Source organism: Puntigrus tetrazona, chromosome 10, assembly GCF_018831695.1.
Source record: "Puntigrus tetrazona isolate hp1 chromosome 10, ASM1883169v1, whole genome shotgun sequence".
NCBI lineage: Eukaryota > Metazoa > Chordata > Actinopteri > Cypriniformes > Cyprinidae > Puntigrus > Puntigrus tetrazona.
The window spans coordinates 5,935,691-6,007,779 of record NC_056708.1 but is presented as its reverse complement, the minus strand read 5'-3'; the positions used below and the strand labels follow the sequence as shown (position 1 = coordinate 6,007,779).

General features: G+C 37.3%; 4 protein-coding genes across 8 annotated transcripts in view; 1 reads left to right on the top strand and 3 right to left on the bottom strand.

Moving 5' to 3' along the window:
- Positions 1-22,853: 22,853 nt before the first annotated feature.
- On the bottom strand, positions 22,854-48,941 carry igsf9a (immunoglobulin superfamily, member 9a). Of its 3 annotated transcripts, none has more exons than XM_043250727.1 (22): positions 48,651-48,941; positions 43,716-43,800; positions 43,394-43,588; positions 36,466-36,615; positions 35,343-35,494; positions 34,811-34,928; positions 34,064-34,205; positions 33,837-33,982; positions 33,135-33,277; positions 32,732-32,872; positions 32,287-32,403; positions 31,234-31,384; positions 30,901-31,012; positions 30,382-30,569; positions 29,735-29,952; positions 29,525-29,609; positions 29,225-29,392; positions 29,035-29,071; positions 26,730-28,934; positions 26,047-26,201; positions 24,514-24,668; positions 22,854-24,368 (listed from the first exon to the last, which is right to left on the bottom strand). In XM_043250727.1, exons 2-21 carry the CDS (start codon positions 43,771-43,773, stop codon positions 24,523-24,525), a joined length of 4,827 nt encoding a protein of 1,608 aa, XP_043106662.1. In that variant the 5' UTR covers positions 43,774-43,800; positions 48,651-48,941; the 3' UTR covers positions 22,854-24,368; positions 24,514-24,522. The 3 variants fall into 3 exon arrangements, with proteins under 3 accessions (XP_043106662.1, XP_043106664.1, XP_043106663.1); XM_043250729.1 differs by having other exon boundaries at positions 26,730-28,931; XM_043250728.1 differs by lacking the exon at positions 48,651-48,941 and adding an exon at positions 48,070-48,229.
- Positions 48,942-50,944: 2,003 nt separating this feature from the next.
- Positions 50,945-52,669, bottom strand: tmem230a (transmembrane protein 230a). Its single transcript, XM_043249897.1, has 4 exons — positions 52,503-52,669; positions 51,795-51,989; positions 51,596-51,718; positions 50,945-51,523 (listed from the first exon to the last, which is right to left on the bottom strand). Exons 2-4 carry the CDS (start codon positions 51,891-51,893, stop codon positions 51,383-51,385), a joined length of 363 nt encoding a protein of 120 aa, XP_043105832.1. The 5' UTR covers positions 51,894-51,989; positions 52,503-52,669; the 3' UTR covers positions 50,945-51,382.
- A 2,270-nt stretch (positions 52,670-54,939) lies between these two features.
- adra1ab (adrenoceptor alpha 1Ab) lies at positions 54,940-61,526 on the top strand. Its single transcript, XM_043250955.1, has 3 exons — positions 54,940-55,048; positions 57,166-58,230; positions 60,821-61,526. The coding sequence occupies exons 2-3, from the start codon at positions 57,312-57,314 to the stop codon at positions 61,189-61,191; spliced, it is 1,290 nt and encodes a 429-aa protein (XP_043106890.1). The 5' UTR covers positions 54,940-55,048; positions 57,166-57,311; the 3' UTR covers positions 61,192-61,526.
- Positions 61,527-65,777: 4,251 nt separating this feature from the next.
- The window catches only part of dpysl2b (dihydropyrimidinase like 2b), a 20,844-nt gene continuing 14,532 nt past the window's right edge, over positions 65,778-72,089 (bottom strand). For all 3 annotated transcript variants that reach the window (XM_043250958.1, XM_043250959.1, XM_043250960.1), the window contains 8 exons: positions 71,948-72,016; positions 71,737-71,857; positions 71,241-71,397; positions 70,217-70,358; positions 69,829-69,999; positions 67,632-67,811; positions 67,224-67,389; positions 65,778-66,968 (listed from right to left, as the gene is read on the bottom strand). In XM_043250958.1, coding sequence (XP_043106893.1) covers positions 66,877-66,968; positions 67,224-67,389; positions 67,632-67,811; positions 69,829-69,999; positions 70,217-70,358; positions 71,241-71,397; positions 71,737-71,857; positions 71,948-72,016 — 1,098 coding nt within the window. In that variant the 3' untranslated portion in view covers positions 65,778-66,876. The remainder of the gene's footprint in view (positions 66,969-67,223; positions 67,390-67,631; positions 67,812-69,828; positions 70,000-70,216; positions 70,359-71,240; positions 71,398-71,736; positions 71,858-71,947; positions 72,017-72,089) is intronic.

Sequence of the window (72,089 nt, the reverse complement as noted above, 5' to 3'; positions counted from 1 at the left end):
TTCACAAAGGTTTAGAGGGTTTAAATTCATCTGTATACAAGTATGGAATAAAAACACAATTGGATGATCTGGAAGGCACAGGAGATAACTGGAACTGGAGAAAATCACAATAGGTACGTTTCAAGGTATAAGCTACTTTAACTCAATAGAGTATTGGCATGAATCCACTTCAATAGGAACGGACCGGACACTGAGGGAACTGTGATGTTTGCTTTGATGTGTCACATTTGATTTTGAGCGTTGTGGTTGGCTGGTGGGGGAGCATGGCTGTGGTTGGTCGGCGACAGAGCCTGGCTGATCCGTTATCATGCCGAGTTAAATAAATAACTAATTTGCTAGGTAAAATGAACCCAAAATGTGTCCAGCCTTTGGGTAAATAATAACTCAACTTGGGTTGTTTTAAACAACAATGTTTTAAAAATTATGGCCTCATTTATTTCAAAAAATGCTTTAAATGGGCAAACATATATAACGTTATAATTCAGATCATTAATAGTGGAAAGACACATAGCCTAAGTCTAAAAAACATCTATGCAAAATCTCATTTAGGCAACATTTATGTTTCTAATAAAAACACAAAGCAATTGATAAGAGGGTGCATTTAAACCACTTCTCTGATAATTGCCTCTAATTGCTAAAGTGACTGCACCATTTGCTAAATCTAAATTGAGCACTAACAAGCACGTTTATGTTGGCACTCAGTGATGCATTCAGTTTTTCCGCATATTTATTATTATCATTTTTCCCAGATATCTTCATATGACTGCCAGCTGTGTTCCAATAAGCGCATTAGCCAACAGGGGCATGTCACCATCGTGGTTTAAGTAATGTAAAAAGGCTTTGACTGACTCATGAATCTCTCGTACCCTCAGAATCCGCATTGCAAGCAGCTCAATATACATACTTAAATTAATGGGCTCCTCAATTCCGGAGCGGACACCATAGTTTGAGAAATCGACAATGATTAGCGCAGTTTTTTTTCTGGCTACAGTTTCGCAAATTCCTCTTATTAAACTAAATCTTCTGTCTGACTTACTGTACTGAATATTTTGTACAGTCTGTTCCCGTTGAGAACGGTAGCCTATATATCATCCCATTCTCGTCTAATATTAAACATTCTTTGTGTGATTCCTGGGCACTGGCACAAGAGGTCTGCTTGAGTGCTCAGACATCAGCAGGACAAGCCAAAAGAGGATGTTTCAAACACAATGGCAAATAAAAATCCTTCACTCAAATCACCAACTCAAACACATCTTTTCCAATACCCACTTTAGCTAAGTATAGCAAACGTTTTCTCATAACGTCAAACGCTTTTGTTCTGCTGGTGAAAAGCACATGGGAGGGAAACATTAATCATAGAGTGGTTTTAGTTCTGTCACTTCAATGTTTTTTTTGTTTTTTCCCCCCAGTGTGTACAGATCGGAGTGTATTACATTAGAATCTGCATCGTGATTTGATGACGTGACACTTACTCAAAGATAAGAATAAAATTCACTTCAGTTACGGGTCATTTAGATTGTGAGATGTGAATGTTGTACGTTTACGGAGATGGAAGAGAAAAAAAGCCTCAATTAGCCAACAGGGCTAAAAAGAACATCAAGGTTAAAAGAAAAAAAATATACATGTAAACAATGAATTATATAGTATTTCTTGGTAGAAAATAACCAGTACCTTTTTTCTTAGGTGTATTGATTTTTATTTCAATTTTTTTATTACTTTAATTATAATACTTTTAGTTTTTTTAGATTAATGATTTAAAAAAATGACACATTTAATAGAACATTTAAAACTATTTTTTTAAAACTATATTTTATTAAAAATAATTATAAAACTAGCATAAACACCAAGATTTCTGTGAATCTGGCTCTGGCATTTAATCTCAGCATTTTTAACGGATTTTCTTTTTTTGTCATCTTATATAGAATTATTTGTCATTAATACAGGCTCAATTATGATAGTATGAAATTACACTGCATAGATCCATGTAAGTTGGATGCTGGCCTCTTTAACTTGAGGACAGCGAATCCTCCATGTGGAGGATGTTGACAGATACTGTCAAGTATCAGAAAATGATAACTGCAGGTGCATGACATGTACAAAATTTAAACAATTTGAGCTAAAGTCTCAGGGCTAATTTGACAGTAAGCGAGTTAAAAAGCCAGGAAATATTCTGCAAAGATTTCATAATGCAAGATGTAAAACTTAAGGTTAAAAAAGTGAAAAGAAAAAAATCTTTGTGTGGAAAAAAAATTATAAAAATTCACACTTCAAATCTTTACCGAATTAAGCTGAGCACTTATTAAGTCAAATTATTAAAAAAAAAAAAAAAAAAAAAACTAAGTCTGCCTGGGTTGTGACTTAATAATTGGCAGTGAAAAAGAACAGTTCTCTCCTTGACATTTTTACCAATTATATACTAACAATGACCTGCTCCCTGAGGTGTTCTTCTCCCAACCTACACCCCATGGGAAACTAGGAACATAATGACCCTTACAGGAGTTTTCAAAAGTGTGAAAATAATCATCACATCTCATTGTGTAACAGCATGACATCATTAGGTGAGATAAACACCTAAAGGAATATATCGTTAGTTTTTCGGCAACTTTAAAGATTACATCTTTGAAGAGAGGCTCATCAACATAATGTCATGTGTTTCTTTTTACACTAAACATATTTAAGCTTCATTTTCATATATATAACTACTATTGTTAAAACTGTTGTTGTTTTTATTTTACATTGTGAACTTGTAAAAAGAAGAAGAAGAAGAAGAAGAAGAAGAAGAAGAAGGAGGAAGAGGAGGACGAAGGACATTTTTACTTGTTGCCGTCATAAGAAAAAAAGAAATGAGTGGAAAGTAATTTCAGAGGTAGTTATAACATTCTGATAAAAGACTACCAAGGCATTTTGTCCCCTGTAGTAGACCATGTACATGTCAAAGTTCCGTTAGTTTGGTCTTTCAGTTTGCTCCTTTTTAAAATCTAAAGACCAAACCAGAAAATGTCTAACAACATGTTTTTGATCCCGCTTTATTTGCTTTTTTCCATCAGTGATCATTGCTTTTTTTCATGCATATCTTTCGGTCAAACTAGGTTCTAGTCAAACTAGTGCCTTTTTTCAGATGAACCCTGTGTAGTAACTGCTGCTCCATCTGAAAAGAGGTGATGGAAATTAACAGCTGATTACAGAACACAAGTTTCACTGACAAGATGCGCATGACTATCAGATGCGATTTATTATCCAGCCCTCCCAGGAACAGTGTAAGAGCTCTCTTGAAGGAGGATTTGCCTCAACCATCTGACTCCCTTCCCCAACAACTGCCTAAGCATATTACTGCATGCTGGACTCAACACCACTACATGTTCGCAGTTGTCCAGGGAAGGCCCTCAACAGGATCTTTATCGACTATGTGGAGTGGGTGCTGGTGTTACGTGGTTAGACTGTCAGACCAATGGTCGACAACCCCAGCCCCGCTCATCAGAGTCCAGCCAAACACCACCCCACAGCTCAGAGAGTCCACCGCCAGCCATCGCCTATTAGACTAACAGAACTGAAGATTGTCACAGAGTCAAAGTCTCTTCAATCATTTGACCATGTGCATAAGCCAGCAACAATGTATGGCACAGCTCGTGACACTGTGGAGAATGACCGAGAACAACCCTGGAACTGTGTGTCTGTCCTGAAATGTCAGCCTGTTTTGGACTATCTGTCAACACTGTCGCAACAATGAAGATCGTTTCGCTATCTGCCATACTCCCGGTGCTGGGAGTTGTGATTTGGTGTGTGTGGGCAGCATACACCATCCTTAAAACCTGTCGCTGTCATGAACTTTCTCCCAGTCTCCCTCTCACACCCCTCTTGAGTAATCAATCAAACAATCTTCTGCCCCGCTGCATCCTGCCAGCCCCTCACCTCATCCTCAGCTTTCCATCTGTGAAATGGAGTCTGTCAGTCTCCAGCTCCGCCATTGTCAGAGGATCATGGCTTTTAGGTCCCTTGTCTCCTCGGTCATCCCCTGGGCTCCCTTGGCCCTCTGGCACCACCTTGGCCAGTTATCAATTTGCCCTTACCTCAAAACTACTCTCCTCTGGCTTCACCTTATCCATCTGGCTATGTTAGGCTTTTCCCTCCCTCTAGCTTCAACTTGGTCCTTTTTCGCTCTGGCTTCACCGCAGCCTTCCGGATCCCCAGCTGCACCTAACCTGAGCCACCTGCTCCATCGCGGCCTTCTGTGTCGCCCTGGCTCTACGGCTCTCTAACTCCACCTGGCTCCGGGCTCCTCCCTGTTCCACCTAGCTCCTTCTGTCCATTCTTCCCTGGCTCCTCCTGCCATCGTGCCCACCCCGGACTCTGTCGGCCATCCTCCACCCAGTCATCTGGCCACTTTCAGAACATCCTTTTTTTGCCAGGTCTTTAGGTGAACTATAGGTTTCTTACAAACACCCGGTTTTTCACTTCACAAGATGTTTATTGATGGACTGGGAGTGGTGTAGATCACTCAGCCATTTCAATCACTGCAGATGATCCACTGGTACGTGATATAATGCCAAATTTCTCAAAATCTGTTATGACAGAGAGCTACATCTTCGGAAATTATTTTAAATACGGTTTTTATGTATGTTGTTGCTAGAGCAATTTTCTTTGGGATGTTTTAAATGGTTTACAGGGTGTTGTTGGTGGCTGAAATAACAGACAAACAAATACATTGGTAGACAGACCCTAAAGCACTTCAGGTGAGACAAGTGCTCCAAACTTATGATGATTTAAACATGGTTCATTATATCCACAAACATAGCTGTCAGGCACCATAGTTAAGTTTAAGTCAAAATGTCAAAATGACTCTCCTCGAACATGATAAAGACAGGCAGTTTCACCCTCTTAGTGCCACAGAGCTGCACAAACCTTGAGTTAGACAAGTCGACAGGCTTTCTCAGGTGTTCAAAAAATGATGAGAAGTGAGTGCATTGTCTTGTTTTTATATGGATCATGGGAAACAAACAACTGGCTGCTCCCCTTCTTGTTTATTTCCACACACACAGTGTTATATCTCAAAAGAGGCCGGAACCATATATCCAAGCATCTCAACGTATAAAATTGTATATAGCTATACATATATTCATATATAAAATTACTACCATTAGTTCTATTTTAATATCTTTGACAATGTACTTCCTGTAATGCATACTTGTGTCACATGAACTTTTTTAATTTTAGGCAAAAACATTTAATAAACTATCCTACATGCAAAGATAATAATTCAATTTGTGGTATTGCTACTTTCACTTAGGAGCTCTGCAAATTACACATAGGTGATCATAAGAGACACATCCGAGATCATAAGAGTTTCAAAATAATCTCCCACAAGGAGCTTCTCTTTAAAACAGGATGCACTTCACCTCATAACTGACAATGTGCTCATATGCCTCTTGATTATGATTTAGTGTCTGTAAAAAAAGCTTTTCATAATTCATCTAATGTGGGTGAGAACTATAGTACTTTCTCTCAGTCTATTTTCATTTCAGTTCAGATTGATAACTCTAATTAGAAAGACGAAAATGGCTAATTAGACGAGACTAGTCAAACATGTCAAGCGGGTAATTGATCATACAAACATGTGGGCTATTACAGAAAGAAATCAGTTTCACTGACAACTCCATACAAATCTATATGCGAGCTCGGGTAGACATACATAATTCGATTTTTCATTTCAAAATGCTCATTAGGATGTAACAAATGTATTTGCACACGTATACGAATATAGACATGAATTAAACATGCATTTCAACATGCAGATCGAGCTGAGTCTGTCTTAGAGAAATGCTGGTTTGACATCATCCTGACATTTAAGAGACTTTTTCTTTTTCTCAGTCCGCATCGAGGAATCCTCCTCCTGACCACCCCTGCAGTAATTCTTCTGCTTTGAGAAATTATTTTATGAGTAGGCATATGGTCTGGAGGTCAAATAGGCAAGATGCTTATTTCTTTTAAGAGATATTTATCCTCACATAAACGAATGTTCTTGAGTAGGAGAGCAGGCTTAGTGATGCATGTTTGTTTTGCTCCTAAAGAAACAGTTCACTCGAAATGAAATGAAAATATTGCTATACAAGATGTAAAAAGAGTTTACTTATCCTCGGGTCATCCGAAATGTAGAAACGTTCTGTACTGGAACAGATTTGGACAAAGCGTTAGCTATAGATCTGAGTAACTAGTTATTGATTCCAAATTATATGACATAAAATATTCAAAATTCATTTAAATATTGATATACACAAGAAAATATATTCCAATATTTGACAATACGATGTGCATAAAAAATTATATTACGTTGAGGTTTCCCAATCTGGTGTTCTTGGTGGAAATGCAGGGTGTTTGATGAAAGTTTAATGAAAATATTAATTAAAGCTGCAATCGGTAACTTTTTTTGGCTATAAATGCAAAATCAGCGTTTGACCAAGGACGTATCCAGCCAATGACTTTACTTAAGCCTGATTTATAAGGCTTAGCTTATTATAATGTTTACTAATTTGATGTTTTCATGGGAAAATTGTCATTACGCCACATCTGTAAACACAAAGAAGTTGTCCCAGCTACTAGGCTATCGCATGTGAGGATCTCGCAGATAGAGGACCGTTTATAGCCGTTTTCTCGCATGCAGCTAAAATAATGAAATGTATCATTTTGATGTCAGATTGTAACCCAGACAGCACTGCGCGTTTATGACGCACGTGTGAATAAAACATAATTATATTCCAGTTTTAAATAAGGGAGCATAATTTGCTTTTTGGGTTAAATGAGTTTCTTAATCTGAAATTCAAATGGTATGACAATTAGAGATTAGACTGTACAGAAATTGAATAATGCACGCTACACTCATAGTCACACAATGCCTGTGCTTTTACATTTAAACATCCACGCAAGCACGGCGACTGACAGCCACACGTACTCCTCAAAACATTAGATTAATCCGCGCTGAAGCCGTGCCAGAGGACAACCCACGCAAGCGAGAGAATTCTGCAAACAGATGCAATTCCACGTTTTCTTGCAGAGATGGCGACAAAGAGGCGGAACTTACAGGCACCATTGGTAAATTAATGTAAATTAAAAATATATCATTTGAAAACAGCATAAATCCAATGTACTAATAAAATGGAATAACTGATTTGTTTATCTGCATGGCATGTGAACATTAACCAACATCAGACGAACAGCAAACATGCAAATGTGATAGCCTACTTAATTATTAAAATGCTTATTTTAATAACTTAAATACGTTATTTTAAATACATCAAGTAAATATATAAGGTGAAAGAGGTTCAGACGAAACATTTGCAATTAATTGCATGCGATTATCAAGTAAAGCCGATTTGCATAAATCACATTCATTTTCAGCTTGTCATTTAACTACAGCTTTGTGTAATAAATGGCACTCCGTCTGAAAGCAGGTAATGGTAATTTAATACTAATCACGGAATTGGATTTACTGACAAGATGTGAATAAAAAAATGCGATTAATTGCATGAGGAGTTAAAATATTGTTCCAAGGTCAACAAAATAGGTTGACCCGGAAACAATATTTTAATCCCCAAAATTTTGTCTTGACCACCTAATGATAGATAGATGAATGATGCATATGCACAAGCACCAAACACTGAGGCTTCCTAAAACCTCACAAAAACTATAAACTAGTTCTTTAAATCTGCTCAACTCAGCAAAATCGGGTTCTGTGAATGCCTGCATCACACGGAAATAAGAAATAACGTGGTGAATTTGTGCATTTTAATGTTTAAGAGACAAAAGCCTTACAAAGACGCAGTAATACTACAAATAAAAAAAAGATATTAAGGTGTTCATCAGTAGTTGATGCATTGTTGAAACTCTTTTTAAACCTGAAATGATGACATCAGAATGAACAGCTGATAAAAAAAAAAAGTGATCTCATGATAATTTGTATGCATTTTACGTAAAATGTTGTTCTCTACAAAACATTTAGATTGTTACAGGCACTAAAACGAAACAAAACTGGCGTATGACTACACCTAAAAATAAATCCTTATGAATATTTAAATTGCTGAATTAATTTGTATGATTTTTGATCTTTTTAGTTGTCATATCAATGATCTTGTTTGCGACTGCATTATTCAGCTGTTTACTTAATATGAAATGATAACATTTAATTCTGTTCTGTGCGATTTCTGCTGCCAGCTCGTTTACGAAAAATAGGCCTTTGTAATGTTAAACGACACTTAATTTTAAACCCTTAAAATAAATAACATTTCTGCAATAGTTTAACCTTTACATGTCATTTAATGTCTAGCTTACGTGCCATGGGCCACACAGCTCTGACATGCTGTCACCGACAACAGAACTATAAAATACACCAACAACGCAACACACAAAATAAAACTATTTAATTTGTGCGCTGTAATCCAAATCTTCCAGATCCTTATGACTGAGAGGAATACACCCAAATCCAAGCCTTTATTCTGTGATCTTCATCCCTATACCGAGCAGCGACTACAGTGACTGTAAACAGTAAAGTCCATGCCTGATTCATGCACTCGTTACAAATTCAAATGTTGCTGCTTCCAACGACAGGTTTTACTGCAAGACAACTGAATGGTCATTGGCTCTCAGATTGCAGCGACATTCGTGTATTCGAATGTACACACACACACACAAGTCATTTACACTATCTGACACAGCTGCGTTTTTTTTCTCTCCATTCTGTATGGATGGGGTTTTGGTTTCTTGCCGCTGTCGCCTCTGGCTTGCTTTGTTGGGGACAATTCACTTCTAGCGATTATGGTTGAATTGATTACGTCTCTGCATTTAAGAACAAATTGTTCAATCTCGTCATTATACATCCCTGTCATTGTATTCTTCTGCTTTATACTGTTCAGTGCTTTGATACAACCCGTGTTGTTAAAAGCGCTATATAAGTAAAAATGATTGATTCGAATGATGTGTGCGCGTCTTGACGAGTTCACGGAGGGGACAGGATTGGGAAAATAATATGGACAATATTTTTTAGAACAATTACCAAATTAAATTCTGCTCTACATTCTCAAACCTACTGTATTCAGCCAGACAAAACTATGGCTGCAAAACATCGTCATTTGAGTTACTTTCGGTACTGCTTTTGACATTTGTGCAATAAATAAATAATTGTAATTTGTCATGTTTTTTCTTATTCTGAGATGTTATGTTTAGATTTAGAGGTAGGAGAGAAATTAGCAACTCTAAAAATATTTTTAAATGCTATGTTGTTATGAAAATGATCATTTTTTCTACATATTTCGGTCAATTGTGTTTTATAACCTTTTATATTCAATCTAAAATGGCTAGGTTTAGGTTTGGGGGTAAGTTAAGGGGTCTAAAAATCAGAATCGCTTATTAACAAAACGCTGAAAATGCACTGATACAAATATCTTAATTATATAAAAGATTGTATGAAAAAATGTATGTTTTTTAACTAAAAATGCTTAGCGATTTGTACGTTTTAAACTTTGAAATATGTCTAAATTGTATGTTTTAGCATCAGTAAAAACATACAAAAATGTATGTTTTATGCTTGTAAATGTTACGTATTCATACCTAAGTAAAAACATGAGATCAGGCTGGATGGAAAACATTAATACACAACTAATCCATATGATTTCAGTCCATCAATTAACATTTAGTTAAGTGAAAAGCTGTTTGTAAGAAGAAATACCATCATTATAGCATTTCAAATTTAAACTGTTGTTTCTAGCCAAAATACAAGTCCATAATCCATTATTACGTTCTTCCAGTGATGGATTATTGCAATGTTTTTGGCAGCTATTTGAACTCTCATTCTGGCAGCCATTCACTGCATAGGATCTATTGATGAGCAAGTGATGTAATGCTAAATTTGTCCAAATTTGCTCTAATAAAGAACGTTTCTACTTCTAAATCTTGGATGGCCTGGGGATGAGTTAAAATGTATAGCAAACTAAGTTCTGGGTGAACTATTCCATTAAATGGTTCGATATAACTCACACTCAATGACGGCATTTGTAGCATTATTTCAAATGCAACCAAAAATAATTTTGTCTTGTGCCTAAAATGTGCTAACAATGAGGCACTTACAATAACAAAATTGGCACTTACAAGTGGAGTCCAATTTTAGGCAAGGCAAGTTTATTTATATAGCACATTTCATACACGTCTTGTCAGTAAAGCCTGTTCTGTGGCCGCACCTGATGGCATTTACAGCTGATTACAGAACCGAATTTATTGACATAATGCGCATTACATATTATCGTGCAGCCCTACTTGAAATCTATCCTAAATATAACCGGAAGCCAGTGTAAGGACCTGAGGACTGGTGTGATATGCTTAAATTTTTTTGGTTCTAGTCAGAATCCTGGCAGCAGCGTTCTGGATGAGCTGCAGCTGTCTAATGGTCTTCTTGGGAAGGCCGGTGAGGAGACCATTACAATAATCCACCCTGCTGGTGATGAAGGCATGAACAAGACTTGACTGGAAACAAAACCTCTAATTCTTGCAATGTTTTCGAGATCATGGTATACTGCTTTGACTACTGAAACTAAGGTCTTTCTTCAGAATCACCCCAAGATTCTTGACTTGATTTTTAGTTGTTTGACCCCTAGAGTCGAGGTATTCATTCACCTTCAGAACTTTATTTTTGTTTCCAAAATCAGTGACTCCAGAAGAAAATTCTGGCACAATCAAGCTGTTCATTTCATCTGTTATTTTAGTCGTGCGGCACATCCGCTCAGCTTTACTGCATTGTCTTTTTTAATGCTCTGAACCGCTATTGCTTTTCTCCATGGTGATTTCTGTCTGCCTTTTTTTTTTTTTTTTTTTTTTTTTTTTTTGCAGAATTTCACTGCAATTTCATGAATTTCATTCTTTACTTTTACATTAAAAGAATAAAGGAAGATCAACAGAGTCTGCAGAAGTGCTTGATGTTAAAGATATAGCCTTCATGAAGTGTTCTCATTAATGCATCTCTTTCTGACAGATACAGCTATAGATTCAGTGGTAACAGAGATCAATATATCAAAGAAAATACAGCAGCAATCAGATCAGTGATCAGTGCTACACCCCTCATAATAGATGGAATGTTTAGACCTCTACTCATTATTAAATCTAAAGTGTGAACTCTGAGGAAATCATTGATAACAATCTGAACTCTTCAACAAAGGCTGGAAAATATTTGGAGGCCTGTAAATAATAATAATAAACAGAATTGAATGGAGGAGCACCTTTGAGCACAATCCCTAAATATTCAAAACACAAGTACTGACCAAATGACTCTTGCTTACAGTGATAAGACATCTTTAAATAGATCAGCTACACCTTCACCTCTCCTAACAGTTCTGCAGAAACTTTTAAAATTGAAGTTAAGATGGGCTGTTTCATTGAGGACTGTTGCACTGAAGCTATCTTCTACCCATGTTTCATTTAAGAACATAAAATCCAGAATGTTTGTGGTTTGTGGTCATTGATCAGAAATTATTCATTTTTTAGTGAGCGAATGTTTAAAAATGCTAACTTGATGGCATTTTTTGTCTCTACAGAAATCTTAGTTTGACGTATTATAGGCCACAGATTAAATGGATCAGCCATATGACTTGAAAAGGCCTTAGACTTTCTATCACGTGATAAAACAGAAATGGAGAAAGCTACGGGCACACTGGGTTCCCGCTTGTTCTGTAAACATTTGTGAATGTTGTTGCTATCATATCGAAGACCCGACATGTATCACTGAGAGCTGCTATCAGTTTTTGGTTCACCTACACCAGATGGAAGAGGGGGGTTTATGCCCTGGCGCTGTGGCAGTGGTTGGAGAGCTCTCACAGGAGGGGGAGGGCGAGCTGGGCCCATAGGCTTTGGTGGTTGTGGAGCCCAGCGTTTTTTAGTTGGTATCTGTAGGCTTGCAGGGAAAGAGTGGGAGAGGTTGGTCCCAGCATACACCAGCTCCTCCAATTTTCTGCGAGAAGCTTAGAAGTGGAGATGCTTAATGTGTCTGGTGATGGGTTCTGGCGTTTCTAGTGGTTGCAGTATGTTGTTCTGACTTCCCTGGCTTTTTTCCAGAAAGTCATTCTTGTGTGCCGAGTCTATTGTTGTACGTCATAATCTGTCTATGATGAGCTAAGCCATGATGTCCATGAGTAGTGCTTGTTCTCAAATTCTGTCCAGGTGTGTGTTTGCCATTCACGTTGAGTGAATTGGCACACACTGCTGAAGGATGATGAAGGGAGAAGTAGATATTGCCCTTTAGCAGTCTTCCACCAAGTTTGTTTGGGTGGAGGCCATCCAGCTTAAACAGTTTTCTACGGCCCCAGAAAAGATTGAAGTTGTCGATGAAATTGACTCGTTCAGCCGAAGAAACTGTGAAAACATGTTAGTTCCCCTTGCTGGGAGTGGTCCATTGATGAACGACTGAACTTCTAGTCTTTGAAATGGTTCAAAGAGTTCTCTGAAATACTTCTTAAGGAGTTCCGACTGCTCATTCCGAATATCATTCTTCCCCACATGGATGATGATTCGATTTGCAGTCTTGAGCTTCATTAGAATATTCCCGAAGTTGCTTGAGGAAAGCAGCATGCGAGTCCCTTATTATGAGAGTCCTGGGCTAGTTGCACTCCGAGCTGAATGCCGCTTTCTGCCTGACCTGCTTGTGAACCTTCCTCACCCACATTCATTAATGCTTCAAATCTGTTCTCAAGATGTATAGGGATGGTAGAATACTAGTGTTTGCAAGTCTTGTCACAGCCATACCTGGGGAGGAGGATGCTACACCGGCAATATGTGATACTTGTGACAATCTGATGTATCAAGTGCCTTTGGGTCTCGCTCCCTGCTTGTCCTATCGATTAGTCTACTAGTTACAGCATGTTCCTCTACTCATTCTATTGATATTAACTAGATTCATGGGACTCACCAGCTGAATGCTGAGGGGGTCTGTGATGATGATCTGCTGTGTGTTCTGGGTATTTTGGAAGTCCAGCAAATAACTTTGTTTTAAGAACTGCAATCCTTTGTGGAAATTTGTAGCAGTTCATGCAGCAAATAAATTCCACAAGAGGCATTTTCTTTCTCGTCTGTTTGACTGTAGGCAGTTGTGTTTTTCCTTCTCGGGAATGTAAGCTAGTTGCAGTATTCCAGTCCCGAAAAGTTTTTAGTTTTAGTGTTTCTGCCAAAAAAAAGTGTTGTTTGAGCACTGTGCTGATGTGCTGGAGTTAAAATCCTAGAAAGAGTAGGAAAAGTACATATGCAGGGAGCAAAACACAGAGCGCTAAGCAAGGGCATCCGAACAGTAGCAAAGCCGGAAGCCTTTTTTAGATGATTTAGAAACAGAAATGTCAAGCTTATCACTTACTTTAAGTGCCCTTATAAAACTTGTTTATTTGAGCTGTGAAACAATTTTACAGTCATTTTGAAGTTTATAGCACTGAATTGTGTAAAACTGAATATGATTTTGCACATAAGTTTAGTTTTTTCACACTAAAATGAAGTTAACATGAATACTGTTTACATCTTGTTAGATATACTATTAAACAAAAAGTATAATTAAAGTAATTTAATGTTTACATATCAGCCCCATTCACTTCAATTGTGTTTTTGCTGTTACGCTTTTTTTTTTTTTTATATGAAACATTTTTATTTTTATTTGACATTGTCACAAATGCTGCTGATTGACCTTAACTTGTACTGAACCCAGTACTGTACCCATTTGCACATTAAAGGAATACTTCATAAGGGTGACTACATGACAGATTTCTTTTTAGAAGAACTTTAATCTCTACAAAAAAGGTTTGGGTTTGCAACTGCGTGTCAAGTCAGCTTTGCAGATTTATTTTGTCACCCAAGACATTACATGAATCATGCAAAAGTAGCTGAAATGCATCTTTCTGACTTACCAGGCATTACACGTCCTCATTCTGCTTCGCCAAAACCTTGCCAACCAGGTTTTGGGGATATGTTAACTAGTAGAGTAGAGCTGATGACTGCAGGCATCTTGGCACTGATTTCCGCCACCTTTTCCTTTGTTAGCTACTTCTGTTTGTGCACATGTTTTATTGATCAGCTGTACGGCAAGCCATGTGGGTAGGCAATGTCTGGAACAAGTCAAACTGGCTCCCCTATTTCCTATTTTGCACTTTATTTGATTCACGCTTTTACTGTCATGCACTGAGACTCATGATCACTGCAGAGCTCTAAATGGAGTTAAATGATTGCACTCTCAGCATCCATTGCCTTGAAACTAAGTGAGTTTGTACTTTGAATGCCGTTTCGTGCCTTAGGAGACAAAGAATAGCAATCTGAATCAATGGGATTGGTACTATTGGTAAATAGTTAAAACAATAGTTCTATACTCTTTAAATGTGATCATTTTCATCAAAACGTTTTCTATTTGAATATATATTTTAAAAAGCAAATCGAGCTTCAGTGTCACATGGTCCTTCTGAAATGATTCTAATACGCTGATGTTTTTATAATCATCATTGGTGAAGTTGTACATTTTTGTGAAAAGAGTATTTTTTCATGATTCTTTCATGAAGGTTGAAATTATAGCAGTATAATTTGAAACTAATTTTGCAACAGTGTAAAGGTCTTTAAGAGTCACTTTTGATTAAATATGTCCTTTTATACGTTCCTGATTAAAAATATGAAAATAATTAAAATAATAATCTTACTGACGCCAAACATTCGGACGATAAGTTTCAAGGTAAAACGTATTCTTCATAAATACTATTAATTTATATTATCAAAATATTTTAAACGTTGCACAACCTGAACTAACCTTGGCATATTTCAAAAGAATTATTAACCATAAAAAAACAGGGGGGAGGGTCGGGTCTAGCAAAGCGATGAGGTTGCTTTTGATGCTACATGTTTGATGAGAACAAAAAAAACAAACAGCTTTGAATGCTGCTGTACTCTATAGTAGAATTGATGATTACATTCTCTTTACTTTTTTCCCCCTTTTATTATTTTAAACAGTCGGCTAAATAATAATCCTTGTAGAAAGGACTTTATATCGTTCTAAACAATATTTAGAGTTATCTGCACAGTTTCAGAAAGCACTCCACAGAGTAAAAGTGCAGCGCTGGGATTTCCCGTCCATTAGCATAACTAGTGATTTTATTTATGATAGGATGAAAAAGTCAATTTATCTCATAAGAATGTAAGCGTAAGTGAAAGAAAAAAAATACCAGTGATAAAATTAGCCCTTAGCAGGGGAGTTTTGCTTAATGAATAGGCCTATATTACAGAGCTTCCTTCCAGCTATCTTTAAAGAATGTACTGCACTTTGCCTTAAGCAATTATTTTCCCAAGATGCTGCCATCTAGAATTACACTCCAAATTACAGGTATGCATTTGGAGGTTAGAGTGTATCCCATCATTCAACACTGACAAATACGGAGTTAAATTAACAGCTCCGCGGACAACAGCGCCGTAAACTCACATCTGCTGTAGTTCTTCTCCTACAGCAAACTCCACTGCCCCATATGCAAATGACTCCGATTATGTAAATGTTTCTAAATATGACAGCTATTCAGTGAGGAGACAATTAAAGTAGCATCGCTCTATGGAATCGAGCTCGATGCAACTGGAGCCAAAACACGAGGGGAACGTTTTACTCTGCGTGGGCCTTCCTGTTATTTAATGCAACGTTCTCTGCATGAGACTAGGTTTATGATATTTCGCACTATTTATAATAACACCAAATGAGATTGTGTAAGAAAACATAGAAGAGGTCAGCCAATGTCATTATGATCCTTTAGAAATATGCACGTAATAACAGACATATCTTACACATCTACATACTTATATATATATTTATTTCTTTTTCTCAAAAACAAAGTCTTAATGTCAGAATTAGCTGCTTCTAATTAGCTGCTGGTGTTAGTGTGTTTACTGCGGACTTTTTGTGAAGGCCAGCACAGTCCATAACGGTCTGAAATGCATTTGGGTTAACGGCTGAACGTTTGGATGTAAATATATTGGTTTCTTAATGTGGACAGAGATGATCTCTGCAGAGAGCTAAAGCTGTTAGTAAACACTGTAAATGTCATCGCAAGCACAAGCAGCTTCACTGACAAGAAAACAAGTTTTTGCCTCGTGGCTTTAAATTGCAGGGAAAACTAGGCATTGTTCTCATATCTAGCAGACGTATTTATGAATTCTGTCATCCAAACAAAAATTTACATAAGTTTTCGCTCTTCAGTGGACACTATAAAACCACAAGTCACTCAATAAAGGCAGATTTTAACTGAAAGGTTGGAGTATGTTTCAAGAACGACTTTGTAAACGTACATGTTGGTTTACTTGTATTTTTTTGTCCTTCGAATACATAAATTGCCTTTAATATGGTTATCAGCGTAATTTTACGCAGGCCGCGTTTACACAGCAGCGAAATATTGACGTCAGTGTATAGCAGCTAGCCGGCTAAATATATAGGCCGTAGTTTCAAGTTTGTTTTTAACGAGCGCTTTTTAAACCCGAAATGACACTTAAAAATGTATATTTTCAGTAAACCTTTAGACGACTAATCGCTTTGACATTACAAGCCTACAAGGCGAGAAATCGCTCTTACCTGCACGCGCGTCTTCAGCGTATCTTCGGTGTCTCCGCCGAGGGCATTAAGTTCAGTCTCTCGCCGAAGTTTTGCGGTCCAAATTATGAATTTCAAACTAAATAAAATGCATTCAAATACGCTGCACGTTATTTAAAAACAGCGCGGATGCCACGGACGTCGCCATTATGGCTATGCAGTCATGACAGATGGGGGAAGTATGCTAAAATGTTACAAATGCTATATGTTGACATAAAACAGATATATCTTACCAATTTCTTACTAATATATATATATATATATATATATATATATATATATATATATATATATATATATATATATATATATATATATATATATGAAAGACATGAGTGAGAACATGGAACATACTTTACAAGCTGAATACATTTTCAATGTCAAAAATATAGTTTATTGAGCTTCACTACAACACATATTTAGCATACTGTATATCCTAGAAGGTATGATATATGTGACCACAAAAACAATACAGGTCAATTTTTTTTTTTTTTTTTTTAAAAGACCACCTGAATAAATGTGAAATGTGAAACCTGAATAAATAAGCTTTCCATTGAATTTTGGTTTGTTAGAATAGAACAATATTAATAATTGTATAATAATAACTAGCAATAATTTACCATGATTTGAAAATATGGAATCGGAGGGTGCAGAAATAAATGGAAAAAAATCACATTTAAAGCTATGAAATTTATAAAATAACTTCATAAAACATGATCTTTACATAATATCCTAAGCCATTTTGAAACAGTCCTCATGACCGATACAATTGCTGGTCATTGCTACAAATATACCCATGCTACTTATGACTGGTTTTACAGTCCAGGGTGACATATATAAAATACCCCAACTTATTTGTAACTCATTTCTAATTGCTTTAAAGTATGTTGTATGCATAGTCGAATACAGTGTTGGACACGCACGTGCACGTCTGTAACGTGTGTTAGCTACTCCAGGGGACGACGCACAAGGTCACTCGCCATTAAATCAATGACCGAGCGTGCGCTGCGACGTCTAAAAAGGAACCTTTTCATTGAAATTCCACTCAGAAGACGACAGGGTACCTTTCTCTCTGAAGCGATCCGGATGTGGGACCGAAATAGAGAGAGACGGGAGAGAACAGTACACCCACAGGATGGTATCGCCGCTTACTTTTTCGGTCGGCATGTGTGCCAGTCCCCTGTGGCTCCGTGGGGAATGATGGGAGAAGAATGGAGGCGACAGAACGGACTGCGCCGTTACGCAATAGCCATCCTTCTTGTACGCCAGGAGATCTGACGTGCGGTGGAGGAATCACGGACAGCGCTGGCATGTCAACAGGCCGAGAAAACAACAGCGATAATGAGATCTCATTGTTCAGCGACAGGCCCGAGACTTGTGTAGGAGTGCAGGCGACTTATTTCTAGTAGTAATGTATTCAAATCATCTGTATTTTTAATTCTCATGTTACTATGGGGACCTAGACGTAAAGAGAGAGGTCTGAGCTGGTTATTTTCACAGCATATCTCTCCATAAGGGAAGTTGAAGCATAAACTGACTTTTTATTGGATAAAATTATCGAATGGTATGCCTCATTATTACAAAATCGTCAGCTGAGCTTATGCATTATTCATGAATAATTTCTCTCAAAACTGAGATGCGTAAGCTTAGATCAAGGAGGCCTACAATCGAGTTGCTAATTGAAGCTGATAAAAGATAGAATCCGGTTTTTTGTAATAATAAAGCACAACGACAAATTTATCTATACACCAAAAAAAAGTACAAAAAAAATTCTACATTTTTTTTGGAGAAAGTTCATTGTACAAAGCCTTCAATGAAGCACTATGAAATAAATCCAAAGGTACATCTGCCCGAAAAAAAAGACTGAATGCATAATATATTTGGCAGACTGTAATTATTTCGGTTTTAATTAGTCTTAATTTGTGCATTCTGTTCATTTAGTTGCATAGTCAAAAAAACATCTGCAGCTCTCCTAAAAGTAAAACTTTTTTGGATAGTGAGTAGAGAGAATGTGCTGGAAATACAGCAAGCAGTTTATTTCACCGCTCCAATTAAGCCACGATTTTACAGCTCCTTTGGGATTGAAGCTCAGCTCATTAGCATAAACAAAGAGACACCTGTCTGCCATTTCAGGCCATTTTTGTTTATAATCAGGATGAATAATTAATAACAATAATAATAGTGCTTTTGACAGTTTTTGTTTGCATGAGTGTGTACTATATATTTATTATGTGTATATATTTAAATACACACATATACATTTAAGAATAACATGTTATATATATATATATATATATATATATATATATATATATATATATATATATATATATATAATAACATATATATAACATATAACAATAAAAAAGATATAAATGTAACTATATATTAAAACATTACATTTATCACACATATATCATTTACATATGTCATGTAAACAAAAACTTTTATTTTGGATTGTGAGATGCGGTAGGACTGAAGAAGATTGTTATAATAACACAAACCGACTTCATAAATTCATAATTTCTCAGTTCCAAATCTGTATAATTTTCTGTCACACTACACTTATAGCCTGTGAACTTAATTTTCCTCTGTTACGAATTTTCTCATTTTCCAGGCCTATCTCAGTATGCACCTGTTCTCACTCCTCGAGATTATGATTGTTACCAAAAATTAAGGTCAACTTGAGACGCGTTGAATAACCTTTAAATAATATGGCCTCTTTTCTTACTGCAATTTAATATGCCAAAAAAAGAGATGTTTTTAAATCATTGCTTACTGCAGATTCCTTGCAGCAGAGCAACTGATCCTGTTCCAGCAATACACTCACAGGCTGGGCTCTCTTAAAAAATACATGTCTTTATTTATTCATATTCACTCCCAGTTCATTCTTCGAACCCTTTGCAATCGGGGATCTCAATAAGTTATCAGGGGTGACACTGGATCTGGTAGATCTGGTAGTTTCTGTACGTCCATGAATCGAACAGCCACCGAATGAGGTTTGCTATCAACAGAAACAGACGGACTGTCATTCTCCAGTCCTATTTAATCAGTAAAACCACAGGACACCAAGACCCGGAAGCCCCATACTGGGAGCCAATCTTTTCCAGCTTTAGCTGTACAAAACCTGGGAAGCAGAATATTGACATTCAAGTAACTATATTTGGATTTATAGAGGCACTCTCACAGACTTCCACAAGTCTGGCTCTAGACCAGAGAGTTGCAATAGAGTCGCACTGCAAAGTTATTCACAGTCTCGAAATAAGTAGCATGCCTCTAGATATATTCGCAGCATTTTCGCCTATTCATTTGTAAGCACTCACCGTGAATAGCCACTTGCTGAGGAAATTCTGTATATTCGAAAAGCGAATTAAAAAATAAATAAAGACAAAGGCGTTTGTTCAGCCAAACGCTCACGCTGTATTTTATGTTTTGCACCGTACCATATGCATACTTGACACAGTGTGATTTAGAAAGGACCCAAGGCTGCTCAGGAAGGAATAATTGCAATGAGCCATATGGTGAACAAAGCTACATCTCGGCAAACACTGGAATTTTCTTTGCAAGAAGATGGAGTGGACAATGAGACTTTTGTTTCCAGTCAAAGATCTGACCTTGTAGCTGAACTATGAAAAATGCCTGTACATTCATGCTCCTACATAAGTACTAAACCCTTCAAGAATGATTGACATAGACATACCTAGCTGTTTAAAGGAACGCTCCACTTTTTTGGGAAATAGGTTAAGTTTTACCATTTTTGAGTCCATTCAGCCGATCTGGGTCTGGCTGGTCTATTTTCCACAGGCGCTGCGTGATATCACTGCTATGTTAATGCAGCAAACTTCTTGATTATTACGCAGGAATGAGAGTATAGTTTACATGCATTAAAACATGGGTTATAGAAACAAACACAATGATCGTGCTGAATTTCCGAAGCTTCCGAAAATGATCAGAGGCTATCTATGGTCACAAGATGGTGACAACAGCCGTCTTTGAACCTCTCTATAGATATAGATACCACCAATCAGGAGCCACGATCACAGAAATCAACGATTGTTTCACGATGCCAATCTTTCATTTGGGAGAGCAGAAAATAATGCAGGATGCCTCTGGATTTAGGCATTGACTGGTGATCTAAAATATGCTAACAATAATAATTAGGCACCATTTACAATTAAGGCGGAGATTTGCAACCATTCAGCTGCACACAATTTCAAGATCATCTGCATCTAGCAAGCTTACACACATCTCTGTGCGTGCATGAAACATAGCATTTGGTCTGAACCAAAGCAACCCAGTGTGTTTGTTCATGAGAGAGATTATTTCCTGCCAAAGTTCTGAAAACATTCCTAATGAGCTTGGAAAAAGTTACCAATGTGCTTCGGGTCAAATGTCACAATGCATAGTGACCTATCAATTTTGCATTAGATCAATCTGTGTGTGGGGGGGACCAAAGGGAGAGAAACAACTTCCTAAATAATAACTTGATTGCTTTTTTTTTTAAAGCAAACCGAAAGGCCTTACAGTCTTGCAGTCAGCCTATGAAGGATGTGTCAGTGACGTTGGTACAAAATGAGTCTAGTGTGTCATCTCGCTCAACTCATTTGAGAAGGTGATAAAACCTCAGCACAGAATGCTGCATTATCTCATTTTTAAGAAATAGTTCAGCCCCAAATTAAACTGTATCATTATTTACTCATTATATCGTTCCAAACCTAATGGCTTCCTTTTTTACCTACAGGACAACAAAAGTTATAGATGATGTTTTTGGAATAGCCAAGGATGAAAACTGAAAACTTCAGCTTCATAAAAGCAATTAAAACAAGTATTCAGAGTGCTTAAAGGGATAGTTTCCCCAAAAATGTAAATTATATAATTAATTACTCACCCTCATGTTGTTCCAAAAACGTAAGACTTTCGTTCATCTAATATATAATTTATTTCTGATGAAAATTTCAATAGCATGCGAATGAAGCATTATTAATGATTTTAATTTTTATGTGAACTACTTTAATACATGTCACATTCATGAGAGTGCAATAGAGAAGCAACAATAGCCGACTAATGAATGAATCATTCTACTTTTAGAATGAATTTATTCCTTCTTTCCAAAAATCAAAGGGTGATACACATCAAGCACCATCAAAGGACATCTCAAGTTCAATGTTTAGTAGGCATACTTCTGATCAATCACTAATTTAAGGGACGTATCAGATACATGCTCGCGTGCTTCAATCAGCCACAATCCAGCGCACACATTCCAGTTTGCGAGAAAAAACAAAAAACTGTTTACTAAAAAAAATGGGAAGGGTTTTATTCTTTGGAAATGAATCATAAATGGCTATCTATCCTTACCTGTATCGTGAATTGTGTGTTTTCTGACTTTGAAGGCTCTTTATGGAACCATTTAGACAAAAAAGGTTTTCTATGGCATCGTGAAGCACCTTTATCATAAAGAGTGCACTGAAAAGTCAAAGAAAGTCAAAACGGTAACAGGAGGGTACGTTTAATTATCATGATTTTTTAGACAGCAATTCTTGTGCACGTTTTGAAGGAGGGGGTTTTAGTCATTATGTGTACGGTTAATTATTAATGTTATATTGTTACAAGTCATGCATACTAACTAAGCATGCAATAATACACCGAAATGAGAAAATAGACGGGCTAAAAGAACTGGAAAATGTCGGAGGGAAATGCAGTGTGTGTGCGCGTGTGCTTTTTGACACATCTGAGCCTTCACCTCAGCTGTGATTAATACAGCATGTGGAATTGCTGGAAGCTTTAGATAATGATGGAGGCTGTGCTCCTTATGTTCAGAACACACGCTAATGTGTCCGCCTGTAACCTGTCAGGATTTCACAGTCCACTCAATCACTAAAAGAGAGTTCACAAATGGATGCGAAGGTGCATATCTTGCCACACAACAGAAAAAAAAGAAGAAGAAGAAATGGACTTTCAGAGCTCACATCATTCAGATGAAATGTTGTGGTCAGGAAGTGACAATAATCCTTTCTGATTCCTTCAGAAAATGTCAGAGGCTTATATATTTTATATGTCAGAAAATAGGTATATAATAAAACTTAAATGCTTAGAGAATGCTTGCAGCGCTTTCAAGATTATTTAGCTCAGAAAAAAAAAAAAAAACTATTTGTGAAAGTGCAGCACATCCTAGTGGATATAGAGGAGCTCGACTCTCGTCTGGCTTTGTAGTATCTACACGTCAACAAAAAACAACAACAACAATGTTTTGTTGTCTTTAATCAATGTATAAATCCACATACATGATATAAGATTCATAATGTGATAAAGTAACAAAAACGCGAGTACAAACCGTTTACAGAAAAACAATAACTGGGTTGCAAACAATTTCCTACTAAAAAAAAAAAAAGGGAGCACAGTCTGGTTTGAACAGTCTCTGATTAAAAAGCTAATGTATAACAAGTAATTACATATGCACATATTTGCAAAGATTCTACATTCAGTGAATTTGTGGTAGGCAGTAGATACAAAGATGCATTTCGTACTGGCAGAAAATAAAGATTTCCATCAGAGTGCAATTATAGTGTTTTTGGCCTTCTGGAACCAAAATAAAATCCATATAAAGCTTCTTAGCTGTTTTTTTAAAAACGAAATAAGGTTTGCAAAATGTTTGGTTTAATTGTAAACAGTTAAGCTCTGGTAGTTAACATAACTCTTTATTGTCAGGTTCAGCAGACGGCCGGACCACGGGGTTCTGTGATACGTAATTAACTCCCATGACCTGCAGTGAATTTAATCATTTCCTTTCCGTTTATTAGATTCTTCCTAAAAAAAAGACACTGATGCAAATAATCAACCAATTTTACACATTTTCTTTTCTCATTAAATGGCTCAAACTTCACCGCTGAGGCTCATTAAAACACAAAAATGAGCTCAGAACGTTAAACAAATTCTAAAACGTAAAGCCCGCACACCATTAACCAAAAAAAAAAAAAAAAAGAAAACAGGAAACAACTACTGGATGATAAAGGGTTAAGCCTTCAAAAGGTTTCAGCGATTGTCAGTCTGGTCAGCATTTTTTTTCCTCCGTGTGTAAAATTTACATGAATGGTGTCATTGGGATTGTAGCGTGTATGAGGTAGCGGATAGGAGCGGGTAGAGAGGACCAATGATTGTCAAGAAAACTGAAGTTGCTGCCAAAGCAGTACTTCAATCACAATTTTCAGTGAAATGTTTGACAAGATTTACAGAGGACTTTTTAACGCAACTCGATTCGCCTGACAACTTGAAGGTAGCTACAAATTATCCTGCTCCGCACAATAAAATATTCCTGTAACCAAGCATAAAAGAGCTTTGATGAGGTTTCCAAATTATAATGTGCACTTACTGTCAAAATAGGAATAGCAGAACAATCGAAAGCCTCTGCGAAAATCAACTTTCAAAGAGGGGCTCATTGGGACAGCTTGAGCATATTTATTTCGAATTCGGTTTCATCAGCAACAGCAGGGTGCACAGAGCAAAGTCCTGTATTAATTATTCCCTCTTTGATTTGCATCTCTGGCACATAATGTAAGCTCTTTAAATGACAGTTCTCTTCACTGCGCTTTGGCCCATCCAGCAGGTAATGTCATTTCCATTAGCTGGGCAGAGCAGTGTGTGTCCTTAGGTTGCATTGTGCTTGAGTGGTCCACAGACGTCCAATTAATCGTGACACCCGGTGTCCTCTATAGGGTTGGCCATGCAGATGTGTGTTGATGGGAACCGTGCTGTGTCCAATCTAGGTTTAAGAACATGCTAACATTTGGCTGCAGTTCTAACAAATCTAATCATCTTAAGTGTTTCAACACAATTTCTGACCACTTAAGAGTAGAAAAACTAAAATGGAAACAGAGCAGGCTAATCAGCACGAATGGTGTACTTACTGTCCTTTATCAGAAAAGCACAGTGTCGGGTTCTGGGTCAGTGAATGACGTGAAGCTCTTCCGAATCTCCTGAGAAAGGAGCGATTCTTGCTTGCAGTGAGGAGGAAGTTCAAAGAGCGGAACGGATCCCTTCACACCAGTCGGAGGGTAAAGACCTTGGGTCAAAAATACAACGGAGACGAATGAAACCAGAAAAAGCCAAATGTCGTGAATACATTACAGTTCAAACTCTGTCTTTGTAATTTTGCTCTTGCAGTTGGAAGCTCTGAAAAAAAGTGTTGCATTGCTACTGTGATACTGTATGATTGCTACCATACTGACAAACCACGGCGTTTGGATGTCAGAAAAGAACACTATTGTAGTACCATTGCATAAGCGCAAACCACAGTATTACCGAAGTAACATCTTTAAGAAAAAACTGTTTGGATGTGGGTTAACCTCCTGACTCACAGAAAAAAAGCTTAGTGAATGAAGTATTTTATGTAATTACATTGTTTAGAGCATAAGAAACAAGTGGAAAAATATTATTTTTTGTGTCCTCTCCTCTGTAGATGATCAACTAGACACCAAAAAGGCAAAAACAATGTGATTTTGTGATCACCAATCAATTTTTAGGTTTCAGGATTTTTATGGCAAACTTTGTTTAAGGCTGATTCTCAAATATGTTATAAAATATATAACAAAAATATTTCATATATAGTTTTGTTTTATGCAATATGTGTGGAAACATTTCCCTAAACTGGTCTTCTCGTTAAACACAGTGTATCTGTAAACAATTTACATATTAATGTGCTGCTGTTAGGACAGCATGTTGAAAAAAGATTTCTCATAATGGGAGTAACAACTGGCCCGATTTCCATAACAATATCTAGTATTTCAATTGTTATGTCTCCAAAAATGCACCGCATTCTTTTTTGCCCTGGTGTCCTCTACATTGGACATGCATGAAATGATGTCCTGTTTCATAACACAAAGTCATATTTGGATTGAAATCCCTTTAACATTTTCATGAGATGTTGCTTAATTTTGATTTAAATGACAATTACAAAAAAATAATCATATATCCATACATTTTTTCACTAAATTACTTTTAACCATCTTTAAAGACCTAGGAGAAGGTGTGGTCGTGGTGCAACATCTAAACATTTGGTATCTCTGAAAAGCCTTGATTGTGTTCTGTACATGACATCCAGGCTTAAAACTGTGACATGTGAGGTCTCAGAGAAATTAACAAAAATATAATGTCAAATACAGAGGCAAAAACACCATAACTGGGAGTCAGGAGGTTTTAAACTGAGCCCAACTCAACAGGAGAAATAGACAACTTGCGTTGTATCACAAGACGGATTAATCGACCATAGCTCATTTTTTAGCTTTTCAGCACAGGGAATTTTGATATAGATATCATAATAACAATAAATCACCCTGCAACAGTGAAAGACCAGGTTTCCTGCTATCTCTGAAGATATATTTTCACTACAGTATGACATTTCTGATGAGTTACAATGAGTTACAGACAAGTATTTTTCTTACCTTTTTGTTTCAGGTCTAAATCCCTGCCATAATCTTTAGTAGTGCTGATCTTCTTCTCTTGACTCTGTAGAGCTGACATTTTGGGTTCCACGGGATGCATTGGAACGTACGCGGAGTCCCATTCATAACTCTCATCCACAGAGCCTCTTCTAGATCTAACGTCAGAAGATAAAAAAAATGTGAGGTATCATTTAGTTTAATGTGGACACCCTTAAATCAAGCTACTGTCCTGTAGAATTCAGTTCCAATCATGCCTGCTCCAACACACCTGCTTGTAATTAACAAAAAAACCCTGAACAGCACTTTATAGAACTTCTCATATATTTCTATAATATCTATAAATCGTGATTGACTGACAATGTAATGTTATTAGTTATCAAAGCACAAATGAGTTGACTGTTAACGCTTTCTCCAATGGTAAGTAATACATACTCTCATATCTCCCAAAAATAAGACAATCTCTGCCCAGAACACCTTGATTAGCTGGATCAGGTTTGATTGATTGGGGTAAATAAAAGTCCAAAAACATATTACCATGCAATTAGCAATACCATGGTTTTCTGTTTAAAAATGCAGATACTAGAAACAATTTTGTAGGAGAATCCATCATAAGAATAAACTGAAATCATTAGAAATAGCTTAAGCTAAATATATGGAGTAAGGCAAAGAAAATACAGTTGTACCTTTCATGCCGTTCAAGCTCATGTAGAACTGCCTCATCTCTGTCACTGTCCTCTGTGGTCTCTGGAGAACTGGTCAGAGGGGGGCTGAGAGAGAACTGCCTGCTGCTAGGGGCATCCATGCTGCCCCTGCCACTGCTTTGGCTTGCATAGCTTCTGTAGCTTCCCTCTGTCTCGCAACTTTTCCTATATCTGTTAATTTCCACATCCACCTCTTGCCCATCTTCATATTCATCCTCTCTCTCCCTCTCTTGGCTTTGGCTCTGTCTTCCAGATGGCATGGCTGGCAGAGAGGGACAATAAGGCCGAGGCCAGCTAGAACCCCCTGTTGATAAGGCAGCATGAGTGCTATGTCCCGAGACTTTGCTGGATTTTGAGTTACTCATGGAGCCATCATATGATTTAGAGGCCTGATGATAGGGGTCTTGTGTTTGACTTTCTAAAGGCACAGATGAATCTATTTGCAAACTGGGACTACTTTTAGGATTATCTGCCACAGATTTAGGTCTGCATGGAAGAGGGGACAATGTAGAATCTCGACCAAGTGTCAACGAGTCTATCCAGGCATCAGGGGTCAAAAACTGATCCTTGTATAATTTTGAGTCTAAACTTTGTGTGCTTTTATGTCGATTCCAATTGTTTGAGCCCAGACTCTTTGTCTTCCGAGGCATTGTTCCAGAGACACTGATTTGAGATACAGTTTTGCTTGACCAATCGTTTAACTTCTCCTGTTTTCTTAAACATGTATCTCCTGATCGCTCATTTACAAGATCTGATAATCTGGGTCGGTCATAATTTAGAGTCTCGTAGCTGTGATCCGAGCATAGAATGGACCTTGAATATGGCGATTGGCTGTCAAGATCAGGTCCATCTACACTCATTTCAGAATAAACATTAGTTGGATTTATCTGTCTAGTGCTTCGTTCTATGGTCTGCCTCTGCTGATCGTCTGAGGATGAATAAATACATAGATCATAATAATGTTGACTTCTGCTTGAGGGCCTCTGTCCTCTATGCCCTACATCAGTTTGGGTCTTCTCCAATTGGTAGACTGAGGGTTTGTCCATAACACGACCCAGACTTGACTCAACAGGAGTTCTGCTTCGTCTTCGATCCCATGTTTGCGATTTTTGGCGTTCCCCTCTGTCTAGACTACGAGACCTTTGGTAGTTTGATCTGTGGATGGAATAGTAACCTTGTTGATTCTGCCTGTACTTGGTATCCTTACCATGAGAGGTATGTAGGGGCACCAAGCTTGCAGAAGAAATTCTGTGTCTTTCCTCCCATGGAATGCAAGAAGCCGCTCTTCCCTTCAACATGGTGTTTTTCTCAGTTAATAGGCTTTGTCTAATGGCTTGGTAGTTACCCTGAGGAGTTGAAGTTTCTCGAATATTCCAGATTTTTCCATACTCATCATCTGTCTGTTCATTACTATATGGATTTCGATCAACTGTGTACTTGCGCAGTTCCCTTTCAAGCTCCTCTCTCTCACGAGCTAAAGATAAACAGCGGCTTAGGTTTCCTTGTTCCCTCTCGTGCTCCATCTGCAAAACCAGGGTACTGGCTGTAGAATGTTGGGTACCTTGTTTCACGGACTGCTGACCCAGAGTACTTTCTGAATGAGGATAGAGAAAAGACCCACTACACTCTGATGAGAGACTTGTCTGGTCTGGTCCATCCAAGAACTCTTGCTCCAGAATGGGCATGTAATGGCCGTTTAATGAGAGGTGCTTAGCCATAGCTCGTGTTCTGCTAGAAGAAGGGATATCTGATGCGAAAGGTGGAAGATCCACCGAAAGGACAAAAGGTGGCTTTTTTCTTTCATCTCTGTAGGATCTCAAAGACTGGGATTTCTGGATTCTGTAGCTCCTACTTCCATCTGATGACTGATGGGAGTTTTGACTTGGGATTCTCTTGATATGAGAACTGGTAATATTGGAGTCTTCACAAGAATCAACAATAAAGCGTCCGTCAGGGCCTCGGTGGATGAAGTCCACAGAGGACACAGGAGCAAGTGATGCACGTTGGAGATGGCTCTCAGGGAGGGAATGGTGGGATGGAGGGTGAGCTTGAGGCAGGAGATGTTGCCTCTGGGCATGTAAATCACTGTGACTAGACTTTTCAAGGGAGGAGTGATTGGAAGAAGAGGAGGTGTAGGAGAGTGGACGAGCAGGTAGAAGCCTTTGGTTTAGGGTGTTGTCAGGGCTGCTAAGGTGAAGAATAGGAATTTAGTACATTACAGAATGGTTGCAAAGAATAGGAAAAAATTGGGCAAGTGTTTCATGAGGGGAAGGGGTGGTGAACTTACTTTTCAGAAGGGTTCTTATTTATTGCAGGAGGGAGATCTGAAAGGTGGGAATCAATTTTACAATGGAATGAGTAACAGGATAAAAGATCATGCATGAAGAATAACAATATGCGGAATGAGTGAGAGCATCTTCTAAGATGAAGACATTGATGCAGACAGTTCTAAGCAGTTCAAAGTGTTGTTTCTTTACCCTTGGCATTCTGTCTACGCCTTCGGTTCCTTTTCTGAAAAATGAAACAGACTATTGCCAGGGTCAGGATAAGAGCAAGACAAAGGAGTCCTACTCCACCCATTACACCAGCCATTAGCTGGTCAGGAAAGTCTAGGAGGCGGGAACTGGCTGGGTGCATATTCATTCCTGTAGAGCACAAACAAAGGTTTTAATGTTTGGGTATTGTAAAAAGTATAGCTTAGAGTAATAAATTCTAACAATTTCTAAAAGAAATATTACAGGCAGGTGATTAGAACAGGCAATGTGTGAAGCACTAACCTATGGTAGAGACACTGATTGATGGACTAGGCATGCTTAGCTGATCTCCACGTTGAGAGAGAAGCCTCAGTTCATACTTGCAGTCCTTCAGAGAGCAGAGAAAAATTACAAAATAAGGATGATAGCAAAGGAAGAAAGGGTTGCATTTATCAAAACTGACAAGCTCACTGATTCTTGAAAATCTCAGATCATGTCTTTGAGAATATTTACCTTACATAACCCTGGAAGAAAGATTTGACTCTCAACTGGGCTAATGTTCTCTTTCAGATTAATCCATTCCCCTCCTTCAAGGCGTGACTGTACGACAAAACTGTCAATAGGTAGAGACTGGGACTGAGGCACTGACCACCACAGAAGGATTCCCTCTGAACTCTTATTGATCGAGAGATTCGTAGGTGGTACCAGCTTGGCCACAGCAGGAAGTGCATCTGTAAAGTAAAATATTAAATAAGAGAGAGGCTGACATGAGCAGCTGGATTTTATTCAATTATCCACAGTGTGTAGCATAAATACAGATGGTTTAACATTAATTTGAGTCTGCATGAAGCAGCCAGCACACAGGCTATGTGTTTTAAAGACCCAGTTAAATTGGAGTTCTATCTATTAGCTTTAATTAGCACCTATATATATTTCTAGAAAATGACTAAATTAATGCAAATTGCTGAAAATTCTAGGATATTAAAATTGAAATGTGCAGCCTTTTTTCGTTCCATGTACAATAGTTTGTTCAATATAACGCCATCCTCCTAATATCATATGTCACTTAATAGCAACAAAATGTAACGAATCATGGTTCATGGTCATAAAAATTAGGTTCATAAAATCTTGAAAGTTTCTTATGCACAGCTAATGTTTACCCAGAGTTGTGATGGTGGTGATTTCACTGAAGGGCCCAGTGCCAATTTTATTTTGGGCCATAACACTGAATTGGTACTCAGTGGCAGGAAGAAGATCGGTGACCAACAGACTGTTTACAGTGGAGAGGTCTGAGAAAGACAACCACTCTTGCTTTTCCTCTTTCCTTTCTGCTGACACCTGCTTATACCTGGAAAAAAAGAATGTTAGCAAGTTTCCAAAAATTGATTTATGAAGACAAGCTTAAACCATCTAGTGAAAAGTAGCAACACTACTAACTTTTTCCAGTAGCATAAATTTTGCTAAAATAATTTAAAGTGACATTTTTGCCAACTACTAGGAATGCAAAATGACAAAAATGCTACTTTTTGTGCACCTTCTTGAGATCTGTATTGTGCATGCTGCTTTGTGACATTTGGCATAAATTAATCAGATAAAAATTGCTCTAATTACAAAATAAAATATCATCCGACTGACTACAATTTCAAAATACTATGAACTCTAACAAGGCAAACACCAACCAGACAGTGAATTTCTGGGCATATCCTCCATCAAAGCCAGCTACCCAGGAGATATTGGCCTGGTTAATTCCTGGGATCACAGATACTGATGACACTGCATGTGGACTTGTACCTGTGAAACAGAAGGAAACAAGATATGTGTGACATATGAAGTGTGATACATGAGGTGTGACAGCAAGTTCAGTCTAGATGAGGACTATCTTTGAAAAGCTTGAGGGGCAGCAAGACAAGATTCCGTTTAGCCACTTTTATTTAGCTGAAATTCACGCCCAAAATGAGCACAAAACTGTCTGTGCTAAATGCTTTAAATGATCTAGATGCTTTAAGTCTTACCAAGCACAAGAACTTTTGTTTTGATGGATACAGTGGCCACTCGGTTGGTGGAGCTGCACTCCCATTCCCCCTGGTGGTCTTTACTGAGAGGACGCAGAATGAGGGAGCCATTCGCGGCTACAGTGAACAGTGAGCGAGAGGCTGTGCCAACCTAAGAGGAGCAGTGCCATAATGAAGCATATAATGAGATTAAACACCAATTTTAATTAAAACTTGATTTCCAGCTGTAAGGGTGTGCATTATAATATTTGGAGAAAATTAAAATTTTGTGCGTGCAGGACTGATGCTATATTTTCTAATGCAATCAGCACAGTTTTATATAAGCTGTAAACTATTGCTGTTGAACATTAAACTCATAACATTACAGGAATGTTCTATGTGATTATATCAATCAGCAACATCTATGGTTTGTTGTTTACCACAGAAAATGATTTCAACTAGTCCCTATGTATGAAAGAACAACGTGTACAGTAATACACATTGGCACACACAATGGAAGTCTATGGAGTATACAAAAAAATCTTTATAGACTTGCTATTTATAGTATTTCTACTGATTAGAACTGAAAAAGGGTATTATTATATGGAATCTATTCACACTATGTTAAAATAGCAGGAAATACTTATTGCAAATAGTGGCAATTATCTACACCTCAGTATTGCAGTACATTATAAAACAGTATGCAATAACCTATTTAGTGTAAATTGTAATTTTAATTCAAGTTATTAAATGGATGCTACTTTATTGGGACAATAAAGCCCTCCAGACCCGATACTTTAAATGCTTTTCTGATGTGATCGACGCAAAAAGGGGGGATTCGAACCCGGGTCGATCACATCAAGATGAGAACAACACACATCTAACCATCTACACCACTTTTGTAATGTTGATAGCCCAATCACACCTTGGTGGGCGGAGTTAATGAAAATAGACACTACAATTTTTTTTTACTGTAGATACTGTTTGTTTGTGCTACAAAATATTGTAGAATACCATCACTTTGACAACTGAACCAAGAATGTAAGTGTAGGGGGAGAGTGTAATGACTTTCACCTTTTTCCAGCTGACTTTTGGAGCCGGATTACCGTCCATCTGACATGGAATAACAAGCATGCCTCCAGCATCCTGTCTGTACTCCTTATGAGGTGACACTTTAAATGATGGAGGATCCTAAATACGAAAAGACTTCAGTTATGGCTTGAAAATTCACACCGATCATATCTAATCGTATTTCCATTCCATCACTTTCATCCTGCAACATTCTAATTTAGGTATCTGTTATTTATAGAAGCTGCCAATAAATAAAAATAAAAAAGGTAAATGTGACTTTTCTTCAGAATTACGCATTTACATCTCATAATTCTGACTTTATAAGATGGAATTGTGACATTTAAAGTCACAGTTATGAGAAAAAAGGAATTTACAATTTGCTGTTGCGAGTGTATGTGTGTCAAAAAAAGTGATATATAAAAAAAAGTGACTTGACCTAAAGCCCTACCTGTAGTACAACGGAGGTGGGCTCAGACTGGCCCATTGTCCCAAAGCTATTGTAGGGAGTACATGTGTATACACCTGCAGCGTCATCATTAGCTGTTGCTATGATTATAGAGCCTTCTGAAGTCAGTGTCCATCCAGGATACTGTTGAAAAAAACTCACAGTTATTCTGAGTGATTTCTGAAATAATGCTCTTTGAAAATATGTGAGGTTACGTCATCAAGAAGGGGGTATAAGTGTAAGCACAGCATGGTGTCACTGAATTAAAATCGATATGTCAAGCATTAGTAGCAGAGAAAAAGCACTCAGGAAAGCACTTAGGAGTAGCAGTGTACTTATAAAATGTACATATGAAAGGTTAAAAAGTTTTTTTGTATGGATAGTGAGAAAAGCAAAAGTTACTCACCGTGCCTAAATCGAGTGGTTTGTCATCTTTGATCCAGTCAACATGTGATAATGGTGGTTCAGCTCTGTCGGGGCACGCAATGACGCCCCTCAGGCCAGTGGGGAGGAAGGTCAATGAGGGCATCTTCATCACCTGTGCTGGGTCTGTTTTTTTAAACATTATTTTTTATTTTGGGGTATAATAATTTTTTTTCTGCTAATCGGTTTCATTTATTTAATCAAATAAATGTAATAAAAACAGAAATGTAGTGAAATATTACTGCAATGCAAGATAACTATTTTCTACTTTAATATATTTTACATAATATGTGTATGTAAATATAAATACGTACACATACAGTATATATTTTGAAAATATTAACATGTATATACATTTATTCTTATATTTTAAATTATATTATATTTGCATTTAAATATATTCAATATATAATTAATGTATACAGTATACATACATACATATGTAAACAAAAACCTTTATGGATGTACAGCACTTTTTATTAAAACGTAACTATATATATATATATATATATATATATATATATATATATATATATAAATATAAATATAAAAATATAAATAAAATAATAATATTTGGATGTTCTATACTCTATGTATATAAATGTTGAAACTAGAGTTGTTTCTTGTTAAAACTGGAGTATAGTATTGTGTGAAATTCATACTAGTGCAGGAAAAAAATGCTTACGCTGCACCGTGAGGGTAGCCGAGGCAGAGGGAGAGACAGGAAGTCCATTAGTGGGCATACAGGTGTAGTTCCCAGAATCCCTTGGAGTCAAACGCGATATGAGAAGTGTCCCGTCCACTATGACCTTAACACGAGACTTCAGAGACCTAAAGGAAACACACATGAATACTGCACAAGCTGCATGTAAATAATAAGGTGGAGATTCACAGTTTTAGAACAGAACTGACTCGATGTGATAAATATCTTCTCCTTGTCTTTGCCACACGTAGGTCATGTTGGGTGGGTCAGCTTCAGCCTGGCACTTCAACTTGGCATCCTGGGTCATGTTGAGAACAGTGTCCGTTGGAGGAATTACGATCACTGGAGGGCCTGTTGTTAGAGAAAACAACAAAAAGTGTTCCATAATGTAGCACTAGGAATAGTGCATTTGACTTACTTTTCCTTTAAAAGTATAAAAATTAAAATTAAATTAAATATATATATATATATATATATATATATATATATATATATATATATATATATATATATAAAATAATCAATGATGTAGCACAAACATTGCTGAATCAATGATGAATCATGCTTGAATCTGCTCTTACTTTTTGAGCTACAAAGGAAGTGTGCTTAAATGTTATGTACAAAAACACCACTAGGTGGCGCCATTCAATCAGAAAAGCTTACAGTATTGATGTAGGATATTAAAAACTCTAGTGAAAATGGTCTCCCTTCACTTTTTGGGGGGTCAATAACCATATTTTGAAACAGAAACAACTGCTGTGCAATCAGTGCAATACATGTGCAATCTGCATAATTAATTTTAATATGGCTCGCACTAACATGCAAACATTACACCATCTAATAAATATTCATGAGCAAGAGTGATAAGGTTTATAACGGCCTCCTGAACTCTTCTCAGATCATTTCAATGTACCTAACCCGAGTAATAGGTAATCATCCTAAATGAGGACACTTACCAATGACTTTGAGCTTTGTGAGGTGAGTCACATTTCCTTCAGCGTTGGAAGCGTGACACTGATACAGGCCTGACGTTTCTCTGCTTACAGCATGAAAAGATACGCTTCCATTCATGATCTACAGGATCACAACGAGAGATATAAAGTGTGTGAAAAGAGAGCAGGGGATAAATTCTAGATCTGATCCTCCACTGCATTTACGAATCTGATGAAGTCAATCCATGTGTGTTAGCTTTAAGGTCAGAGTGAGCACAGCCCCAAAGTTGACAAAACAAACGTCTTTCATTTCCAGGAAAATAGATTAAAATGCTTCTGACTCATATAGTTTGGATTAGTGTATGCATATTTTTGTCCAATTAAACGCTCTCCAAAACGAGCACTTTTTTTTCCAGGCTCTGACATGAAGTAAATGTTCTAGTCTGTTTTTTTTTTAAAAAAGGAAAAGCTCCTGGATATGTTCCACCCATATTTCCATACAGAAATATATCAACATAGGGAAGATAATAGCATTACGTCAAGCGCGACGTCCCACCTTTACTTTGCTTTGAGGATTTATAGGCCGTCCATCTTTGGACCAGGTTATTGTGGGCCGTGGGTTTCCCTGAGCTGCACACTTCAGGGTCACCGATCTCCCTGCAAACACTTCAACTTCAGGAGGGGAGGTCTCCTTAAACACGGGAGGCGCTAGACACGGGAGCAAGCAAAAAAACGATCAGATTCCACATTATGAAGAAAAGTTCATAAATTGGTTATTCTTCATGTTGAGAGTTACTAACAAAAAGTGATGCTACTAGATTTAGTTTTACTACAGGCATAGACATACTTCACTGATTAAATTTTAAATGGCATATTCTTATAACTATGACATAAATCTCCATTACTGTAAATGTATAAATGTATCTTAAATTTATGTGTGTGTATATATGTATATATATATATATATATACTACTATATATTTCCCTCCTCTGGTCTATGCTGAATTATTTTTATCCCTGGTGGGTATAAAATGATTTGGGAAGTTCTATAAATTCACGTTTTTAGTTAAATGATTTGCAAAATGTGCTTTGAAGTCCCGTTTTGAATCAATGTATATTTATTATCTCAATAGTTTATAGCAAAGTACTAATTCAAAATGGTAGACTATCTAGCCATGCGTAGCTTACAGATTTGAAAGATAAAGGTTTAAAATAGCTCGCCCTCAACCTTATTAATTTATTTTACTTTAATGAAAAGCACAGTGGAGTCCAGCCAGGCCTGCAAGATGCTCTTTCTGCTTGGCGTCCTGTGGCTCAAAGAACTAACGAGCTGAAAGCTGAACCTAATGTCAGAACAGGCCTCAAGTGGCTTCTGTAATCTGGCCAACAGTGAGTCTGAGTGTCAGAAAATGGCCTCAAGGTGTGGCCGACAGAGACAGAGCGGACTCTCCAACAGGTGCATGAGCACTGCTGGATAACAGGTGCATGTATTCATTCATTGTTCACTGCATGTTTGAATGGAGTCGGGTTTGGGTTGTGGGATGAGTATAATGGCATTGTCTCACTGACCTTACATAAAGATAATTGCTGCAATGCTTCTGATTCAGACTACAGGTAAAATTGGATATCTTTACTCGCTATAAATAATTCAGGTCTACTCGTTGGATGGCGAGCCTCACCTGTAACAGAGAGTAGAGTCCAGCTCCCGTTGCTGCCCGTCTCATCTGTGGTTTTGTCTAGCGGGAGGATTCGGCATTCATACAAGCCTTCGTCTTCCAGGAGAAGCCCCCTCATCTGCAGGGATGTTCCCCTGATGAGTGACACTCGGCCTGGACACGGTCAGGAGAGGGGAAGGGTCAGAAACAACAAACATGTACAAAACAGACGAAAAGTGCGTATTACTTGCAAACTAATTTTCTAATATCGATTTAAAATCCACATGAGCACTTATGAGCGTGTACAAAAACCCCCCAAAAGCTACAGCTAATTTAAGATAATTTAACTTAGGTTCACAACTTTAATCTGAGGTTAAAATAAAATAAATGTAATTTGTGAGTTTGCCAAAAACAACTGTATATAAGTGTATATATACTGTAGATATAAATTACACAATTTATTGTGTATATAAATAAATATGAAAATAAATATAAATAAATTTTAAACTTCAAATTTCCAATTTCCAATTTTCCAATTCCAATTTTGAAATTATAGGTCTGCAAAAAATCTAAATGCACACATTCCAGTATGAGAATATCAATATTGCAAACAAAGCAGTTCACAGTTTCTTTGCATTTAAATGTAAATTTAATTCATTTAAAATCTAAAATACACATTGTAGATTTAAGTGTCAAAGTTACCTTAATTGATGAAATTTAAAAGCAATAAATTAATAATAATAAAAATAATTACAATAAAAAACACATACATTTCAGCTGAATAACTTTTTCAGATAAATCAAATTGCATAAATAAACCCTATTTGGTTCAGACTTAACTTTTTTTAATCAAATAAAATAATTCAAAATAACATAATCTGTCATTTAAATGTAAATAAAAATATAAATCCTACAATACACATATATTTATTTACATGTCCAATAAATCATATATAGGAGATTTTATATCAATTAAATATTGTTAATTAAAACATTTCTTATAGCTGAAAAACTATTTATTTTTTGTCATTTTTAATTTGTTTTTTATTTAAATGAATAAATAGCTAAAACATTTTAATAACTAAAACATTTTAAACCATTACACCGTTTAGTTTAATTGGAGAAGGCTCAGATAGATTGAGTGTTTAGTCTAGATCTTTTTAGAGCTTGAAACTCTATCTCTCGGTTGCCAGGTGACTGCACCCTGCAGCGACGGTGTTTGCTGACTCACCCCTCCCTCCCCTTTCGTCTCCCTCTCTTCTGTCTTTATCTCTCTTTTATTTACTGAAAAAAAAGCTTTTCAAAGACTTGTTTGTTTCTCAGCCTCTATAGTCATTTAAAGAGACCGGCGGTCAAAATCTCCACCACGGAAGCCACATCAAAGATAAAATAGTCTCAAAACTAATCGTCTGCAAACACGTGTGTGGCCGATGCATGGAGTATAGCTATGATGTGTTTATGAAAATAGGCGGTGACAGCAATCATTAACCGAGCTCCCAAGAGGAGTGACTGTGGAAACAGGACTCAGCCTGAGATAACAGCTGAGAGCATCATCACGGTCCATCCGCCCCTGTTTATTTTACCCGCATGGAAGCCGGAGGTCACGAAAAAAGCACATGGACACTATCATCCCTGGGGATTTGGGCTATACAGCTTGTTCCTGACCAGCCCAGTCACCCAGGGTACAATCCGGCACTAAAATGTTGCCATGGTCCCTCCTGCCAGTGGTTTGGATTTGAATTTAGTTGCCGTGGCGACAGGGATTAAAATCAGTTCGGGGTGGGGCTTAGGAGGGATTTAAACTCTCAAGTTACTCGACAAAAAGCTGAGGAGAAAGTGAACTGTTTAGTTTTGACATTTCAGAACAGCTATAGTAGGAGGGAAATCACAGAGATCTCGTAAGTGTTTCTTCAAAAGAGCAAACTGAGACTTCTGTCAAACATCCAGATTTCTCTCCAGAGAAGTTTCAGATGAGATCTCACTAATATCTCAGACTGTGTTCCGATTTAAAAAGATGTGAGTCAAAAATCTGCTTGGGGAAAAAATGATTTAAAACGATTTCATTATCCATCTTCTTCTTCATCGCTTTTATTATAAAAAAATAAGCTGTATAAGATACAATAAACATAATTCTGTGCATTAAAACCAAAAAGGAACTTGATTTTCAAATGGTAACGGATTTGCGATAACTGAATGTAACATTTTGTCTGTCATAAAATAACACGCAAGGTAGAAATTGCATAACAAGGTAGAAATTGCGAGAAGCCTGCAGATGTCTAGGGATTGCATGCTTTTCCTGAAAACCCACACCACCGGATGTTTTGACCGCCTCATCACTTTCTGAGAAGGAGAAAATGGCGTCCTGAATGACTTTGACATGCTGTCTGTCAAAGACGGAACGATAACACCTAATGCATGTGAGTGTAAGTTTGTTCAGGTGCCAGGTGATTTTTAAAAAATAAAACACAGCCAATTAAGTTAAGGCGATTATCAAAGTTGTAAAAAATATATTTTAATGTTCTGCTAACACTTTACAATAAGGTTCATTACACTGTAAAAAAAAAAAGTAAGATTTAAAATTTACGGTAAAAAACTGGCAGCTGTGGTTGCCAGAATTCTAGCATAATTACGGTAACAGCGTTTTTGGTTTTACGTTTGAAGTTAAATTGAAATACTGTAATTGATATAATCTTAATATACCAACCTATTAAAGTACTGAAATCTGTTTTGTACCTTTGAAATACGCTGATAACCACCAAATGCAGGTGTTGATGAGAAAGGCACATGATGAACCAAAGCCCATCACGAGCAGCTTTTAAATATGAACACTTATAGAAGGTATTAATATTCCTATTAAAGAATATACATTTTTTAGAAATAAATACATAACTCCTCAGCAATCTTGGCATATTTATGCTACAGTGCTACACTTTCAGTCCAACATTTCTCTAATTTATTCCCTTTTTTAAATAGAAACAAATGTGATATAAATCAAACATAATATAGAAAACGTAATTTCAGAGGTTGGAAAAAAACATCTGAGCAGTAAATCTGCCCTCTGTGCACATTTTATGAGAAAAGCATGAATAAATGAACCTCGGGAATGAGACTTTATGACCATTAATGAATAATTAAAAACAGGACTGAGAAGTAATGCATAAAAAGCACTGTGTGTGTTCACCTGCTTCCTGGTGCAGCAAAGATTTATCTGAATCTTCACACGCAAGTACAAACTCACTTGTTTATGACCGACTAACCATTTCCCACAGCAGAAGACGGTCGTACAAACAAACGCTCGCTCTGTTGCTTAGTCGACGGTGGTTCAATTCTCAGGAGAAACTAATATTAGACTCCTTAATGTACGAAGTAACATATGCTGCCGTTTGTATCCACTTACTTCATCATACGGAGCCAATGCTCACACTAGGTTTGCGTTGAAAGAATAACAGTTGTTTTACAAGTGCTTTACTGTCGTGAAATCTTGTTTAAAACTAAACGTAGGAACCTTTAGGAAGAATGTACTTCGATAAAGTAACACTCAGGTCACCGCAACCACCCATTCAAATTCAAAAAGGTTCAAGGGTTGAAGTTTTGCTAGTTGGAGGTTGCATTCAACAAGTCTGTGACTTGAGGCTATGAAACCTGGAGTCTAAATCCTATCCGCCGCCTCGTATCCCAGAGACATTGTGTCACCTCTTGGCACAGGTTTCCCAGGTAGGGACTCTCCGGTTTCATCTCAGGAAAGCGAGGGTCGGATTTCACACCGCAGTCGTCATCTGTATTCTTTTCATTGTGTTTCAAGACACTGTTATCTTTTGAAATTTGAATCACCGCGACGGGCTACTGGGAAGCTGCTTGGTTTGATTGGACCAATGGCCTTTCAAGATAGCGTGCTGCTAGTTTGAAAGAGTTTTGACTCGATCGAGTGCTGAACGCTGACAGACGAGGGGGATGGGAGGTCACTTGGAAAAGAAGAGAGCGTCACTAAAAAGCCCTCTGATGGTCGCGCTTTTCACTGCTTCTACTTTACTGCCAATAGTTTTAGGTTTCTTTAGCTAAGATACATTTTAAAAAATACCATCACAAACCCTAAATGTGCATGATTTTATGGCATATCACTATGAGTTCCAGGGTGGACACATGAGACACCATATAGCCTAAGGTGACGAAATTCACACCAAGCTCACCCTTCACCTCTTCCCATGCTGCACCTGCCCCCCTCACTGCACAAAAAGTCCCGGCTTTAGACCTTTTGTTTCTTTTCTTTGTTTCTCATCACATAAAACAGCAGTTGTGACGCCCTCTAACCTTTATTGGGCTGTTGGTTTAAATGAAGCCATTCTTTCCTTCCTTCAGTTCACAAGGAAGGGATGTGAATAAAATCAATACTTAGTGATGTCTCGAAACAACTGAAAATGCTAATAGAAAATGCTAACACTCTCTGAAATACGTGAGTTCACTATTAAACGAACTTTTGTTTATGAACAACAGATTCTTGCACAAGTAAACAGACACTGCATGTCATACAATTTTCATTTAAAAAAACGTTTGCTTACATTATCATTTGTTTGTCCGAGACAACAAACTTTCTTAGAAACCATTGTCGATACACTATATAACCTGTTGCTTGTCACACAAGAGTTTAAACTGGTATATTAAGCATCCCAAATAGCTTTTTGCACATGTATACTATACAAAACTGTTTATGATTCACTGCATGTTTTACGAGTAAACAATTTCACTTGTTGCTTTCGCACAAGAGATTCGCTTAAAAGGTGTCGGTTGTTGCACATGTAAACAAATAAGCTTACAAAGCATTGCAATTTCAAAACGTTGCTTGATGTAAACAAGTTTGAGCATGAAGTGTTGTGGGTAAACAGATTCACTAACAAGTATGTAAATTAACTTAAAAAGTGATCTACGTTCACTTGTTGCTTGCGTAAACACATTTGTGTACGAACTGTTGCACTAGTAAACGAACGCACTTCTCAGTGGTTTCCTGTCACACAAGTAAATAAATTAGCTTTCAAAGCATTTAAAATTCACTTAAAAAAACACGCCGCGTAGCGGTAAACAAGTTGAAGTGTAAAGTGGAGCGTGTTGCACAAGTAGCTTCTAGTACAAGTAAATAAATTAGCTTAAAAAGCAATAAATATTCACTCACTGCACAATTTTGTGTATAAACTGTTGCACAAGTAAACAAAATCACATATGAACTGTTACTTGTTGCACACATAAAGAAAGTGGACAATTCACTGAAAATGTTGCTTGTTGCCCAAATTTTAGTATGTGCCATTTAAAGAATACTTGTGGCACGCAACAGTTTAAAAGTTAACTAAAGTTTAAAGTGAAAAGTCTTAACCTATAAATGTTTGATGCATTTGTAAATAAATGTGTTGCACAAGTATACAAATGAACTTGTAGACTGTTGCTCACTTGCTCACACGTAAACAAATTTGTTTATAAAGTGTCACTTCTTTACACTACATAGACCATTGCTTGGTGCATTCATTAATATGGCTACGAACCATGTTATTAAGTTGACTTGACTACTTATTGCTGATGCTCAGTAGGTTTGCATTCCATCGCCCGGGCAACATCGCGATGAACAGGTGCAGTGCTGTCTTCGAGAATTTGTTTAATTGCGCAGGGACTCACAGCGCTCACGCATAAGCTGCCCACTTACTGCCTGGAAGGTGAGGCTCAACCAAGCACAGAAAACTCGCAGCATTACCAAGTCAGCCTGTTTCTTTCTATATTATAATCACTGCATTAAAAAGAGGGTATTTTCAGCCTATTGAAATACTCTTTTCCCCATAGACACCCTTTGTATTCCAGCTCCCAAAGAATACAATAGAGACTTCGGCAATGAGAGAGGGAGAAACTAGCAGGTCTCACAGCACACAAAAGAGCAGAGTTACTGTAAGCTGAGACACACTATGACCGAAGTGGCACTCAGGAGAACGAATTACGAAAAGAGGTGAGAGATGCAGCATTGTTCATGGTAGGATGTGGTTGACGACAAAATTTCAACAAAATCGATTGAAATGGGTTTTAGTTAAATGCAATAAAAAGGAGTTACAATTACCGACCAGTTTTAATAAACAAAAATCTGTGTCCACGTTTTGAAGTCAACCCTGTTACTGTATTATTACTGATTTTTTTTACTATTACAAGAAATGTAAGATGAAATATGTGAGACACCCTATAAATAAAATTATTTGGACCATTTCAACGGAGAGATACATGACCTCAATATTCTCCACAATTTAAAACAACAAAGAATTAGGACTAACAATCTAATAACTAATAATAATCGTGTACTTTTCTTTATAAATAAATGTAGCAATTACAGCAAATCAGCATCTAATCCAAAATTAGATATCCCTGACTAATTTAGGTTTAATTTGCAACACTGTTATTTATTATGAATTCTTTTTTTTTCCTGTTTTTCATTTCATTTTAATACATTTGCTAACACTTTATTTTAAGGACTAATCCTCCCTATAACTAGCTTATTAGCATACATATCACTAGTATATTCACTGTTACACTGATACCTAAATTTAACAACTACCTTATTAAAAATTAACATGGGCAAATGAGGGTTTATTAAGGGAATACTTGAATATGTGTTTCCTAAAGTGTTACTATACATTTTATTTTAGATGCAAGGTAACAGTGTTGTGAAAATGTCAACTCTGTAATTTATTACCCATTGATAATGTTTACTCCAAATGTTATTTTTATTATAATTATAATTTTTTTATTTTTAATGCATGGTAACAGTTTTGCAAAAATAAATAAAAATCAACCCTGTTATCTATCATCCATTCATAAGTTTTATTGCAGTTTTACTTTTTTATTTTGAACTGGATATTTTTCTTTTTTGATGTAACAGAGTAACAAAAAATACAACCCTGCATGCAGCTGAGGCTGTTGACCTCACTCACCGTCATAGCTGGGATGCACTCTGGGATCGTGGACTCCAAACTGGATGAGGATGGGGATATCATAGCCCTGACGCACCCACTCTATGACGTGTTGGGGAGCAGAGCTGCCCTCGTCCAGGGCTGGAAGACTGCATGTCAACACTGCAGTGTCCCCTTTTTTGGCACGCACCTGGGTTTCACCTGCTCTTGTGTGACCTACGATTATGAGAAAATACATGACAATCCTGTAAATACCAATGCCGCCTAAATATTTAAACTAACAAAGAGAACAAGTGTGCTGTCGTGTATATCAATGGTAAAGGAATTACTGTATAATACTCACTGAATAGGGACAGCACTGCAACAATGACTTCCAACAGAGGAAGGTTCTTCAGTAGCATGATGGGTATTCATACAGATTCACATACCTGAAGAACATCAAAACACACAAGATCAAACAACAAGCAAACATACCTCGACCACAAAAAGCATTACGCTAAACACAACCTGAGCTAAACCATATAGTATGTCATAAACCCGTCCACCCCTCTTTTGCTTTACCTGTTCCTATAATCTGAGAGCACACAGGAGGCTTATGGGATCTTATGTACGCATTGTATTGTATGCATGTAGACAGTACGCTCAACAATATCTTTGAACTAATTCATCTATAAATTACTCATAAGCAATGAGTCAAGCTCGAGCCCAGCATGTGATGTCTTAAGCTCTTGGGAGGATGCTCTAAACTGGGTTTTCCTGCAGTAAATGTGATTAAATTCACTGTAACTACCAAAGCCTCTCTCATTTATTACATATCTATGCAAAATAAACATTTGCATTATGACCTAATTCCATTGGATTCAAAATATCAGTTTTTGTTTACATAATATATGTGTGTACTGTGTATATTCATTATGTATATATAAATACACACACATGCATGTATATATTTCAGAAAAAAAAAATACGTCAAATATATTTATTTAGAAAATAAATTACATCAATACAAATATAAAAATACAGACCTAAATATTTTCAAACTATTTACTGTATGTGTGCGCATTTATATATATATAACATACACATATATAATGGAAAAATATATATTTTGGATGCAAATCATTTGACAGCACTAATATATGTTTAAAATATTCATGTTAAAAATGTTAATGTACACATACAAAAGTAATGCAATTAGTTACTTTTTTATTGAGCATTACTATATCGTAATGCATTGCTTTCAAAAGTAACTTTTACTAACGCCGTTCACGACACAGGTATCACTTCTTGACATGTCATGTTAGCTACACATAGATCTGATCTACTAAACCTTTGCAATGATGACTTCACAAGTGCGTATACCATCAATAATGGCCATGTGGGTAGACAGGAAGTTTTGAGACCACTGCTAATACGCCCTCAGTGAACGCCTGAATGTCACTGAGTCATCAGTCTAACACTGCACGTCTAGTAAATCATTAACACATCAGGAAGCAGTAGGTCTGTTGGGTGCCGCTGGAAATACTAAAGCGTGCGACTCAAGCGAAGGGCAAAGCTAGCGCATAGCTTACTGTGAGCCTGTGCGCTACGCACCAACGCACAATGCAATTGCTCAATCCCCCCCTGCACAACGAGGGAGGCCCATTCTTAAAGACTCCTGAAGGGGGTCCCAAGACAATCCCACAGGTCACACGTTTCTCACCACACACTCGGCTACCAATCTGTTTACTTTGCTAGCGTCTGTTCAGCCATTCAGGGAACATGTGGTGCACGATCACGAGAACTTAAGTAATTAAGTACAATTTTTATACAAACGCAACGCATCAGCTCTATGGGATGCTGATAAACCTGTTTTTCTCTGACAAAAGCTGGTAGGTGAGTGCTCTGTTACCGTTTGCCGCGCGTTCCCACAACTAAAGCTAATGTTCTAGCAATGTTCTAATGTTCTGTTGTTTCAAAACATCGAGAGAACGTGCAAAAGTATCGCTCCCAAAACGACTAATTGAAAAATTCCCTTTTCATTATGGTTCTAAAAGCTAAAACAAAATCGGTCATTTGAAACATTCATAGAAAGGTAGAAATAATGTTTTCTATCTTAATGGGAACGCTAGCAACAACTTAGTCTTAACACCATCCCAGCTAGACCAAAGTCCTACATAAATTACTTGGCGCACAAAGGCTGTCTTTCTGATTTACTGTTGTAGTTTCAACAAGCTGCAGTAAAATCCAATTTCTTACCCTTCAAGGCCAAGGGTTACAGCACTTGATCATTATAAATCTCATCTAACCAGGGAGCAAACGTTGAATTATACCATTTTCTGCTGGTATAATGACACCAGACCGGGAACATATTGTGGGATATGTTAATTTGAGGCACTGAAAGAGTTCAATTGGGTCGTCCATTCATTCTTGGGGTTTACAAAGGACAGGCTGAACAAATTTCTCCCAGTTTATAAATCTGGCTGTGATGAGAAGGAACTGGGCCAAATCGAGCATGAAAGCTAAATATAGAGCATTTGTTACAAGCTTGAGCTTAATGCAAAAGGATCACCAATTCATTCAATGTTCTGCATTCAAGCAAAAAAAAAAAAAAAAAAGGATGACCATTAAACTCAGAAATGTTGTTTAATCAAGCTGGGCCGTAATAATGTTCGTAATAATAACCTACCAGATAAAGAATCTTAAAGTCAACAAGAAATAAACTGACACTAAAACTTTTTTAAAGTTCACTATTAGATTGTGCAACTCAAAACTTTCTATAACATGTAATAACTGCTGCTTCCAACTTTTATTTTTCTGCTGATGTCACTAAGGCCACACATTTAGTGTTTGTTAAAGCAAAAAAGTATTTTAGTGCTAGTCCAATAATTGTTTTGGTTAAGTGACTGAAATAAGGTCTGTGGTTTACACAAGGTCAAGATATTTTCAAGTTTTTTTTCAAATACATCAATAATATTCCCTTGCGATTTTTTTTTACTTGACTTGAAAAAGGCAGTTCCCGGGAACATTAAACATTATGATATATTAACTAGAGATTTTTTTAATGAAAACTGAAAGAATGAGAATCTTATAGCCATGCATGCTTACCTCTGGTGATTTTATTTAGGCTTTAAAATAATAATAAAGTAGTGTTAATTTGTGAAGATTTTCATGATACATCAATAATCCAAAAAGCCAATTGAAAAATCCAATTTTTGGGGGGGAGTTTTTTTGTAGAGTTTTGCAGAGAGAGAACCAGGGTGAACCTACTGTGCCTCCGAAAATCTTCACTGGAGAACTCTACATAACACCAACTTCAAATGTTTGAATTCCCAATTTGTAATATGGTGTCGGTGAATATTCTATTTCACTTCATGAAAGTAAAATGAGATTCTGAGGGGGCTTCATGTTGACTTTAAACGAGGCCAGAGATGTAACAAAACCCTCAACATGATTGTGCTCCTCTGAGATGAGGCGAACCCGAGCTTCAAAGAAGCGCAGAAAACATTGTAAACGATGAAACAAACAAGAAAAATCCACACTGGCGACCCGCAGAACTGTTTACCCTTCGAAAGCTTTTTAAAACAGAAGTCGGGTCATGCCGTGAAAGCGAGTCCTACTTCACAAACGCATTTGTTCAGTAGAGCAAGTAAACAGATCATCTGCAGCAGCTGGACCTGAAACTCTGAGGCTCAGAGCAGATTCCCTGCTGACGTGATCGCAGCCACACCGGAGCTCGCGGAATTAATCAGCCAAATGGCCTGACCATTGATTTGTAGAGATCAGAAACGTTAACCGACTTTCCTCATTTTACAAAGCTTCAACAATACCCTTTTTTTTACGAACTCAACAGATGATGCAGCCAGATGTGCGCTTAAAAAAACCATCCAAACACATTTTAGAATGATAACAGAGATTTAGTGGCTATAGGTGGATTGCTTTAGTCCATTATAAACCTGTTAATCCAAAACAAATTAAATAAAAATAAAAGGAATGAGATCACCGTGTAAGAAAAAACATTCAGTCAACCCATGAATTTGTCGGTCCTCACCCAGCATGCAAATTCCTGCAGTGGTGCGAACACAAACGAAACTAACAGTGACAGAAACAAGCACGTACGAATTCAAAAAAAGTGTCAAACCCTCAGAAAAACGTCATGGGACGTTTGGCGGGGAGAGAAAGTGCCTTATCCATGACTCGGCTGATTATCCGGTGATAATGATTTAACGCCACCGCATATGCAAGCATAATCATAATCCATACGTTGCGTGGTGCCGTGCGCGAATGCTCGCTGATTTGTGACAGCTGGGATCAGACACAGACACTCGGTGTAATCCAGGATAATCTGGCTTCAGTGAGCCTGGAAAAAGGGAGCGATTAATATCGCTGTAAATAAGAGCGGCGTCCCTACATTCGCTGTGGTGTGCTGAGAATTTGACTACCTTACGCATGCGGCTGACTCGGGACCTACACGTGAGTCACACCGGGCTAACATTTGACCAAAAGGAAAATCCATCGTCACAAACATTGTTTGCACTCAATAAGGATTGTTTACACTCAATTAGGGGAGTTTGATCAATGACGGGCTTAATGAACTTCAATAATGGCCATACAATAAGAGCCCGAGAGAGACAGAGAGAAAAACGTCCAAATGCAGGAATGAATTCACATAAGGATGCTTTTTGCTTTTAAAGTAACTGGGGAAAATCACCATCAACCTGATTTTAGATGAAGACGTCAGAAATTGATTTGCGGCATCCTGAAAGCCTCTGCTGGGTGGATGCTGGACATTTTGCTCGAGCTGCCCCCCGCAGATCCACTTGGACCCCTAGCAGGGGCAATTAAAACACTTACTGGACTGCCACTGACGGTCAGACGCTAGAGAAATCCCCCACTGCTCAAACAACACACAGGCAACAAAAAACTATTGCCATAATCTGCTTTGCAACAACAGAGCCAAATGAGCAAATAAATGTTGCTTACAGTAATACTTACCGGTGTATAAACAAGATCCTGTATGTTATAATATTAATACAGATAGGTAGATAGATAGATAGATAGATAGATAGATAGATCAAATTAGAGTAGTAAAGTTACTCAACCATTGATGAAGTGTTGAGTGACTAATGTACATAACTTATTAAAGCTACTAAGAGATTAATTAGCATATAAGCTCATTAAACTCTAAATTAAATAGTGCTGTAGTTATCATTCACTCGGTTTTAGGATCACACAAACCGGACAGTTAAAAGCCAAAGTGTTTACTACACATTACATCATCAAACCCGTTTATACTCACCTGTATCACTTCATCTATCAGCTGCGGTAAGCAGCGCTGTTTGTTTTGCGTTGAAGACGGAAAAACACCGCGACGAGTATTATTCCAAAAGTAAGAACTGATACTCTCTCGGCGTTAATTCCATGCCGCAACCATTTCTCAAGGACGGCATCAAACATTTATTTCCGGTAGCATTTTGGTTTTGCTCTTGTTTCTTAGAATGCAGTGATGAAAGCGAAGCGCATAAACTTTGTCTCTATGGGAGCTCGCGCATCAGAGCACCTCGCGCGTTCACTTCGCTCACCCCTCCCGCTCCCGCGTCACCGAACTAATGCAAACACGGGCGCGCATGCGCAGACCGCACGCGGAGAAACGAATGGACCGGTTCACAATCAGCTGTCACGTCTAAAGAAGGAATCGGTATTAATAACAAAGTTACGCTTATGTTTCATGTTTAATGTCAAGTGGCATTTAAGACATAAAACGTTTTCTTTGTCAACCTTACATTTTTATAGCGTACTGTGTTTCACTATAACTCTGACCTCATAATAAAAAGCAGAGGCGTGCGTGATGTTGTACTTTGGTCAAGATCCTAAACTTGTTTGTCATCTGGGCACACGGAAATCACTCGGGAGTAAACCTCAGTAAACTAGTGACCCTGTGACAACTGACGATAAGAGCTGGCACAGAATGTGGTAAAACGATAGCTTAAGTTAAAGTTTATGGGTGTTGCCATGAATTTAAGTGCGGCTAAACGGTATTTAAATGTCGTATTGTAAAATACAAACACGCAATCTATCACTATGTTTTAACTGCAATCAAATGCATAGGATCATATTCCAAGACAAAGTTTATCTTCTTCAATAATGACTACTACTAATACCATTTACAATCACGGTTAATAATAGTAGTACCCTAATAATGAACTGTTACATGCCTATGAATTAGGATTTTATACCTTAGGAGTCTTCAAAGTTTGGCTTGACTTTTGTTGTGTGTAATTTATGAAATCAAAGAGTATTTTGCGAGCCCCCTAGCGGTGGCAGATCACTTGCTATATATCGTGGGTCCAACACTTTCAATTTCTGGCCGCTAGAGAGCAGCAAGTTTCTTGTGTCTTCTCTTCAAGACAAAACGGAAAGGTAAACTACCCTACTGTATGATTTACAGTACATACTTTAAAATACTATTACGCACCGATAAATGTTCCACACAGCAGTGTGCTATGTTGTTCTCATTAGGTTGCATGTTTAATACTGCTGAAGTTAGCAAGCTTTAACGTTGGAAATAAAAACCGTTATGAGTCAAAAACGATAGAAAGAAAAGAAGATATGAAGGCTGGTTCAATAACACTGAAAACTGAAAGTAAAGCTCATTGTTCGGTGTACCCAGTTCTCTGCCTTTTGTAATACAGTCTACTTCACATTTTGTAGTAAATCATCCAGATATTTGATAAAGGTTTAACATTTAATATTGCACAGAATGCAACAGGTCCCTCATCATAAAACAGCAGGGTTCTACTGTATGCCATGTAATGAGTCAATATATATATATATATATATATATATATGAATAGTTTATTTAGAAAAACATAACTCAGTGTTGAACAATTTTCATTTTTCATTGCTTTCCAAAAATAACTAACAAAATAAAAAACATGATATATATATATATATATATATATATATATATATATATATATATATATATATATATATATATATATATATATATATATATATATATATATATATATATATATATATATATATATATATATATAAAGAATATGATACTTCATTTAAACATTTTCAATAAAATTAACAAAACCAGTTTATTCCATATATAAAAAACAATACTGCATAGCAACTAAACTACCAGTCATAAGTTTGGACACAATAGTACCCAGTATTATTTTCAATACTATCAAAATATATAGTAAGGTCATTTAAACATTTTCAATAAAATTAAAAAAAGTTTAAATAAAATAATTATATTTATATATATATATATATATATATATATATATATATATATATATATATATATATATATATATATATATATATATATATATATATATATATTTAAAATAAAAGTATTTGAGGAAATGTAGTAAGCAAAAAAAAAAGGAAACCACATAAATATAAATGTAACCACCCTTTGCCTAAATTCTAGCTTTCCATCCACCTTATTTTTTTTAACTGAAAGTAAGCTGTTTTCCATTCATTAGTGGGAAAAGAATAGTCAGCGGTAGACGGTAGTCAATAATATGGATACTCTGGACTTAAAGAGATAGTTCACATGAACATTAATTCCTTTTTGGCTACGTTTATTCTCTATCTCACAGACCATCTCATTAGATTTTTTGCTTTTTTAAAGAAAATGTATGTTATTTTCCTCTTTGGCATAAAAATATGCATCCAAGCATTTGGCTGATTGTTCATATAAAGTAAATAACATGCTCCATTACAGATAAATGCATTTTCGAGCTTCTAAAACAATACTTTTTCGAGTTTTCCAAAAGCTCTGAAAATATCAGCATATTTCTCGTTGGCCTTTTATGCATTTAGCTAAATAAATACTCTATTTTTCTTATTATTGCACTTATGTTTTCTTTTGGTAAAATAAAGATAGCTGCGTAAAGCGCAGTGTGCCGCAGAACGAAAGTCTAAAGGCAAATCATGCAACACCCGCAAAAAACACACAAAAGTAACATCATTCAGTATGACCAGATCCATCATCAAACCCGATTAATCATCAAAATCCGGGATGTCGTCGTACGAATAACCGCGGTAACCCTTGGAGGCATAATAAGCGATCCGCAGATGATAGAATCCGGGAAGAAAGATCAGTATGCCGATGATGAGAACTGGAATCGTGCGATCTGGGTACTAGAACAGGACCATACGTTACTCTCTGACACACCTGACAGATATTTACAGCACCGCACTTCATTTGCTTACCATAACATGAATGTATCCTGCCAAAAGAAGGGATCCAATAACAATCAATACAGAGCCGACCAGAAATAGGAACGTTGCCAGCGCAATAGCCTTGTAGGGTACTTTAGGCGGTGTTTTCTTAAACTGTAAAACAGTATTCATTCCTTTACATTACATACATAACACAACTGTAATCTTTCCCCGCATCAGTGTTTCTCACCTGTAGATCAATGTAGCCTTCATCACTGTCTGCCAGCCTGGAGTATTTCACCTTATTGTTTGGAGCAGCACTGGCTGTGTTGTTTCGGCTCGCCATCATGGTGAAATTCAAGTTTACAGTCACTGAAAGACCGTCAAAAGCAGCGAACTACACCGTGATTGTCTGACGGCACATCTGCTTTTGATGTGGTTTATTCTGGAAGCCAAAGAGAAGGTTTATTATAACTTAAAATGCAGTACACGCATCACAACTAGTGCGGCGAAATCAGAAACGAAAATGCGTGTGAATAACACGCCAAATAATAAAACTAGATAGGCAAAAATGGAATATGTCACTGCGTGCATATGATACGCTTCTACCCCACGACCCCGATTCTACCCATTGAGTAGCATATACACGTCTAGTCCATTTGCGTATCTATTCCAGTTTTCATTTTTATTTGACGTACTATTTAGACGCAAATGCACGAGGATCTCGTCTTCTGTCATGTTTAGCTACCGTCTAAATACCAGTTCAAATACAGTAATTTGATAACATCCTGGTGATAGCCTATTGTCTCAAGATAAGTAGCCTAATTCTTTAACAGCAGCTATTATATAATTAGATAACACGCCCATGAGGGTATTTATACAGACTGAGTCATACATATAGTTTCCGACTATTTCTGCTTTATAGCTGGTGAGTTTATAGAAGCGTCAGTATACTCACCGCCTCGTCCTTTTAAATGAACTTTCTTTCACTAAGTGACAAAACAACAGGGTAGTTCGGTGTACTTTGTAACCGAGCGAACTGCTTTTTAAAGGCCACTTCCACGGCACTACAAAAACTTGCTCATCCCTGCGTAGACTTTGTTTACTTCCTTGTTCCCGTTCTCTCCTGCGCGCGCGCATGAAAGGAGAAACAGCGGCAGCCAATGGCAGCCCGTCTTAGCCGTTATGTAAATAACAGATATACTTTTAAGGAGTACAATCCAAAAAATAATTAATTAATTATTTAAATGAATCAAGATATTAAAGAACGACACATTAAATCAAGAAAAAAAAATTTTTTTAAATAAAATTGTAAAATAATTGTTAAAATAAACATTTACAGCTACATTTAATAAACGTGCGCCACAATACATTTCAAACGATTAAAACACTTGAAAGGCAAATATAAGAAGAAAATACAATAAACAAGCAAAACTCTGATTGTTTTCACTGTACTTGTTGGTTCAGAGCAGAATGAGTTTAGCGAGGTCAGCAAGACTCCGTGAACTGGGGGTGTTTTTTTATTTATTTATTTATTCTCACAATTAAAGCACTTTTCCGACAATTTCCTGATAAACTTAAGAGTGTTTGGTAACTTTCGACTGTTTTAAAATGTAATGAACAGCTTCGGAAATGTTTTGGAAAGTGGTTTATAACTAACCTGAGCACCATTCATCTTTACAGGAGTGGTTCAGGTAACCTAGCATTAATCAGAAATGTGACAAAAATTTTATTATTTCCCCCAAGTAAAATAGAATATAAACGCCGTGACAATGTGCTGCTATTTTTGCTCATTCTGATATCCTGTAATGGATCCATTGGACCGGATGTGTTTTCCAAAAGCCAAGGCACTTTTCATGTGTTAAACCTCATTCGTCTTATCTGTTGTTTGTTAGCGTCTTGGGCGAAGGATTCATTCCTTCCTCTATATTCTTTATGGTTCAGGCAACTGCTGACGTTGGCTGGCTTCCAGAGTAACCCTACAACTAAACAATGAAGGACCCTTAACATTCACGGCACGTCTCGAGACTGCAGCTTTGAGGCAAGCGCCTCAATAGCTTAAATATTTAAAGTGACAACAAGGGAGGAGATGCATGCCAAGGCATTCAAAGTCGGTGCAGGCAATCAGTCACGCCTGCAATAAACTTTTGCGTGAAGTTCTGCATCGAGCAAGTCACGAAGAACACAAAAAAGAAACCCAACAATAGATGGACAGTGTTCACTGTATTGATCTAAGCGCTCGAACGCTCATGGACACACGATCTTGGCACGAATAACAGTCCTGTTATGGACATTGTGCATGTAGCCAAAAAACAAAAAGATGTAAGAGAGTGCATGTGTTCTTCATTTCTTCGCTTTTGGAAAACATTTTCATTCGGTCATTCGAAAAGTCTGTTTTTAAGAATGTTAATGCTGCTCTTTTCTACACAGTGGAAGTTGATGGTAAGTTGATGATAATTAATCAAGAATTTATAAAGAAAGTCTTACAAAAATGACACGATTTATGTTTCCATGCAGTGACAATAGAGACGCATAAACACTGAAAAGCTGGAGGACTTTTCTTGCTCCGGCCGTAGATTGAGGGCATGGATTATTGTGAAAAGAATTATGAAAGAAACCACGATTATGGATCTTCGAGAGAAAGCAAAGGACAGTTAGAGAAACGCAAAGTGACACTGACAGCCCCGGGTGGACATGCCATTTCATAAAGCCGCATAAATCATTTATTTTCTTTGGCCGTGACATTCACTTTCATTACAAAAGCTGACCTTCGGGGACGTCAGTGATCAGAGCTGATGAATCACACCGTTCTCCTTCATGCACAAACAAATTGTGCTCTGAAAGATTCATATCAAACCAACACAAAGAAGAGCTAAGTGGCAAAAGGACCAAAAATGCACATGGATCCTAATGCACATTATACATACGTATACGTTTTCTCTTTTTTTTTGTTATTCAAATAACAAAAAAATGGAATACAGAAACTTTAATCAATTTAAATGAAACTTTGATCATCAAAATTTTAATCAAGTCAATTGAAAAAATGAATGGTGTCAGAACTAGTTTGAAATAATAATTTACTATTATTTAATTTAATGTCTATATCAAAATATAGCCTACTATTTACACTAAATGGTTGAAACCATTTAAATTAATAATTAGCATACATTGCATACTCATCTTTAAAGAGCGCACTTAAAGTTTTTAAGATACTAGTATTAGAAGGTTATATATTTGTTATTGTTTGAAAAATCTTAAAAACGTCATGAGTACATTTTTAAGAACATGCTTCTTTTTTTTTATGAGATGAATTACAGCCATCTATACGTGAACGTACGTGTGTGTGTGTGTGTGTGTGTGTGTGTGTGTGTGTGATTGAGAGTGAGAGAGAGAGAGTAGCATATGAGACGTTTGCCCAAACACTGTTGCATCTCATCAGATTCTTCATCAGACTTGAGCGAAAAGAAAACTCATATGATTTGACAGATGATGCTCCGAATGACGGTAAGTGCAAACTATTTTGAGAAGGATTTAGTCGGCGTTAAGAAAACTGATTGGATGAATATAATCGCAAACGAGGCTATTATTACTATCATTATATTATTACCCGAAGAGCTGCGTGATAATTCATCTACGTCGAGTTCAAATTGTGATTTGAATTTGTGCCATCGATTTCGAGGTCGTTTAAAATTGCGATTTGAATTTATATCCATTCGTTTAGCTCAAACCGTGTTACTGTAACGGTCGGTGGAACTAGCGGGGTAAGTTGTCACAGCGACCGCGACGACTCGGTCGTGTTTCATCTCCTAGTGGTTTTTACTGTATGGCACGTTTTCTTAACTCCTACCCGAGTGAGACAGTCGAAATAAAACTGCAAAGTTTTAAAAAACTTATGGTCACGTTGCTGAAAGAAATTCCAAAGGAGCTCCAGAAAGTTGCAAACAAAATATTTGATCAGAAGATAAATCAATATTTATTTCTGCTTTTACTGTGTTGCATTTATAATGTAAAGTAGCTTACTTTGATTATGAGTTTTGTAATATGAACGAATATGCTTAAAAGTTGTGACCCCCATAAATGTGATTACTGACATGTCTTCTGATAATGATTTATTTTGCTATTTTAAAATACTACTGTTATGCAGCTTTATTCTTATTCTTATTTAATCTTTTGGAGTGGCCAAACTGGTCAAACAGTAGTCAGAATGTGCATATATATATATATATATATATATATATATATATATATATATATATATATATATATATATATATATATATATATATATATATATATAAATAACTCTGTGTGTGTGTGTGTGTGTGACTCTGGAACATTATACTGTATAATAATATAATAAAATCATTATACTTAAGATCCCCTCTCATTTTTGGCACTGCACAGTTTGGCCAGTGGCTCACCAGATGGATGATAGTCAGCAAACACCTGATTAAAACAAAATATGACCGTTTAATCATACGTTTTATGATTTGAATGCATTCATCTAGGTTTTATTTGTATGCACAGGGCATATTAATTCCACGGTTTGTTGAAATATTGCTCTCGCCAAGAAATTATAGATGTCAGTGTTGCTTTGTATAAATCTTCCTATACGTTTTCCCAAGCTTTGCTTAATCAGCTTAAAAGCTTTCCCTATGTATGATTTCTGGCAACCCTACCTACATTGCTTTTCCTAAGATATTTGGAAAAATGACTTCTTAGTTATCGGTAGTCAGTGAAAGACATATATTTGGCCTGTATTTCAGCTACTGCGGTTAGTTTATTACACTGCATCGACAAAATGATCATAGCTATAATTGCTTTTGTGGACTGAGGCACCCAAACATCCACAGGACAAAACTGCTAAACCGAAACATTAACTTGAAGAAACAGACACTTTTCCATTCCATTATTTATCGCAGAGGGGTTAAGAATCAACCACGTGGAGCTAAAAACGTAAATGGTTCAAAGATATTGAGACATTTTTATGATAATATTATGATATGTAACTGTGAGATCGTGATTGGTAAGTGCCAAACAAGTGAACAAAAAACTTTCTGATCAGACAGTCTGTGGTTCCTTCCAATGAATCATTCTGAACAGGACACTATGGCTGAATACTAGCACACTGCTCTTACGGTTTCTGACGTATAAAGATAGGGAACGAAACCGATGGATCCATGTGAATTGAGCTCATAAACCACAAACTGAAAAGTCACATACTGTAGGTGCTACGCTTGAAGAAGACGGGTTACTTAAGCAAATAACCGCTACAGTTTGGAAAGCAATGCTAAAATGCTAATTCATATGGTTAATGGAATTTAAATCACTGTAGATGCTTACTAATTGTTCATAGGTCAACTTGTAGGTTCTGAATACATAGTTACTGTTTTATTTGTACTTCTTGAGATGCTAAAATGCTAATTCATTAAGGCTAGCGAAACCTAATTAAATCAGTTTAGGTTCGATTTAGCTGTTTATATTTTAACTTGTCATTAAAGGCACACATCCACAGGAACGCTCAGTTAGCTAACACTGTTGTTTTAGCATGTTAGCGTACACCGGTTTCCTCCGTGGCCTTCGGAAACTACTTACTTTTTTCTTTCCTTTTTCATTATAAGGTTGCGAGATCATAAAAACCACGATGGCCGACGGCTGATATCAAAAGAGATGAAACGCGGGTCAGATGTCTTCCAGCGTGTTTGTGTTGAAACCGCAAACATATTACAAGTCATGGATGGCTATTGCTAGATCCTAACCCCACATCATGACCAGCGCGCTTCCGGCAGAAGACAACATAACTTTAACCTTTTTTCCCGAGACCTGTCCCAACTGCACAGCGATACCTGCGTTTGACATAGACGTAACCAAAACACTGGTTCTGGGCCTGGTGCTGGTGCTCTTCATAGTATTCGGCGTGATGGGCAACATCCTGGTCATCCTTTCCGTGGTGTGCCATCGCCACCTCCGTTCCGTGACGCATTACTTTATCGCCAATCTGGCCGTTGCAGACCTTCTTCTGAGCTCCGTGGTGCTCCCGTTCTCCGCTGCATCGGAAGCCTTGGGCCGTTGGGTGTTCGGCCGTCCTTTATGCAACGCCTGGACCGCTCTCGACGTGCTGTGCTGCACGGCGTCCATCCTCAGCCTCTGCGTGATCTCCGTGGATCGCTGCATGGCGGTCAGTTACCCGCTGCGCTACCCTTCCCTGGCCACGGGTCAAAGGGCGCTGGCAGCGGTGGCAGCTCTATGGGCTCTTTCGGCTGCCATCTCCGTCGGCCCGCCTTTCGGCTGGAGGGAGCCCATGCCAGAGGACGAGTCGGTGTGTAGAGTGAACGAAGAGCCGGGATATGCCATCTTTTCTGCCGCGTGTTCATTCTACGTGCCGTTGGCGGTGATTTTGGCAATGTACTGCAGGGTATATGTGGTGGCCCGGCAAAAGACCCGTTGCATGAGTAAGGGCAGGCAGAGGAACGGGGGAAACGAGCATGGAGTGACCCTTCGGATCCACTGCCGCAACGCTCAGCAGGCCGCCGGGAAGGAGGAAGCAGCGCACTCCAAAAACTCGCACTTCACCTTCATCCGTCTGCTGAAGTTCTCGCGGGAGAAGAAGGCGGCCAAGACTCTGGGGATTGTGGTGGGATGTTTCGTGCTCTGCTGGCTGCCTTTTTTCCTAGTGCTGCCCATAAGTGAGTATAAATGTTTTCGGGAACACAGACTCAAAAAATTATTCTCCATCACTGTTCCGTTTAAATTATTTTCATTTAACACCATTGTATTGTGTTAAACTGACTTGAAACAGTTAAACTTAATATTTTCATTTTGAAATAACACGTTACAATTAAGTAGGCCAAAACTAATATTTGACGTTTGTTCAATAACATTAATCAACACAATTATTTACAACCGCTTTACATTTTACACATTTACACACACTAAAGTGGATTTCCCCTTCCCATCGTGCTTCGCGCAGGGCTGGATAAGCGTAAATACTGGAAAATAAAAGTTTTTTTTAGGCAGTTTTATTAAAATGATCGAATATAGAGACTTGTTAACATTACCTAAAGGGGTTTAATATGTAAAAAATTTAAATAAAAATTTTAAAAAGAAACTGCTTTGTGAATGCCATGAATATAGCTAAAGTTTTATGGCTATGCCAAACAAGGTTTTTTGGATTGTAGCATTGAGATTTTGTACAAATTATTCTTCTTGGAAAATTATTATTTCTTTTGGTGAATGTGACAATATACACTTTAAAATTGCTGAACTTAATTAACAGATTAAATTGAAACCAAGAAAGTTAAGCCGATTGAACTAAACAACATTGAATTAACTTTACGCAATTAACTTAAGTTTACTTAACGTTTACGTCAAAATGTAAATAGTTGTTAACCTCGCATCTGTGTGTCACGACTGACACAGAAGAGTGTACGCTATGTGTGTCTAAAAAAGCTTTTATGGGTTTGGAATGACATGGGGGTAAAGTGATAAATGAAATAATTTTGGGGTGGAGTATCACTTAAATAAATGTAAATTGCCGTGAATATACCAGAACTACTTACTGGTAAATTCAAAAATGCACTGTTCAGTCTTTTTCCCGGTAAAGCACCATTCACACGCTGGTTTACTCGAATTACCAGTAAACTCAGTGACATCTAAAGAGCTGCGCCTCCCGGTGTTGTGTTTGTAAACAGGGAGAGGTATACGTGGTCAGCGTTGATGTTTGTTGAGGTTTTTATCATTGTGTCAGACGTTCGTTCACGCAGCTTCTTTTGGCCCAGGGACATCATATTCAAACCAGAATATGGAGTAATTGGTAAGTGCCTCAGATTGTTACGAGCCGAGGAAGTTTAACGTTTTAAAGAGTTGACATCTTACGTCAGCGCGTTTTGAATTTTCATTCTGCATTCACAAACAGAACTCTGGCAATTAAGTGGTAATGTTGGAACTTCTCATGCTAGTAACTTCTCATGCTGTTCACACAGGATCTCTTTATGGCGATTTACTGGTCATTTTCAAGTAAAGTTCCAGTATGTGTGAAAGAGGCTACTGTTTTTGTCATAAAATAATTAATTAATTAATTAATTATCTAATATATTTAGTGACATTTGTTTTGTTTTGCTTTTGTTTTATATTTAGTGTTTTTTTTTTCTTTCTTTGATTTGGTTGCTTTTTTCAAATATTAAACGGTTTTGTTAAAACATTATTTTTTTGTAGAATTAATGCTAGAATATAATGGCAAATTGGTCAAGTCAAGTGGCTTTTAATGTTATTTGGTGTCAATACAGTGTTGTCTTTTATGGTTATATTGATGCCGGTTTAGATGTGAAAGTACAAATGACAAAGTTAAATGTTTGTTTTGTTTTTCTACACCATGCATATTTTGTTTAATTGTTGTTTTTTTATATTTAATGTTTTTTATATTAGTTTTGTTTTTCTTCAAAATAACGATACACGATTATGCCGGACATGGGATGAGATTTATAAACTACTAATATAAAGAGCCACAGATTTGAATAACTTTTGTGTCTGTTTTTTGCGTACAAACATATATCACATAATATACAGTGCGTGAGTGTTTAGCTCTTCCCTCCTCATTCATTGCTCAGAAAACAACCAGAATCGTATTGACATGCGGGTGAATAAAACAATGACCGGATGTTGTTCAGCTTTAATAAGCAACTATGCAATAACTCAAAGAGCTGTTCTGAATATTTTGTTATTTTAAATGAGGTACTCGAGCGCATTTGACAGATGCACACGGCGAAACATATTACATTTATATTCTGTTGTTGTCTTTTTTTTTTACCCACGTTTCCAAACGAGCCGACAATACGCCTGTGTGCGTAAACGGCATCGGCATAATCCTCGCTGGGCCTTTTAGATTGCATTTAAATGAGCTTGTTTACAACAAAAGAATAAATTATGAAAGAAAGAGAAACTATTGCGCTCAGTTTCAACCTAGAACAGAGGCTTTTATATGCTAAACAGCAGCCCTAGCTCTTTTGTACGGATTTGCAGGCCAATCATTTGAGCTTCCGTTGAACGTTTGATGCAAATACAGCTTATTTATCAGTCTGTTTTGTAACTGCACGGCTGAGATGCTATGAATCAGTCATTTGTGCATCAGATTGAAAGCACTTTGATGCACACACGAAAGCAAAGCCTTTGAAAATATGAAACATCCAAAACCATTTGACTCTCCGTCTCGAAGCGGCCCCTTAGGAATTGCTGCATGTAGTAATTTTCGGGTTTTCATTCTTTCTGTGTCCCCCGAAGGCTCCATCTTCCCCTCCCACAGACCCCCGGACACCGTCTTCAAAATTACTTTCTGGCTCGGCTACTTCAACAGCTGCCTCAACCCCATCATCTACCCGTGCTTCAGTCAGGAGTTCAAGAAGGCCTTCCAGAACGTTCTCCGCGGCCGCTGCCTCAGCAGAACGCACAGGACCCGGAGCCCCCCGGTCGCTGCTCGAGACCCCAAAACCGCACGGGGTTTCTCATCTGCATCTAACGACTCCTGGAAGCCCGTCTCTAATAAGAAGTCGTTCACTGCACATGACAACGGCGCTCTGAAAGCACCTGAAACGTCTCTGACGATGGAAGTTCTTCAGGCTTCCATATGCAAGATGGACGGCGAGGCTGTATGAAATGCGTCTGAAAGAATAAAAAGACAACTTTTCAAAAAGGAGTTTACAAAGCCACCGTGGAATTGAACGGAAATGATCAGGGGTCTGGTTCATTCTCGTATACAGGAGCACCACCTTGTGGCAACGTCTGTAATATGCATCTGCACTATTGAACTTCAATTGTGATGATTCACAATGTGCTTGGTAATGATACCAGTTATTTGAAAATTGCTATGCATTTTGTTAGTATGAAGGAATATGTGGTTTGCACATTTTAAGTTATGCATTGCATTGCATTGTGGTTTAGCGTTGAATGGATTGTCTGTAAACGTACATAAAATCTACTTGTACCTTTCTGCCGGGACAGTATTCATTTTTCTAGTTTTTTTTTTTTCCTTAGAGAGTTAGATATTAGTGCTGTCGAACAATTAATTAATTGCATCCAAAACAGAACTTTTTGTTTACATAATATATGTGTACTGTGTATGAGATATATATATATATGTATATATATATATATATATATATATATATATATATATATGAATTTATGAATATATATATTTACATGTATATACATTTATTTCAGAATATATTATATAAACAGTATTTTTCTAAAGAATATATATATATATATATATATATATATATATATATATATATATATATATATATATATATATATATATATATATATATATACACACACACACACACACACACAATTAAAATATTACATAACATGATATATAAATCATAATATTTTAAATATTATAAATAATATTTTAAACTGTGTAAGGATTCAGTGAATGTCAGATGTCTGCTTAATTCTGGTTTGTTCTAATTCCTGATGCGTTATTATAAAATTTGTACAAATGACTGAAATTTAAGAACAGAGAAGAAAAAAAAACGTATTTTCTTCCTTTTATTAATTTTCCTTTTTTTGTAACATCACCATCCAAGGGATTTGACACATTTTCAAAAGCAAGCAAACGTCCTCAAACAGCACAGCCAACAGAATAAACACCAGCACACAACACGTTCACTTCTGGAGCGGGGGAAAGAGAGGGTTCGGGATTATAAATCATTGGCAGTCTCAGACTGAACAACCTTTCAGTTCCCATCTGCATTTTACATAGATTACATACCACGCATAGAACATTCAAGCGTACATAGCAAAGTGTGTGTGTGTGTGTGTGTGTAGCATTAGTGCCAACAGCTGCTCTGGGACCAGAGGAAATGCTTAAGGCATGTTTTTAACTCTTGCATATGCTCATATGATCGATAAGGAAAAGACATGAAAATCTCACATAGGACAATTCTGTTCTCAATTTACGCCATATTTTTCACACCAACTTCAACTAAATAAAATCTCTTCACATTTGACTGGTTTAAACTACTCGTTCAGTTTAGAAGTGAGAAGAAAACACACACAAAAAAAAGAGAAATGCTTGAATTAAATGCACTACCTTAATGTTTGTTATCGTTTTCCGTCTCTGTACGTTTATAAAATACAAAAATACCAATAAAGAAGAAAATTGTCTTTCAAACCACCAACCTACAATTCAAAATGTGCCACCACGCAAGAAAGGACTGTGGGTGCTGTATATGGTTTGCGTTACACTGTAATCACAACTTAGTTGAAATGATCCAGCCATTCAGTGTTGTTTTATAGCACCAGACCCAGAAGGGTTGCTAAGGGCATGCTTCCGATGTGCAACGCGTTGCCATGACAAATAAAAAAAAAAGTTAGGTCCTGTCCTCTAACAGGGACAGTCGTCATAGCAACAGTGGAAAAGCAATGAGGTCAGCAAGAAATGAACAAGAGACAGGAAGAAAGAAAACAATCATAACAGTCATGAGTTGATAGACTCTACGGGGCCTGCAACGGCCATTATTAACAAATCAGCCGGCGAGAACACACGAACGAATCACGAGAACCTCGAGGTACACATTCCAACGGCGACTTTCTTCTCGAACGTAAAAACACGACTAAAACTCATTTTAAGTGGGCATTTGAGCGAGTGGCCTACAGGGTGGTTTTCTTAATCGGTGAGGTAAAGGTGAAAACATTGTAGCAAGAGAAACGGGCGAGTTCGTTAACGTTTTGCCAAGCTGTTTTTCTTCTTCTGGAGAACGTTAACATTGGAAAGAGAACCCATAAGCATTACAATGGTCTTATAGTTTGTCCTCACACCTCATTTTACTCGGCAATAACCTTCCTAAAGTTTTGGAAGAGAATGCCGATGCGAACGCAGAGCTTCGATGGGAAACACGTTTGAAGTGAGAGAATTAAAAAAAAGCTTCTCTGGGGAACGTCAAAACAACAACAATAATAGTTAAATAGAAAATAAAAATTGTGGAAAAACTAAAAGCGCTGAAATGGGCCTATAGTTTCTCCAACAACCATATCTGACTAAACTTTACTAGGCGATTACTAACGTTTTACGAGGGAATGCAAAGTTTCTCTGGGGAACGCAAACATTTTGCGTTGACAACCCCAACTCGTTTTTTTTTTTTTAAACCCAACACCAAGTACATTTAGGAGCGCCATATCCTCGGTTTGGAACAGTCAACCGTGTGTCTTCCAGTACATAATAAGTATACAACAACCAAGCAGCACTAAACACTTCAAGTTTAAACCCCGTCAGTGCTGGAATGAATCAGAGCTTTGTGTGTGAGTGTGTGAGTGTGTGTGTGTGTGTGTGTGTTTCTCTGTTGAGTCACAGAGGAAAAGGCAAGCAATGGAGAATGATGATACGGGCCAAGATTTTGCCGATGTGCAAGAGTGAAAAGAAAACAGCTGGAGGACGGGTTTACTAAATGAAAAACAGACTAGTCCATACAAAAAAAAAAAAGTCCCGCCATTGCTAATCCATGATGAGATTTAGCAAGGCACGTTAAAACCAGTTAATGCCTTTTTATGACCATTTTTGCTTTCTACTACGCCTTCTTTGTCTGAGCTGAACATAAACTTTAGCACCTTCCGTGGCGATATCTACTCACTAATAGTGTACTCACAAGCCAGATAAAACATTTCAAATGTATTTCTCTTAACAGCAAAATAATGAAGATTTCTGATGACTAATCCTGTAGTACACCGATTTTTGTCCAATCAAATGCTCTCTGGAATGAGCGTCCGGCCCCCAATACCAAGCAAACAACCGCAAAACAATTATTTACTAAATATCGAATACTATCAAATGCCTATCATACCTAAAACCTGTTTTGTTTTGTTTTTTTATAAAGAGACTATCCCTTCAGTGTATCCAAACGTCTTGTTTCTAAAAGAAAAGCGTCAAATCAACGGAGAATAAATCTCATACGTGCTAGCTTTATTAGCTAACCAAGAGTACTAGCCGCTCAACGCGTTGGCCTTTGTCCAGACCAGCTCTGAAGAAAAATAAACAGAAAAACACCTCTTATTCATTATTTAATAAAATAACGCCACCCAAAACATGGAGCTGCCACAGGTGCAGTTAAAAAAAATCACCTTTAACTTTTATTATATTATTACAGTATGTAGCATTTTCCTACGGCACTAAAACGGATGACGACATTAAAAATGGCGCTGTGATAACTCATACTTTAAAAGCCTTTCAAAAACACTACGACGAGTTAAGAGAAAAATCTGGCACCTTTGTATCGGTTAACCGCCTATTTTACTTTCAACAGCCTTTGAGTCGTTTCGAACAAAAAAACATGAACAAGCTCTTGTAGAAGTACTCGACATGATCAGCACATCTCAGGCACAGCTTGGAGTTTAAGATACAAAAAAAAGACACACTAGCGTTAAGGTCTGCGATATCACATTTGTCGACATAGAAAGTAGCGGCATAGTCACTAAATACCATCAAACCTTACAACTCGCATGGCACGGTTGTTTTGCGCTGCTACCAAACATCCACCTGGGGTTTGACTCTCAGCCCAAAGTTTACTTAATAATTAATGGAGCCCAATTTTAATAATCGCGGGTAACTCTTGAAGCTCTGCTCACACACGCACGCAGGGTTCTTTAAGTCACGTTTTTTTTGGTGCACTGATTAATTCGTCCGCAAGGTGGAAACATGTCAGGTTTTCAGTTCCGTACTCCGAGCCTCTATGTTCGCGCGCACTATGAAATATACTTCGAAAGGCAACGTGTTCGGCTGTAAACATTCGGCAAGTGTTTGCGTTAACACTTAAGTATACTTTGGGCTTTAGTGCATTATGAAATCGATGCATGGAGTTACATTCACGCTGTTCTTTAAAAGCGACGTAACAAGCTAAAAAGAAATTGCGACTTTTTTTTCCTCACAGTTCAGACTTTTTTCACCAATTCTAAAATCAAATTCCAAATCTTATGATTCCAAGTTTTTATATATATATATATATATATATATATATATATATATATATATATATATATATATATATATATATAAACTAATATATATGTTAAAAAAAAAAAAAAATATATATATATATATATATATATATATATATATATATATATATATATATATATATATATATAAACTAATATATATGTTAAAAAAATAAAAAAATATATATATATATATATATATATATATTTTTTTTTTTATATATATATATATAAAACACAGTCTGAATGTAGTAAAAAGGTTGCAACTTAATTTTTATTCTCAAAATTGTGAGAAAAATATTCAAATTATAAGACAAAATGTCGCATTAACCTTTTTATTTTGTTATATCGTGACTGAAACAAGCTTTCATAGATGACACCTACTAAGTTGTCAATAATAATCCTCATAGTAGCCAAACAGCCCTTTTTGTTTTCACAACCAAATACAATTTTTACGTATTAAAGCACCCTGTGCAAAGAAAAAAGGTTTTGAGGCCAAAAAAAGGAAAATGCGGCCATTTGCGGCTCTCTCTTATTTTCTCCAGCATTGCTTAGCTGCTCGTTATTACGTGCGGTTTCTTCTTCAGTAACATTAACGGTGTTAATTAAATATCTCTGGTTGCGAAACAACACATGGTTTTTAATCAGCGACCACTGGAAAAGCTTTCTTTTATTGACCGGTACAGAAAGTATCGCATTGAATGCCACTGAAAGGGCACGGGCGGAATAAGGTCATGTGTCCATACTGACGTAAACTTATTGTTTGAGTAAAAAAAAACAAACAAACATAATTGAGGATTCCCAAAAATAACAACATCCCTAATGTAACAGACTTAGAAGTCTTAACAGACTTTCAGCCACAAACGATGACACAAGAAAGCCGGTACTCTAACCCTTGCCTTGTTAATAAGTAACAATAATAAACGGCTTTTCTAATACGCGCACTTGATCCCTCTGATTTCAGAAAGCAAATAAAGTTAAATACAAAAATAATAACATGACTCGTGGCGGATAGAAAGTACAGTATAAAAATCATACAATCAGAAGTGCTCGAATGTGGATGTTACATTTTTTCCTTCTCTCTTCACATGAGGCAAATGCTTTGTGTCGTTGTTTTTTTTTCTTCTTCTTTAGATGTCTCCTTTAGGAAGTGGTGCAAGGTTGGGAAAAGAAAAACAAGGGAATCGGGGCGAGAGCTCAGGGGTTGGGAGACTAGGGAGTGGAGAATCATAGGCCCTGTGGAGGGTTCCTGATGCGACACGGTGGTCTCAGCATACACCTCCGTTCTAGACATCCCTCCCCCCCAACCCCCTATTCTCCTGTCGGCTGGAGGAGGGCGTCTAGCCCAGGCTGGTGATGTTGGCCCTGCCACCAGGGGGCGCAACGATGCGCTGGGTGTTACGGCGCGGGATGTTGTCATCAACCTGAGCGCCTGAAATAAGACACATCCAAAGCAAATCAACATCGTGGTATACAAATATTTTTTAAAAAAGTGTTAGATTACTGTGTAATAAAAAAACAAATCTCACAGTATTATTACAATTATGGCTAGTACTAAGCAAATAAAATATATATTTTTTTTATTAAATGCTTTTTAACTTATATATAATAACATTTAAGAAATAAACAATTAATATCGGTCTATATGGTGTTGATGTTTTGATTTAGATTTTTGCAAAGCGCTCACCGGAGAGGCTGAAGCCGGACTGGTGCAGGTTGCGGACCGGTTGAGAGGGCTGCTTGGCGGGAGAGGTTTTGGCAGAGGAAGCAGGGGTCACAGCTTTGGGCGTCACTGAGACTTCGCAGACCGGCCCGTCGTAGAGACCCCGTGGGACGCCCCTCAGTTCAGCGAGCTACAAAACAACAGTGCGTGATGATGATATTAAAACACGGCTAGTCTGATAACCTCAGACGTTTAGAAATTTACAAATAGCTAAACATTAATGAAGAATAACCTTTAATAAAAATGAACTGATATTTATATTAATAGGCATGAAACTTTTTTTCATGAATAAGTATATTTACAGAATAAATGGGTAACCTGTTTGTTTAGAAACCATTTAGAAAAGTTGATAAAATGAAGAATATAATTCACCCTGCTGCGAGCCTTTATCCTCTTGTAGACGTAGTCAGGGAAGGGCTTGCGGGTCACAAAGCGTCCCGATCCCTCAGTGGTGTGGAGATTCCCTTCCTCCAGCACGATCTTTCCCTGGCTGATGACCACCAGGGGCGCCCCGCGCACCTCAGTGCCCTCGAAGATGTTATACTCCACTGCCTGGAAAACAACAAGCAACAGCGTCACACTAACAGCACACGACAGAACCTTCTGCTGATCTACAAACGGTTGTGAAGCAAGAAATCATGGCAGAAACGATCCAAATCCCTTCCACGTGCTGAAGCATGACGCTACCGTGGAAATGAAAGTGATGTTCGGGTCGGAAATCGTTACTGATTTGTCAGAGACAAATTGTCGGAACCCAGACCAGTTTAGAAATACAGTGCAAAGAAAACAAGGAATGTTGGAAATGAGAGGGAGCGAATGAGGGAGGAAGTATATTAAAGTTTACAGGGTGGTGTGTGTGTGTGTGTGTGTGCTGGCAAAAGTGTGACCACCCTTCTAAATGCTACTGGCGCTTTGCTAAAAGCAATACAGCTCGTCCCACAAGACCTAAAAGCGGCATGAGCTTATACAGAGACTGATAATCAACACACACCTACACCACAGTTCTGAATGATAAAAACATCTTCTTAATCGGGACTTTTGTTTTGTTTCCCAGAAAGATTTTCTAGACATTTTGAAGCAAAATAAACAGAAAAGCAGAACTGCCCACCAAGGCTGCGCTGATTTGATAAAAAAGTATATTGTGGAAAACTTTTTAAAACACATTTTAATATGCTGGTTATTCCTGTGATGCAAAGCTGAATTTTTAGCATCATTACCCCAGTCTTCAGTACTCCAGATCCTTCATGATGTGATAAAGAAACAGTTATCAATGTTGAAAGTATTGTTTTGTTGTTGTTATTGTTGTTTTTGAATATTGTAGAAGATACATCCTTTTGTAACAATGTGAAAATATTTACTGCCACTTTTAAACAATTTAATGCAAAAGCAAATAATCATTCTAAAATTTCTTATTGACCTTATACACGTATTTTCAGGGATTATATCTTAAATAAAACTTTTTTAGTTTTATTCCTGGCAAAACCATTTCTTCTTGTCTAAAGCAAAATTCTTAAAACATTCAGTAAGAATATTCAAAATTCTTAGAATGTTTCAAATGAGGGGGACAAAACAATTTGCATATGTGAATATGTGATTAAAATGTGTATATTATGTGTATTAATATATATATATATATATATATATATATATATATATATATATATATAGATACTTGCTGTAATGCTGCAGCTACAAAAAGGGAAAGGGGGCGTGGAGCAGCAGCTAATTTGCATTTAAAGAGACAGGCACCAAAAGACGATTAATCAGGATTAATGACTTGACAGCACTACTTGTCGACTAATCTTTAGATATGCAGTTCAACAAAATCCACTAAACAAAAGAGCACGACTCACAAGCTAGTGTGTTGTAATCTCACAAACGCAAATAGGAGACGTTAAATAGATCCTTATGTTTGTGTGTTGTGTGCACTGTTACGCCTCCAAAGCAGGAGGGAGACATCAATTACCCGAAAAGAGCGGAGAATGACATCACTCGCATGAGCAACATAACCCACACCCAACATTCGGTCAGAACAACCAGACTTCTCTGGTCAGGACTGCAAACCAACTCCACAAGAACAACTTTCCTCAGTAGTAAACTATAATGAATCAACCAATGGGTCCTGCACATTGAGCGCTAGTTAGGAATAAAACCGCAGCTTCCGCATCAATGACACGATTGCCCACTTGCGCTGCTATTTCCTCAAGCACTCTGAATAGGAACATCGAGTACATGTCTGCCATCAAATAGATATGACATCACATTAGGAATCAGCGGAGGATTCCTGCAGCGTCATCGCTTCAATATTAGTTTTTTAGTAGAAACAATTTATTACGCTGTAATTTTTGTTCATAAAGGTAAAAGTAATACATCATTTGGAACTGTAAAGGGTCTGTCTTTTATTTATGTACATTCTCAATATCAACAAAACATCGTGCTTTTATAAAATGACTATATAGGAAAAAAGAGGACAGAGTAGGAGCTCTTCACAACGATGAACCAAAACATGCAATGTAGCATGATTATGTGTTTCTGTTTGGCACGATATTTGATGACTTTGTTAACTCACCAAATTGTGGCTCTTCGCTGAGATGATCTTGGTTACATCAGGGTCCCACAGAACAAGATCGGCGTCTGAACCCACTGCGATGCGGCCCTTGCGCGGGTACAAGTTGAATATCTTAGCAGCGTTGGTGCTGGTGACGGCCACAAACTGATTTTCGTCCATTTTTCCAGTTACCTACGATCGAGGGGGACCACAGGGAGAGATGACAGTTGGTCTCGGTCGTGTTTGTGTTCACTCGAGTGCGCTTGTCTGTTCGAGCGGGACTATTTAGACTCACATGACCACTGACTGATTTTGTTTATACGACCGAAGGAAGTGTAGATGCTGCAGTGTGGCAGCTTGTGATTAAATGTCCTCGCTTATTATTTGCGGACTAGCATTTCTGCCTTACCACGCATTTGTCCCAGATGATGGACATCCTTTCCTCAGTGCCGTTGGTTCCTTCGGGGATGAGGGTGAAATCGTCTTTACCCACAGCTCTCTGGGCGGTGTTAAAGGTGCAGTGAGCGCTTCCTGTTACCTGCAGATCCCCACTGGAGCGGGAAGTGGGTGAGGAGAAACATTTCAAGTTAGGACCAAACAGTTTATTCTACAAACATTTTTATTTATGCACTTTGCCAACCCTTTTCATGCTTTTCAGATTAATTCATCTCAATTTTCAAAAGAAATTCCACTTCTTTAAATTCACACTAGTTTTAGGCAAAAAAGTGCCACGGATTTCATGATTATGATGATGATAATAATAATAATGTGTATTTATTTAAATGATTTAATATTGTATTTTGGATATCTGGATATTGTTATTATTAGTGTCATCATTTTTTGCATTATTAAATTGATAAAAATAAATACTAAAATATTATGATACAATGATATTCGTTAATGTAGTAAATTATTATTATTATTTTTTACTATTATTATTGTCAATTATATTAATAATTGTTATAATAAATATTGCTAATAAAAACATGCAGAAATGTAATAATTTTATCATAACTATTATTTAAGATTTATAGAAGAATGATTGTTTATTTAAGATTTATAGAAGAATAATTGTTCTAATTAATATTTCTAATAAATAAGCATACAAAAATACAATAATTTTATAATTATTGCTTCACATAGAATTTTCTTATTATTTGGACATTAATGTTGTAATAAAATACTATAAGAATGAATAATAATAATAATACTTTTATTATGTATTTAGTTAACCATACTGCAGACATGAAGTCAACTCCTAAACTTAAAGTCAACCCTGAAGTTCACTTCAAAGTCTGAGGTAATATGGAATTTTTGAACCACTCTCATACCCTACAAATGAACCAATTGCATTTCTTACGGTACACTTATTACAGGGCTCAAATCAAATGGGTAATGAATACTACAAATAAACAGACTTCTAGTGCTCTTACCATGACAGCAGTGAGTTGAGATAGTCCGGTGTGGTGGGATCTGGACTCAAGGGTGGAGACGTGATGTAGGCGGCGGCCTTGGCCCAGTTCTTGCTCCAATAGTGCGAGCCGTCCGTGCCGAGACTTGCTGTGATTGGCTCGCCGTACACAACGGTGCCTAAATGGTTCAAAGATACCGAATTAGGAATAGCCATATATAATTTCACTGTAATTTCCTCGCCCTGATTCTGGAGGCCGACCACCATGATGTCATTTCAAGCCGTCTAGCCAAGAACAGCTGAGTCATAGTATTATTTTTTTCAGGACTGTGGTGCATCCCAGTTCATAGAACCTACCTTGCTCGTTCAGACTTAATAATAATACCACATTTTAATGGAATTAGAACAAACCGAGTCAGAATTTTTTCGCCCGTGGTGGTAATTCAACCTTTAATGTTTCCACTAGGTTTGGATCCATTGAAAAGACTCTCCGTATTCAAAGTGGACTTGGGCGTTACCTTTCTTCCTGGCTTGAGCGATGACATCGGCGGCGCTCTTGCTCATCACTTTGGTGACGTAAAGAGGGCAGTTGGTCTGATTAGCCACTGTTACAGAGCGGTTCACTGCCTCCGCCTCTACCTAAAAGATCAATAAAGCCAGGTCAGCATGCGTATTCTTGGGAAAACATTGAAAAATGTACAACCTTTCCCAGAATTCCCTGCAGTTTACCTCCTCTGGACGACTGAGGACATGTCCCTCTGGTCCAGTGATACCCAGCTCCAAAATCCTGCGCTGTTCCTGTTGAAAGAAAGACATAACAAGAGCAGCGTGAGATCGCCGAATGGTTCGAAAATGACGTAATAGTCTCAAT

Excerpts from the sequence above, each read along its gene's own strand:
- adra1ab (XM_043250955.1), top strand. The coding sequence starts at position 57,312 with ATGACCAGCGCGCTTCCGGCAGAAGACAACATAACTTTAACCTTTTTT. Across the intron at positions 58,231-60,820 it reads TTTCCTAGTGCTGCCCATAA|GCTCCATCTTCCCCTCCCAC; the intron begins GTGAGTATAAAT and ends TGTCCCCCGAAG.
- tmem230a (XM_043249897.1), bottom strand. The coding sequence starts at position 51,893 with ATGATGGCGAGCCGAAACAACACAGCCAGTGCTGCTCCAAACAATAAG. Across the intron at positions 51,719-51,794 it reads AAGGCTACATTGATCTACAG|TTTAAGAAAACACCGCCTAA; the intron begins GTGAGAAACACT and ends ACTGTTTTACAG. Across the intron at positions 51,524-51,595 it reads CAGGATACATTCATGTTATG|TACCCAGATCGCACGATTCC; the intron begins GTAAGCAAATGA and ends GTCCTGTTCTAG.
- igsf9a (XM_043250727.1), bottom strand. The coding sequence starts at position 43,773 with ATGCTACTGAAGAACCTTCCTCTGTTGGAAGTCATTGTTGCAGTGCTG. Across the intron at positions 43,589-43,715 it reads TGCAGTGCTGTCCCTATTCA|GTCACACAAGAGCAGGTGAA; the intron begins GTGAGTATTATA and ends TCATAATCGTAG. Across the intron at positions 24,669-26,046 it reads TTTAGACCTGAAACAAAAAG|GTCTTTACCCTCCGACTGGT; the intron begins GTAAGAAAAATA and ends TTTTGACCCAAG.